This window comes from Thermobia domestica, chromosome 1 (assembly GCF_964235325.1).
Source record: "Thermobia domestica chromosome 1, izTheDome1.hap1.1, whole genome shotgun sequence".
In the NCBI taxonomy this organism is placed as follows: domain Eukaryota; kingdom Metazoa; phylum Arthropoda; class Insecta; order Zygentoma; family Lepismatidae; genus Thermobia; species Thermobia domestica.
Genome location: NC_137454.1, coordinates 308,020,707 through 308,092,795, shown reverse-complemented (window position 1 = coordinate 308,092,795; position 72,089 = coordinate 308,020,707).

The window sequence follows — 72,089 nt, the reverse complement described above, 5'->3', positions numbered from 1 at the left end:
ACGTACAAATCCTTTGTTATTATTCATCATAGGTATAAAAATAAACGTATTTATATGCAACCCGCATGACCGTGTCACTCGGCGGGTTAACATACATGACAGGCGTTATAATGGTTTTTATCATATCACTTGAAAGCGAAAAAGTAAAAATTATCTAAGTAACAAAGTTTATTGCGTTCGGGGGTGACCGCAGCGAAGCGGGGCGGGTTAACATAAATGACAGGCGATATAATGTTAACATTTACTGCAATCTTCTATGGTTTCTATCATATCACTTGAAAGCGAAAAAGTAAAAATTATCTAAGTAACAAAGTTTATTGCGTTCCGGGGTGACCGCAGCGAAGCGGGGTGAACGCTGCTAGTTTCACATATGTTGAATGTGTTTTACGCACAGCAATCTAAGTAACCCTTTTCATATAGGCCCTAGTAGTTCAAGACATTCATAATACGTATCTCAGCTGAATACTCTTACAAGACTAAAGATTAATAACAGGTTTTATCAAATATTAGAAATTCTCTAACTTTCGTAAGTTTGATAAGTAAGTAAATCATAAAGTCAATTTAGGGAACTTTATGAGAAAACGTCCATATCTTTTTCTTCCATAAAAACAGTACCGTAAAAATCTAGAATAATTTACACAAATTGTTTTCCTAATTTTCCAACCTTTGGCCTCAGGTGTGATAATTGAATACGCGACAAAACGTACCACTTGCCTGGAGGGCTACTTGCGAAGAGTCTTCCAATCAGCCATCAAATAATGTCAGGCGACAAAACGTACCATTGATAGGACGGTATATAAGTATATATATATATATATATATATATATATATATATATATATATATATATATATATATATATATATATCAGCCAAAATAAGGTTAAAAGTTGAACAGATTGGTGCTGAGAAAAGTACCGATGCAAGACCAAGACTAAGGCTAAGACTAAGACCATGCCTGCAAGATTCTCGCCAGACCAAGACAAGCAAGAATCTTGCATATGCAATATTTGAATATTTGCTGATTTCCATCACACTTTATCCAGGCTTTGGACCAGAGACGGATAGGCATTATTAGAGGGGCGCGGGCGCTTTTTTCCCACAAGGGCCACCAGCATCTCAATGTCACAAATCAATTGCACAGTTTTCTTTCTACAGTAAGTCAATAGTATTAACAATTGACAATTAAAACCTGATATTCTTTCAGCAGTGAAGTTTAAGAAGAACGTATACTATATTACAAAATTAGCAGATGTTTTAGTGTACTAGTTTTTGATGCTACTGTATCTATCACTTTTGCATTCGAAATATTTTTTAATAATTTTTTTTCAATAGACATCAACATAAATGTTTTCAAATGTTCCTGAGACATGGTACTCGTTAGCCTATTTTTAATGTATTTCAGTTAATTTCAATTTTGAAAAATTTCTTTCACATGTTGCCTGAGTTACGGGCAAAGTCAATAAAAATTTGTATGCTGGAAACCTGGATAAGTATTACTGCACAAATTACAATTCTGCAACAGCACATTGGACAATTTTGCAACACGGTTTGCATTCGCTTTCCTTGTAAACAAATGTATTTTCTCCTAATTCTGAATCACTTGCACCATCAGCACAGACATTTTTCCTCGGTTGTGCTCGTCATCAAGACTGATTTTCAAGGATATCCACGTCCTTCAAAAGTCCAAGAGAATACATTTATAGTATCCTTGGAAACTTCTTAACTGAAGTTTTTCAGAAAATATGTAAGTTTATCGAAAGGCGCGTCTGGAAGTTCTTATACTTGGTTGAAGTGGCTAGGGTCCAAATAATCCATAAAGTACATTGCTTCTTGAATCTTGAAGAAACACTCAAAACTACCATGTCCAATATTGTGTTGAATGCTTCGATGCAGTACCTGGTCATTGGATAGAAGCTTCATATTCACAGGAAAAAAATTTTTCCATCTCTGAAGGCGAATTGTCGATAGGTCAGTAGAAAAAAGTAAATCACGTTCTAAGTCTTCAAACTTGTTATTGGCCCATTCTGCAAAGCTTAATGCTGCATTCTTAACGGATTCAAAATTATCTCTCTACTCTTTCAGTTGGAACAGAGTAGTCTGCACCATCCGATAGGACTACACTAGCAGCACCCTCTATTTGGAGATAGTTTGACAGAGAGGTCGTCACTTGAAATATCTTAAGAAATATTTCTGCTGTCCGAATTGTTTTGAACTTGAGAAGATCTTTTATATATCCTTTCGCTTTACACCTAGCTTTTGGTTTGATATTTTCTGTAGAAGCAATTTTCTTAATTGTTATGGTCAACCAGTGGTGTATTTAGGGGGTGGCTTCCGGGCTTAAGCCCCCCCCCCGAAATCTTACTTAGTATAGTAAAGTAAATGAAATATCTTGCAGAATTTTCACATTTCCAGGCAAAGCCCCCCCGAAAGTTAGCAAAGCCCCTCCCGAAACAAAATCGTAAATACACCACTGTAAGTCAACTCTATATACAAAGCACTTTTTGGGTTCGAAAAATGACCAAACTTTTTCTGAAAAACAGCGTGTTTTCTACCATCTTGTTTCCGCAATAACTGTAAGACGACTTTGTTAACATTTGATCTTCCAAATGTACATTCGCTGATAAGACTCACGCATAAATATCGCACAGTCTTTTCTTCCACCTTCATCGTGTAGAGCTAGAGCACACTAAGCCAGCACAGGCTAAGAGGTTCCAGTTCCAACCCCAGCTCGCCGCCTCTCTTCTCACACTGGCTGCAAGGAGATAGGTAGGAAACACGTTTCTGCAATCGCTTTGAATGTGTGATTACATTGTATGTATAGGTTGCTCTGTGAGGCAGGCTAACACGAGAAACAATCAAGACAGAACACGTGAAGAGTGGGTTGGGTAACATCAAGCATCGTGACTTACGCTATGTTGCCATATCTGTTATGGACATAAATTTGTATTCCAGACTCCATATTATAAAGTTAACCAAGAAAGTTATGTCGCTTGTTGTGGAGGTCTGTGTTCAATTGGCCCTCACACCGTTGAGTTGAATGTGAATGGAGGTAAAGCGAAGATCAGTTGTTGGTGACGGCAAATCCAACATACTACCTGGTTGTGGCAGATCAGTTACACCGTGAACTTGCGTAAGAACAGAGTGAACATGGAACTTCCACAGAGCGTCATAAGGGCGTACATGCTGTACGAGTTCAAACTGGGGTCAAACGCCGCTGCAGCGGGACGAAAGATATGCCAGGCCTTGGGTGAGGGTGTCGTGACTACGCGGGCAGTGCAACGTTCGTTTAACTAGTTTAAGGACAGTGACGAAACACTCGAAGACGCACCACGTGCCGGAAGACCAACACATGTACAAAATGAAGATCTTCAAGCAGCAATGTCTGACAGCGGCCAGATATGTGAGGAACTGGGACTACAATTCAGTGTGAGTGGAGAAACCATTCGGCAACACCTCCATCAACTTGGGGAGCACTACAAGTGGAGTTGATGGGTTCCACATGATTTGACTTCGGGCCAGAAGGCAACACGAGCAGACACCTGTGTTTCTTTGCTGTCTCGTTTGAGGAAGAAGCCATTTCTGGACAGGGTGGTGACATGTGATGAGAAGTGGGTCTTGTACGAAGCTCCACGGTGCCGTCATAATTGGTTAGCATCCCATGAACCGGTTCCAAAACAGCCGAAACCAGCACTGCACCAGAAGGTTCTCCTATGTGTTTGGTGGACTGCTCGCGCAATGTGCATCGGGAACTTCTACCAGCTGGTGAGAGCATCAATGCAACTGTGTACTGTCAGCAGTCGAGCCATGTTCAGGAAAAACTAAAAACTCTGGAGTCATCGCTGCTGAAATCGAAAAGGGGTCTTCCTCTTACAGGACAACGTTAAGCTCCACGTGGCTAGGATGACCCTAGGACACCATTCTACTCCTTGGTTGGGAAATGCTATTGCATCCGCCATACTCCCCGGACATTGCACCGTCCAATTCTCACCTGTTCCATTTCTTGAACAATCACTTTAGAGGATGCCAGTCAAATCCCTAGTAGAGGTGCAAAATGCACTTGTTATCATTTTCGCTTCACGGCCTACCAAGTTTTACCGCGATGAAATCCATGCCAGAACGTTGACAGAATGTCGTAGATGCTGATGGGGACTATTTTTGATATTTCAAGCAAGGATAAAAGTGAGGGAGAACGCGGGGAGGTCGTTCCCTCACTTCCATAAAATATCTATGGCGTCCCCCCACTTCCTAAAAAATTACAATGAGTAAAGATAGGCAAGGGGGACGGCTTTACGTCATGCGCCCCCTACCTTTTCAGATCCACTTTTATCCCTGCTTCCAGGTACGTCTTAGGTAGGGATGGCCAGACGGATCCGGATCCGGATATCCGGTTCCGGGATCCACACCCGAAATTTCGAAGTTCAGATTCGGACTCCTGTTTTGAATATTTTAGGCCTTAGATTGAGACCCAGAACTAAAATATCCATATATATAAAATTTACTAGGTGAATTTTATCTAACTCAGTGGGAAGACAATTCAATTTAAATGACAAAAGATTACATGAAAATCTCATTTTCACATTTTTCGGGGTTAGACCACTGTTGCGCACACCCCATCATTTAGTCTTTAGTATATCTTTAAACGTACTACAAGTATGCTACTTTCATCTCAAGTCAGTAGTTGTATAGATCTGCCTTTTGTTATATATTAATCGAGTTAGGATTAAAATTCGATTGTTTGTGAGACCTATGATATTTTCAGAATGAGTTATAACGTTGAAAAACTGCATAGTAATGCTGCATATTTTCTTTGTGCCACATTGGAAATTAATGTAGTCTATCTTATACAGTCGGCTCTTATGATTAATCCAATGATCTGAACTCCTGCAGCATTACGTTAAAATCATGGATGTCTTTGAATTTTTGTCATCATTTCTATTTTTTTTATTACGAGCAAAATAAATATCATAAGCGGTATTTTACATAATACATATAGACGCAGATCAGTCAGTTGATTGCTTCAAGTTTATAGCAAAGCTATTACATTTCTAAGACACTGGCGGGCTTAGAACAAAATCCATGGCTTTCCCATAAAATCTTAAATCTCTCTATATAAAAAGGGCAAAGTCCTGAGTGTGAGTGAGTGAGTGACAGGTCACCGTACAGGCCAAATTGCTTAAGCTACAAACTTGAAATTTAGACAGTTTATAGGCTTTGTGAAGTAGGATACCACTAAGGAAGGAGTTTGGGAAATTCGACGAGGAAGGGGGGAAATGGGCTGGAAAATATTGATGATTCTTGACGTTAGATACTTCAAATTTGGTATTTGGGTTTCTCATTGAAAATAATTTGATACTTGTTTAAGTGTTTTTTGATATTTAAATTAGAAGGGGCAGGGAAGATGTAGAAAGTAAGAGAAGGGGTGTAATTGCAATTATTGCAATTAGTATAATAATATGCCTATATCTCGGAAACTTAAGGGATTAGAAACATGCAATTTGGTATTTGGACTTCTCACTTAAAATAATTAGATACGTATTTCAACGTTTTTTTGATATGTGGCCCAGAAGGGAAGAAAAAGGGCGAGAAGAAAATTAAGTGGGGATTACAATTATTGTATTAATATGTTCAATCCTTTAAGGTTAGAGACTTGAAATTTGGTATTTGCATTTCTCATTGAAAATAATTTGATATGTGTTTCAGTGTTTTTTTTTTTTTTGACGTTTTAGTAAAAAGAAAAAGAAAAGAGATGGAAAGGAAAAAGGGTGGGGATTGTAATTACTATAATAACATGTCGATATCTGAGAACCTCTGAAGGTTAGGAGCATAGAATTTGGTATTTGGACTTTACATTTGAAATAATTAGGTATGTACTTAAGCGTTTTTTGATGTATGTCTTAGAAGGGAAGAAAAGGGGCGGGGAGAAAAGACTTTTATATCTCGGAATCCTGGAATGTTAGAGAAATGAAACTTATTTGAACAAAAATTCGTTATGAAATGAAATCCTTGAGTTTTACGTCCCACGATTATGCCGGTTAGGCAAAAGGAGACTATGAGTATGAGAAATAAATGAAATGGTGGAATGAAGAAAGTGGGAGGAAACGAAAAAAAACGAAAAAACCCACGAGCACGGTGTTTGTCCACCACAAAGTCCACACGGCGCGAGCTGGGATCCAACCAGGGACCCCAAGCACCGGAGGTGAACGCTCTACCACTGAGCCACCGCGCCCCCTTAAAAATTCGTTATGTTTGCAGGCGTATGATGTGCGAGGCCGTAGACCGAGCAAATGTGTGGGCTGGGGGGAAAGCCCCCATGTACTCGCACTGAAATTCGGTATATCTCGGGATACCGGAATGTTATTACATACAACTTGATATTTGAACTGAGATTCGGTATGGGTGTAGGTTTACGAGGTACGAGGTTATAGGCCGATCAAATGAAATATCAGAGGGTCTAAGGGCGTATCCCCAGACATTTCTTTTTAAATTGATTATGATTAGAGGCTTTTGTGGTACGAGGCCCTAGTAACGGGGGTCTAGTGGCGAAGCCGCCAACTAGCCGAAGTCTATTAAGTATATAAATGTATTTGCGTAATGATTGGAAATTGCATGTATGCCTGTGGACAAAATTGCATAAGTAACCACGAGAAATGACAATCCTTTAAGATAAAAATTTAAAAAAGCCACCAAAATGTACTCTTGAATGAGTTGTATATTATGTTTGCGCAGGAGCGAATCCAGAAGGAATCCTGGAGGGGGCGGATGGATTCTTAGGGGGCGGTTGGGGATGCTAGCAGTGAAAAATTACTTAGATGATCTGAAATTGCCACAAATTACTACTAAAGTACACTGTTAATGGTGGCGCTGGGTAGAAGCGAACGACTTTTCGCCCTCCCCCTGGATCCACCTATGTGTTTACATGAATGATATAGCTCCTTATACAACCTATGCAGAGTTAATAGTAGTGGATTACTGTACTAATTACAAAGATGCGTGTTACTGCTCGAGGCTCCATATGGTATTTTGTATACACATACAGTACATTAATACATTGATTTTGATACATTAATTGCCATTTAGAACTTTAGCTCTACTAGAATTCTTAATTCTAACTGGAGAGGTACGGTCACAGAGAAACGTATTTTTAAAGAAAGAAAAAAACTCATCAAGAAGAAGAAAAGGAAGTTGCTTCTTAATTTGATTTGATCTATATTTTATGGGCTGTTCTATCAGCAATGGCCTAGCCCATCACGACTAAGAAATGGCCTCATTCAGTGACCACAATAACTCAGAAAGAAAAAAGTAAGTAGCCTGAGCCTAATGAAGAAGCTTGGGCTTGAGACTAGTGTTACAGAAAACAAAGGACAAATTTCCATCAGGACGACCGCTTTAAAAAAGATTTACTACCTTTATGTCAAGTATTTCCACTAGACTCTAATCTGACAATGAGATTGCTCTCACCAAAGTCGAAAGTTTTACTCAATCAAATTTGGAGTAATTGTGACATATTAAGGCACAAAAACCAAATATTAACAGAATGAAGAGAACGCAAGGGTGTCACACGATCAAATACCAAAAGTGTCTTAAAATCTTATTTTAAGCATAGGAATGAAAATCACTTTGTCAATAATTTCGAAAATTTTGCTGATTCGGAACACCCGAATTTTCTGACACGGAGTTTCGAATCCGGATCCAAGATCCGTTTTTTCGGGTCGGGATCCAAGATCCGGATTTTCGGATCCGGATCTAAGATCCAAAATTTCGGATCCGGATCCAAGATCCGGTTTTTCGGATCCGGATCCAAGATCCGAAATTTCGGATTCGGATCCAAGATCTGAAATTTCGGATCCGGATCCAAAAATATCCGGATCTGGCTATCCCTAGTCTTAGGTGACATTTCGCTGTTCGAAGGTGGTGGGTGAAAAACCGACAGAACTTTTTTTGTTACCTTTATAAAATAATTACTTTATTTTGTTTGGTCATTTGTAATTCATAGATAATATACAGAAATAAATATCCATAATTATTTTTAAATTGATCATTGTTCTTCGTATTCATTAGAAAGAAACGTGATACTGTGACTAGGCTCTACTTTACAGAGCCGTCTAAGAATTAGAATTTTTAGATTTCTGGCCTTTCAGCCTTTATGGCCATTTATCACGTGAAGTATGCGGAATGGTGTCCCTCGGCGAGCACACTATCCGGTGAAAGGGAAGGAAGAAAGTGGCTTGGGACCTATAAGTTAGGTACCACCCCAGCATTTGCCTGGTGTGAATAAGAAAACCCAGGAAAATCTCATTCAGTTTCATGCTTTTTACACTTTTTCGACCAAATGCCCCCACCGGGAATCAAACTCAGGACCGCTCGCACCGAAGGCGAGAGAGTTAGCGACTACACTACGCGGGGCCACCAGAGCCATTCAAGAGTTCCTAGTAGGCCTCTAAGTTGTTCTTTGCCTGCTTTTGACGACCAGAATATTTATCTGAAATTTGCTGAATAACATGCTATTCTTTATACAATATTAATTTAAAGTACTTTAATTATTATCTATATGTAATCTAAAATCTGTTAACACTATTAACAGGTCAAAAAATAACAAAAGAGCAAAAAATAACAAAAGAGTAAATATACATTTAATATCTCTATACTTTCATTGTTGAAAGCACTTACTACAACATGGTAGCTATAGATTCAGGTAATTGATAAATTTAACTTACTGAGACATACTAGAGTTTGAGACAAGATGCCGCCAAGATTCGACAAAGTGTCTCGAACTCCTATCTATGTCGTACATATATTTTGTTTAATACAAGTTATTTTTTGGACTGTATTTTTTATATTCAATTTGTATAATTTGTTTACATATCTTGTGTCAATGTATTTATTATCTTCAATTTCTTTAATTTGTAACAATTTATTATTTAGTGCAGGCCAAGGTGACCAGACGTCCCGTTTTAGCCGGGACAGTCCCTTTTTCCAACCGTTGTCCCGTTTTTTTCTGATTCTCGAACGGGACGCCTAAATGTCTCGTTTTTAAGTAAAAATGACCTAGGTGTCCCGTTATTATTATTCAAAATATAAATCGTCAATGCAAATTCTACTCTCTTCGGAACCAACACTCACTGGAAAGGTTCAGCCGTGTCTAGAACTTCTGGATTTTCAAATGGGAATTGAGTGTTCGTGGTTCAAGTGGGAATTGAGTGGGAATTCTGAGTGTTCAACTAGTTAAAAGAATTGTTGGGTAGAACTTGCAATCGGGAACCATTATTTGTTGTGTGGTACACGTAGTTAGAAACGGTGTGTTATCACTCTTACTTGTGTCTTTTGTAAATTGAGAACATTGCTGAGTCTCAAAATGCAATCTGGAAGTCAAATACTCCCCCCCCCGTAGCCGATTCGTATGCGTCCCGTTTTCGCAAGTGAAAATTCTGGTCACCTTGGTGCAGGCGTATTCGGGCTTATGCTTTCACCCTTTTGTTTGCGATTTGGGCCATAACTAAAGAATATTCAGTGCAACATAATTTCATACAGTTATACAATTTTGGGACAAAAATAGTACAATAGTAAACTTGGCCAAAGTGCTACGATTGTAATATTAAAACTACATCGTGGTTAATAAATGAATGAATAAGACTTACTAAATTACTTAAGTGAAATAAAACGCTCTTATGGGTATTCCACAACTGGCAGATCAACGTAGCTCAAAACAACGCAATCCAAGTCTTTAGCAAGTATCCAGGGAAGAATAAATTGTCAACGTTGGATTAGGAAACACTTTCATCTCGCTCCTACGAACAACATACATACGGGCATAGTCAAGGTATTAGGGACAATGGCCAATCTAACAGGATCTGACGTAGCTGTTGCTTCCATCCAAGATGCGTTAGCTATACCCTGGCTGGCGAACGATGATTTCTGACAGCTTAGCTCGCGAGGGCGACTGAGGAGTGCGGTGTTGTCATGTGCTTTTCGCGCAAGGGAAGAATCGTCTGCTTCCTCGTTGAGGGTGAGAGGGAGTGAGTGAAAGTTTGGCAATGTGTGGTGGTTACCATGGAGACGAGACAGGTTCTGAGCCTAAGGTTGGTTGACCTGCTGTCTTCTGCTAGCTCGCTGTGCCCTTGTGCAAAGCTGTCAGAAATCATCGTTCACCGGCCAGGGTATAGTCCATCTGCCGTTATATCTACTGTTGGTATGCTTGTCTTCTTTAACGTCATGAACTGAGTGAAACCACATGAACCAACAGGCGACACTATCGATTACAGCATCCCGTTCTATATGGGAATAGATGTCGCTGTATTGGCCAACGATAAGGGATGTAGCTGAACATGGAAGACGTGTCTTGTATGTCAACGCTCCCACTCCTAGGAGCCTTCTTTTGAATATAATATTTACAACAGACCGATGCCACTTTTCTCCTATAGCACTCGCTATCAGTTTTCATGCACTTTTTCCAATGAACGTAGAGTATTTCTCTTAGAATGTAGTTTCTTCTGTCGCATGTAGCATCTATTTCAAAGATACTTGCGTAGCCCTTGAAGACTACACAGTGACGCACACTTTCAGTGGACTGAGAAATAGAAATTGATGGTGAACTAGTAGTCAGGAATAGAAACTATGCTCTGGTAGAAAGAACAACAAGAAACCAAGATTGATTATAACAGTAAGTGCAGTGTTGATACGATCTTTCCATTTTGTTAAGGGACGCTGGTTTTTAATCATTTCATACTTAGGAAGAACCAACGTTTTGTGAAATGGTTTTCTTTCAAAGACTTCATTATTGTAAAAGAATTTGATGAAAAGGACTTTCTTCTGTGAGAAATTTTCGTTACGGAAACCCTCGTTTTCAAATCTACTCACTTAATAGCAAAAATACCTTCATTGCCTTCTTTTACGAAACTAATAGATCTATGTAAACGCGAGCCAAGTTATAGTTTCATTCGTATTTCTTTTAAATAAATTTTCTATTGCACAAACACAGCAATATAAATTGCTATATTTAATGTGAAAGTAATAAAACTAAATTAAGGAAGTTATTTTCAAACGAGAACATTTTGATTTCCAGTTTTTGTTTTCTTCAAAATTCACCATTAACGGTTTCTGAATCTTTGGGATGAATTATGTAAACGGAAAGTTTTTTTTTTGCGGGGGGGGGGGGGGAGTTCAAAATCACAGTGTAATGTTAGTTGTTTCTTTCAAAAGGTAATATATCTATCTCGTTCACTCAGTTCTACCGTAAAACTGATTATTGTGGAATACAGATTCAGAAATCGTTACGGGTGAATAAAAGAAAAACTAGAAATGGAAACGTTTCCTTTTGAAAATAACCACATAATTAATATTAATTATATTGACAATATGCAAAGCGTAACAAAATTAATAGAATCGACCAAGAATATTTTAATTTTAACACATTATATTTATTAACATGCGATATCAGATTTATTAATATCTCAATAAACTACTCTTTGCAACTTACATTTATTTTATTGTAAACAGTATCATGTTCCTGTACGATATACGAGTGAGTAATGTGAAATTATTACGTAATTTGTTTGAAACTAAACTTTAATGTTAAAAATACTGACAAGACAATAATTTTGCTATAAAGGGGTTTACATATACGTAATTGAGTTAAATTTAACTCGTATCCTTACCCTCGTGGTTTAATAGGTTGGTGGTTTGAGATTTACAGTGGTAAGAGTTTCATCCACTCAAGAAATGCAACTGTGTATACATATCTAGAGAAAAAGTCATGAACAGAGCTTGAAGAAAAGCCATCTAACAATTTATCTGAAACGTTTTCTTCCGAAAATTACATAGCGTGGGGGAAATGGAGAAATAACTGTCATATTTTCACCCCTTTCTTTGCACTACGTCGCGTTATCCTCTAGTGGCCAACATCGTTTCCTCAGATTCGTTATTAGCAAGCAAAAAGTTTTATCGGCGTTCAACATTTTTCACCTTAATCCTGTAAATTCATTTTTAATGAATTTTCCAAAATATCATAAAATTCTCGCACAATTTCTCGAGTTAAATCAGATATCATAGCCCGTGAAATAGTAGCAGATATTTGAATAGAAAATTCAAGATGGTGACGCAGAAAACTATGAAGAAAAAAATCATATACTACTTCACAAGTCTTCTTGTTAAACGGATGCTCCACTCCCAACCATTCCACCTAACGAAACGCTGCTCGATAAATATCTTGTGATGTCTAAGGAAAAAATTTTTTGGCAAAATTTTTGCAGCTAATATTTTAAGGCATTTCCGAATTCATCACAAATACAAATTGACCACCAATGTCCACCTTTCCTCGTGATTACATGTCTGGGTAATGTTTCATATTGAACATTAAACATTATACTAATCTTGATAACTGCTTCTCTACATCGTACAGCTTCACCTCTTGTCAGCATATTCCATTATTTCCACTTCATCATTGAGAATTCTTGGTTCCGTTTGTACGGCCGAGGCATCTGAAATAAATTGTTATTAGATATGAATGGGTAGTTCAACTTGCAATCAGATTTGGTCAATAGGGTTTGTTGAGAATTTGATTTGGTTTCGAGCACAAACATATCCTTTTTTTTCTTTTTAAAGTGAAGACAAACATTTTGGCATAAGATGAAAATGATGGCAAAGTATATTGTGCAAAAGTTTGAGAAATGTCTTAGGTTGCCTAAATTACGAGACTGATAATCACAATTACAATAAACAAATACAAAATTTGCTCTTATATTTCTCTAAATTTTAAGTAATTTCTCTAGGACATGCATTTGAGTATCCAAACCCACAGAAACCACTTGGGGAAACAATATACTTATGTAAGCAGCTTGTCATTTACATATTCATTATAAATTGTCATCAATATGAATAACATTGAACAATAGCCCTTTACTCCACATACGTGACCCGCTTCACACCATACTATGTATGTTTTGTTTTCTGTTAATAAAATGATCCAATTGTAAAGTGACCACAAACTAAGTGTCTAATATGCACACTGATACCCTGCCTTGCTATATTGTGAAATTTCAAAAGCAAAACTGCACAGGAAAAACAGTGTATAGCTTAGTTTGACAGACTCGAAAGTTAGAGAAGCAACAAAAATGAAGCGGAATTTACTCACCTGTTAACAGACAAACGTGCTTGAAGGCTTTCCAGTTGGTTCAATGTCCGTCTTACTTCTTAACTTGACAGCTCTAGAATGTCTGCTTCTACTAGAGACCTGCACGGGCCGGGCCCAGCCCGAGTCCCGAAGCTCGACCCGGCCCGCGGGCCGGGCTTGGGCCGGCCGACTCTGCTGTTTCTTTGGGCCGGGCCGGGCTTGGGCGGGCCGACACTGTTATTTCTTTGGGCCGGGCCGGGCTTGGGCTGGCTGACACTGATTTCTCTTCAGGTCGGGCCGGGCTGGGGCCGATCAATTGCAATTCTTTAATAATTATAGACTTTCGTTAAATGATAATTGGAATAAAGCCAAACGTTGAAGAAGTGTTTCCGTGAAAATGTTACAAAGAATGCAATAGCTATTTACAGTTTGTGTTGCTTAGCGGCTCCACTTTCACTATACAGGATTGCAGGCATTATGCGGTAAATTAAGTTCTGACCTTGACCTTCACTGAATTCAAAATATAACAAGAAGGGGTGGGAATGTTTTGCCTGTCACTAAACAATATTGCCATCTTCACTTTATGCTAAAAATCAATTAAGTTAGATTTTTGTTACAGGGAATGGAGTTTTTGTTCTCTCGATGACAGGCAAAGTTCTTGGAGGCAATGGTACCATTCGGGAGGCAAGCGTCAGGTTGTGAACCACAGTTCAGAAAATGTTTCTGAGGGTTAGGTCAAATTTAGTACTAAATTTTGAGAAAGATTGGGTCTCGAGCTAATTTTTTAAAATAACTATCGGGACGGGGTCGGGCCAAAAACTTTAAAAATTTATTGGGCTTGGGCCAAGAATTTTTAAAACTTATCGGGCCGGGCCGGGCTCGGGCCGAAAATCTTCAAAACTTTTCGTTCCCGGGCTGGGCCGGGCCTAGGTACGTTCGGGCTGGATTGGACTCGGGCCGAAAAATTCGGCCCGTGCAGGTCTCTAGCTTCTACAACACTGCTGATTTCTACATAACATTGTTTTACGTTTTCATCTCGACGTAACTTTAATATGATTCACTTCACCCCACGACTCGCTTCACTCCTAGGGACTCTAGTATTACCTAGTGACTTTTGTTTATGGAGCTTCTAAATTCAGTAAGTGACCTACTAGTAGAAAATTAGAAAATGGTAGAAAATTTCATTCCATGGTAGAAAATTATGATGAACTCTAATGGTAAGAAAGAAAAAAAAGAAAAACGCAAAAGTTGTTGTATCACAATCTTTTGCTGATTGAAATTGAATCCCTCTGAAAAATATAGCCAGGAAGGAAAATAGGAGACAACAATTTTCATGCTAGAAAGTTTAAAGATGGGAAATTAGAAACGGGTTTGTTTGAAATTTTGAAAGAAAATATATCAGTTGAAATGAAGAGACACAGTGACTAACTAGTTGTGGGAGTAAGTACAACTGAGGAGCATGAGTAATAGAAAAATGTTAGAGAATTAGGGAAGAAAAGTATAGAAACGAAGTTGCACTGGTGAATGTACGCGTAAAACTATGTTCCTAGGTAGAAAGTTGAACCACGAATTAAGAAGGGAAATTGAGACTTAAAAGTAAGAAGGAAAAAGTCACCGTACAAAAAGCATTGCAATTTCTCGTCTGTCCGATTTGGGTAATTTTTGGATATGTTGTAGCTGAGGACCCACCGGTCAATTGTTTATATGGGGTCAACTCCTTATGACCAACTCTGTGACTAGAGGTCACCAAAAGTCTCACTGTGGGCTATCTTCATTTGGCGTAGCCCAGTATAACACAACTATTTTTTGTATGTCAAGTTTGAACCAATTCTACGAACACCTGTTATGTGACCTTTGGTGACTTCTGGAGTGCACAGGGTTGGCCATAGAGAGTTGACCCCATACAAACAATTTCCAGGGAAGTCCTCAGCTACAACAATCCAAACTTCCCCCCCCAAATCAGACAGACGAGGAAATGCACTGCTGTTTGTACCGTTTGACTTTTGGTGACCTCTGAAGGTTACAAGGTTGGTCATAGGGAGTTGGTCCCATATAAACAAAAAAATTGACCGAGGGTACCTCGCTACAACATATCCAAAAATCGTCCAAATCGGACAGACGAAAAAATGCAACACTTTTTGTACGAGAGCGAAATGCAGCTTGAAGCAGATGGAAACAATATATTAACCCTTTCAACACGGGGAAACAATTTTGCGGTTGATTAAAATCGATATAGAAGTTCCTCCTATTAATCTTTGATTCGAAATGGCGTGCAATGATTGTGTAAGTTTCGTTCAATGATTTGCAGTTGTTTTGGTTTGTGATAGGTCATTTTTGGCGCGTACAAGAAGAAAGAAAAGTAGTGTTTTCAACAAAGCCATGACTGTCGCCTTGTTGAAAGGGTTAAAGAATTTTATGACAGAAAGAAACTGTGTATTTTGGGTATGAAAAAAAGTAAAATGCAAAAAAAAAAAAAAAAATACTAATGGACGAGTCCATGAACATACAATTAAGTGAAGAATGAATAATTTATAATTTGGTGGGAAAATTACATTAGCCACGCTTCGTGTGTGATACGAGAATTTTGAATGTCGAGCCACAAGTTCCACTAAGATTAAGCTTTATTGTAGCATATGATCACATAGATGTCTACAACAGTTTATTATCTTGGATAGGATATGAGTACCATGATGCTCATTTGAAATTTCTAGAGATGTACATTGACTCACTCTTAAGTTTTGGAAATTGCCAAAACTAAAATTCGGCAAATATTCTCCAAGACTAAGGTATATACACTTCTGTAAATTTGGGTGGTCTATGTTGTCCACTTCCATGGGTAAAAGAATTGCCAAATCTTTAAATTTGGGAGATTTGTGTCCTAATTTATCCTTTAAAATGTTGTTTTACTTGAACACATTATCATACATTGTCTCATTTTCTTTCATTGGACATGAGCCGAGGCATTCTTCTTAAATTTCGGGAATGGTTCATTTGGCTCACACTTAAATTTGGAAATTGTCCAAAAATGTGTAATTGTTCCCCAGAAATTTTGTATATAATCTTCTAAATTTGGATGGTCTACGTTGGTCTTGAGCATGTGCAAAAATTTGTCACAAGTTAAATTTTGGAGGATTTTGACCTTATCTAAGATGAGACTATTATAAAATATGATCATATAAATTAGTACAGGACCTTATTTTCTTTCATAAGTCAGTGGTATCTTGGTGAACTACATCTTAAATATTGATAAGGATACAATGATCTCACCTTAAATTTGGAAATTGTGAAAAAGTAAATATTGGTAATTGTTCTGTAGGACTCGTGTATATACCTCTGTAGATTTGGGTGGTTCAATTTGTGTCTACATGTGTAAAAATGCCAAAAATAAAAACGTAAATAATACATTTTATCATGTGGTCAGTTTTGTCTTAACACGTCCGCTGCATTACGAGTCACCGGTGATTCGTGCGATACTTTATTTCTGTGTGATGCTGTTCTATGCATTGTACAACCTGTGTGCGTTTGTGATATTTTCGTTTGTACAGATTTTTAATATTACTAGCATCGATGGACAAACCTTCAACGAGACACACGGTGATTCGTATAGCACTAAGGTAAGCGAACGTGTTAATTTGTTCTCTTGGTTTCATTACATAGGATCATATGAATGGATACAAGGATGTATTGTCGTTGCATCTTCCCAAACGCTTGTTATGCTTAGTGAGATGTATATCAAATTCTATCATAATTTAAATACACACTATTTTAAATTTTGATAGAGGATCACACATAATGATAAAATATATTGTCAGCAAAATTGTGCTCACGTCACACTCACACATCTCAGTTTTGTGTATTTAATTTTGAATGTAAGTTTGAAGATATATTGCATTATTGTTTATAACAGGAAAATGTTTTGACGTCCCATTGGCATACTTCTTGACTTCAAAACCAAAATTTCAGCAGTGTTATGAATTGAAATATGATACAGAGAGCTGTTATATTCTTGTAATCTGATACGTGTGGCAGTATCATCAACTCATCGAAATCTTGGGTTTGAAACCTGATAGTTTGAAACAACAATCTAAACTCCAAAATCGTGATGTCCTTGATAATACAACTGGAGATGGCGGTGGGGTTAGTGAAACTGTTAGCACTGGTGATTCTATTGTATCAATATCATATTCTTCATCTGACGGCGCTTCGTATATTTCTGTTTCAACATCAGATAATGTTTCAGTCTTAATATCGCAAGGTTCTTCTTTCTCAAAGGAATGCACGATGTCTCTATACATATTTCCCGCTATAGTCCGTATTTAAAGTATTCTCATACCCGCAAGGTAATCACATGTTCACCATTCGTGGCGCCAAACTTCTTTTCTATTGTCAATTGGCATAGGGGCAAGTTTCAACATGTTCACCTACCGCAACCTTATTTTCTTTGTATTCTCCGCCGACAATGTCTTATGTTCACCCATTACGGCACCGAACTTGGCTTTATTATCTTGTCTTCATTGTTTGATGTCTACCAGGCGCGGCGTTGGTCTTCTTTTGTATTTTTATTCATGTTTTAGCCCGTACCTGTAAGGTCATTACCCGACAACGCCATCTTTCACTCCCACCCAGACGATTTTCAAAAAGCGCGCTAAAAGTTCAGTTCGTCTCTTGAGTTCGACAGCGAAAAACGTACGAAAACCATGTTCTGTATATGTACCAAAGTCAAGAGCTTCCACAAGTTCTTAACAATGAGTATGCTATGCATACAATTTCTCAAATTAAAAATAAAAATATGTCCAACACGAATAAAGTTTATTCCCTCCCATTTATTACAACGAGTATTATAATAAATAATACGAAAGAAAAGTTAATGAATATGATCACAATCAGAGATTGTTCAACGAGTAATTACGAGAAAATAAATAATTAAGAAACGATTATTATTATAAATAATATTATGCAATTAAATAAAAAATCGCTCCAATAAATAATCTGGGTTCGAGATTAATTTTATTTTTTGTATAATCACAATCCAATTTAACAATGCGTATGCTATGCATATTTTAACAACGAATATTATAAATAATACGAAAGAATAAAAGATACAGGGCATTCAATCTTTCTAGAAACCCTCCTAACGGTCAGCCTTTCCAAGAACCAGTCTGACTACCTAACGGTCTAGCAATAAATCTTTACCCTTCTAATGACCTGTCCGACCACACCTGGCCCACAGACAAGGAAGTGGTAAACCCAATAAATCAATGAATCAAACAATAGTTCTATTGTTGTGTACAAAAACTGGCCTTTCTACTAAATTTCATATGTAAAAGTCAATATCTCCGTATCTTTCTATATGAGAAATTATAGAAAAAAACATGACAAGTCGGTCTTGCTGTATCTACATATTCTGTAATTGTAAAGCCAAATTGCTTCGTATTTGCCGAGAAAAGAAAGGAAATGTGTGATCAAAGTTATACCTGGTTTGGGGATACTTTGATCATTCTTAATTAAGTATGCAATATTAAAGAAAACCCTCGTAAAAGCTAGAAAAAGGAAAGGAAATGTCCGTTATTATATTTTAGGTTCATATGTAGGAGATGGAGGCAGTTATGTATGAACTGTTTATAATAAGAATGTAGTTGCAATATGGCACATTGGATATTTCTAGAGCTAGAAACATATAACGATATTAACCCCCTAATTGGCAAGCACTGATAGCATTACCATTAAAATATTTAGTTTGCTTTTATGCTTGAACCATGTCTTCCTGATCATAATTTCGTAATTTTTAAAGTATTTTTGTACTTTGATCACAAAATACAGGGTGTTTATTTCAAAGCAACGTTGCCATAAAATAGGTGTTGTGTGTGCTAGTGAGCAGCATTGTCCTATTAGGATAAAATATCTTAAGAATACTCTCAGTAATTACCAACAGTTTCGTTGAAATATTTTCCTACAATGCAAGAAACCACAAATAAAAAAATTAAAAAAAGGAACTTTCGTGGAACGTAGGAGAGAAATTTTCTACAATACTAAATTTGACTGTCCCCTGTAAACGACGATTAGAAGTATCTAAAGAAGCGACCCACGAATCATGTATATGGATATTGAATGAAAGTAATAATGCCAATTAAATGATCACTGAAGTTATAATTCGTTCATCTTCAGAATTTTCGCCAGTAGAGAAGAGAACATGATCTTTGAAATTATGCTTAATCTTATATTTTTATGAAATCTGTGAGACATACGCGCCAGGCTTCCTTCATGGGTCTGAAAAACTTAACATCGAGCAACTAGGAAAGATGTGCGGAGTTAAGAACCAAGCAAAGGCATTTTCAGCGCTTAATGACAACACCTCAACATCCAAATGCGATGATAAATTGTCACCGATTAGGACCTTTCGACCTTCTAAACTTTCGTGTGTGATAGAAAGATGGTTTTGAACCAGTCACAGAATGTAGCTCCATCCATCCATCCCATCAGTTGATCAATGTTGCCGCTACGGTGTGATCAAAGTTACTCCTTGAATTTTTAATTTTTTCTACAACATACATGAGTACATAATTTCCCATTCATGTTTTTTCCTATACTCCCAGAACTAACAAACACAAGTTATACTCAGTTCAATTGGTATATACTTTACACTTACCTTTGTAGGTGGGAAGTTTTGCAAACGTTAGTTACGCTTTAAAATTTATACTATTTTTACTGCAGATAAAGCACTTACTCGTAAGGACACTTGCAAACTGGTCAACAGTTGTGTCGTAAGTACGTGACGTGATTCTCAGGGCTTCCACATTGGCAGATATAATTGCGATATATTTTGTACTGGTGCCGCTAGGTGACTCTGTTCACTTTGGAAGTTTTGATCTAAGTATCCCCAGGATTTAAATTATCCCCATGTCACGGTACGTTTTTCTAAGTTGTTCTTAACTGGTTGTCCGCGTCTCCCAGGGATTGGGGGCATGGTGAATCAGTGGTAAACAGCTTGCCTCTGGTACGTGGGGGTCCCTAGTTCGATTCCCAGTCAAGTAACTTTGTGTTGGATATCATCGTATCGTGTCTGTGAGTTTTGTCGGGATACTCCAATTTCCTTCCACATTCTCATTCCACTATATCTTCCATCATCATCATTCACTTGCCTTTAATCATTGTCTCCCTTAGCCTAAAGAGCATACTCATAGATCGTTAATCTGAAATATTTCATTTCATTTTTCATCGGTTGCTTATAGTTTGTCGATGGGTCACCGTTAAGTTTTCAATTATTTCTATTGTTGCTATTATTTGTAAGGAAAAAGGAGTTTATGGGGCTCATAATTTTTGAAAGGTTGAGGACTACAGTTGTAAGTTGATTGTAAAAAATGCTAAAAGTATGAACTAAATTCGATTTGTGAGTCTTTTAGTATTATTAGTCGTATTATGGACAAGAAATAGTTCAGAAAATTTTCAATTGATGGAGGAACAGGAAAAATAATTCTACAGTGACTGAATAAAGGGGCTCATAGCCAGGTGAAAGAAAAACGTAGTGGCAGTATAGTGCGTCGTAAAATAGCACAGATTACTTCAATTCATACTTGATAAGATATTGTCATTAATATGTGAGGAAATGTATTGAGCACCCTTTATATTAGCATATTTCACATTACAATTAAATAGGCGTTTCAAGGTCATTTCTAGTAGACCTACGTAGTCAACAATAGTGAACTAAATTGCATTGATTGCTTCATTGAGTCAGTGACTATTTCTTCACCTGTAAAATATTCAGTGAAAAGTATTTTAAATTCGGATGAAATTGATACAGGAACTCTTGGAAAGGTTCTTAACAGTGACGACACCCGTTTTAATTAATTTGATGGGGGTAAGTAAAGGGATAGAAACAATTGGGAGAGAGCAACTTTTTGTATACTAAAAGGGTAATTTTATATTATCTCACCTATATCATAATACAACTTGTTTGCATTTTCAGGCGTCGTCACCGAGACGGATCTCGTCCTCCTCTGGTGTTGTCACTGATTCTTAACTTTTACATAATTTGGAGTAAAGCAAACTTATTAGAGTATGAAAAGTGCAAGGGCACCGCTAACGAAACGTGTTTATGAATCTTCTACTAGAAGAACTTATAAGAGTAAGAAGGAAAATACAGTCAGGTAGCATACATAATAAAGTTAGAAGTTTGTATGATAGTAAAAATGAAAATGAAATCTTTGAGTTTTACGTCCCACGTTTATGCCGGTGAGGCTAAAGGAGACGGTGATGATAATAAATGAATGAAATAAGTGGGAGGAAACGGAAGAACCCCGAAGAAATCCACGCACACGTATTTGTGCACCACAAAGCTCACTTGGCCGGGCTGGGATCGAACCCGGGACCCCAAGCACCAGAGGTGAACGCTCTACCACTGAGCCACCGCGGCCCCTTGTATAATAGTAAGTTCAATAGTGAATTAGTTCAGCAATGTAAACACACTAAGGATAGATATATTAAAAAAAAAAACTAACTAACTCTATGGTCTATGGAACCCGGAGGTTCAGTGCCGCGTTCACAAAAGCTCTCCACTGACTTCTATCCTTAGCTAATTGGATCCAGTTTCTACTTTGTATTCCTATCTCTGCGAGATCCATCTTAATATTATCCTCCCATCTGCGCCTAGGTCTTCCTAATGGTCGTTTTCCTATGGGTCTACCAGTCAAGACTTTGAAAGCGTTTCTACTTTCGTCCATTCTAGCTACATGACCTGCCCACCTAAGCCTCCTAGACTTGACGACCCTAACAATGTTGGGTAAACCGTATAAACTATGTAGTTCCTCGTTATGAAGCTTCCGCCATTCCCCATTCTCGTTCCTCTTGGGTCCGAATATTCTTCTCAGGATCCTGTTCTCAAATACTTTCAGTCTATGTTCTTCCCTCAGAGTAAGCGACCATGTTTCGCAACCATACAGAAAAACAGGCATGATTATCGTTTTATATATTTTAAGCTTCAAATTCCTCGACAGAATTCGCGACGACAAGAGATTTTGAACCGAATAGTAACACGAATTCCTTGCTTTTAGTCGACATTTAATTTCTTCGTGAATATGATTTTCGTCTGTTAATATTGATTCTAAATATTTGAAAGTATCCACTTTATCAAAAGTATTATTTAATATTTTAACGCCTCCACAATTTGCCGTATTACGGTCCCGACGCACTTCCATGTATTTAGTTTTCTTTGCATTTACTTCTAAACCCATGTCCCTGCAAGCGTTTAATAAGATCTCTGCCTTTATTTCTACTGTTCTCCTGTCATTCCCTATTAAATTTACATCATCAGCATATGCCATAACCTGGTGAATGCCGTTCAACTCTAGGCCCTGGTTGCTATCTTTGATTTTCCTTATGGCGTATTCCAGAACAAAGTTAAATAATAATGGCGACAACGCATCTCCTTGTTTCAGGCCATTTTCGACGTGGAAGCTCGTGGACAAAAATTTTCCTACCCGGACTTTACTTTGGGATTCATTTAAACATATCTTAATTAATCTAATTAGCTTTCTCGGTATTCCAAGTTCTGTAAGAACGTTGTTTAATGTTTCTCTCCTAACCGAGTCGTACGCCTTTCTAAAATCAATAAATAGTTGATGTACCGGGATATTGTATTCCCACTTTTTTTCGAGTATTTGGCGAATGGTAAATATTTGGTCGATAGTTGATCGATTCCGTCTAAATCCGCATTGATAATCTTCAATAATTTCATCTGCGTATGGAGTCAGTCTTGCTAATAGAATATTTGAAAGGATTTTATAGGATGTTGACAGAAGAGAAATGCCTCGATAATTATTACAGTCAGTTTTGTCGCCTTTCTTGTGAATTGGAACAATGATTGACTCTTTCCACTCTTGTGGCAATTCTTCCTTGTTCCAGATAAGGAGAATGAGTTTGTGTATCTTGTTTCACAATTTTTCGCCTCCAGCTAAAATTAACTCAGCCGGAATTTCATCTACACCCGGAGATTTGTGTTTCTTTAATTTCTTTATAGCGGCTTCCACTTCTATTCGATTGGGTTCTGGAATATACGGTTCTGCGGTGTGTATCTCCTTTTCTCCACGCACATTAGTTTTTGGCTGCGTGTTCAGCAAATCGTCAAAGAATTATTTCCATCTATTTAAGAGGCTATCCGTATCAGTGAGAACTGTTCCGTCAGATTTCTTTAATATATAAGCACGAGGTTGATAGTCTTTCTTAAATTCGCTGATCCCCTTATACATGTCCCGAATATTTTTATTTTTACTATTATCTTCAAGTTCCTTAATTTTAGCTTTCAAAAAATCCCGTTTCTTTGTTCTAAAAGTTTTGGAAGTTTCTCGCCTGATATCTGCGAAATTTTGTGTAGTTATTTCATTCGGATTTTGTAGCCACCGTAATTTTGCCTGTTTTCTCTTCTCTACTAGTTTAATGCATTCTTGGTCGAACCATGGTTTGTTCCTACGTATTTCCGCGTGTCCCAATTTTTCTATTGCTGAACTTTTAATGCTATCTCTAATTTCAATCCAAGTATCCTCAACACTAGTGCACTCCGAGTCTTCTAAAACCGCGAATCTATTCGAAACTTCAATCTGGTGTTCCTCTCTTACCTGGCTCTCTTCTAATTTCTTTAAATTAAATCTCTCCGTTTTCGGACATTGAATATTACCTTTATTCAACGATAATCTCTCCCGTATTATCGCTGCTACCAGGTAGTGATCAGTGTCACAATCAGCCCCTCTAAACGACCGGACGTCAATTATGCTAGATTGTCTTCTTCTATCTACTAAAACGTGATCAATTTGATTATGTGTTTTTCCGTCTGGTGATGTCCAAGTGTATTTATGAACGTCGCGATGTGGGAATTTTCTACTCTTCACGATTAGGTTTTTGGATGTTGCAAAGTTCACGAGTCTAACACCGTTGTCATTACTTTCCTTATGCAAACTTTCGTTCCCTATAATCGGTTTGAAAATATCCTCTCGTCCTATTTTCGCATTGAAATCCCCTAATAGAATCTTCATATGGTATCGCGGGAGTTGGTCAAATATCCGTTCCACTTCTTCGTAAAAGCTATCTTTTATATCGTCACCCTTATCTTCAGTTGGAGCATGTACATTTAAAACAATAATATCACACCACCGCCCCTTAAGAGTAATAAAAGAAAGTCTGTCAGTAACAAATTCAACCCGTTTAATTGCTGGTAATATTCGTTTGTGAACGAAAAACCCTGTTCCTAACTGGTGATTTTTATTTCCTTCCCCGTAAAAGAACGTAAAATTTCCGGAATTCTCAGATCCATTTCCTTCCCACCTAACTTCCTGAACTCCTACTAAGTCCATCCTGTATTTCTCTAACTCACTCGTTACAGATTTTAACGCGCCTGCCCTATAAAGACTTCTAATATTCCATGTTCCAAATCTCATGTCCATTTTCTTTTGCTGATGTCGTGCCAAGTTATCAGTCCTTGTCCGAGGCTTTTGTGAATGTTTCTGAACAAGTACCTTTTTTTACAGGATGAGGGTGTTAGCCTTACCCAAACCCCCAAGCTGGAATACCACTCCTAGTCGTCTGTCCGCGACTGCTTATTCAGTATATTCGCAGCTAACCTCTATATCTAGAGGCCTTCTCCTCGATCCGCAACCTGAGGACGCGCCATGCCGTGGTGACAGGAACCCACGTTACACGGAGGATAGATATATTCTAAAATTAAAAAGAATGAAAGAAAGATAAGAGAGAGATTAAAGTAATGGATTGGTTATAAAATATAACACAATCTTAATAATTGCACTTAAAAAGCTGTACTTTCCCATGCAACATACATATTTAAGTATTTCCCAAAACCGATCTAAAAGAATATGTCTATCGGAAGGGCAGTTCCTCCTCAGAAAATTTATTCTGCTCTGAGGCAAACTGGGTTAATCAAATGTGTGTATCTCTTCTTAGCGTTCTTCTAATTTGGACAATGTAGCATGATTTTTGTTCGTTGACGTAATGTACTTGATTTTAGCCAATTTTTCTCAGTCAACTTTTGATAAAATATACCAGGAATTCTTCAGTTTCCTTGGGGATGATACTTGTGCCGCCTCTATGCAACATCAAATTTTGCATTAATGGAATCTACGACTAAAAATAATGAACTTTTCCTTTTACTAGACTTCGATCCGACATTTTGTTCTCGAGTTACGGATGTTTTTGCATTTTTCCGACAAATTTTCGGCTGGTCATAGCGCCAAAAAGAAGCATTTGTGCATAGCACCCAGGTTGGTCTATACTTTTTGTCTTATTTTAGTGTAAGGAATCAGCTCCTAAATTATTTTCGGCATTGTTTTGAAACACCCTGTATGCCTTTAATGAATTGTGCCACTGATATATGAAAGTAGCAGGCACTCTTTATGAGATTGTTCTAAACATGAGTATGACTTACTTGCAGAATATACGCAGTGGGAAGTTAAAAAAATAGGAAAAGAGATTTCCAATATTGATGGAAATATACTGAAACTGGGTTATTGATTTTCTTCTGTACAACCCCATCAGGAATCTGCCGCCTATAGTCGGACAATTTGTCCATGCCGACCAGATGCCGCGGTCGGCTTGCCGGCGCCGGACACCGGCGTCTTTCCGCGCGATTTTTGACCGCGACGAATAGCTACGTTGCCGAGCAATCGGCAAACAGCAGGAAATGAGCATTAAATGCGCTGGCGCCGCCGTCGGAAAGTTGCCTTGCCGAGTAGTCGGCAAACAGCCGTAAAGACGCAGTAAATGCGCCGACGCCGCCGTCGAAAAGAGGCCGGCATATTCCTAAGGAGTGGGCAGAGGGTCGGAAAGAGGTCTTTCCGACTGTTTTGCCGACTCTGACAGTCGGTAACAGTCGGCAAAGAGTCGGCAAAGGGCATTTTATTTTACGACTTTCGACCGCGTGCAGCCTCGGCAAAAGGTCGGAAACCTTGAACAAGTAGATCGTCGTGCCGCAGCGGACGGGTGCCGGCTGCCTCCGGCGGCCCGCCTCCGTCGACGGCGGCAATCCCTTTCCGACCGCGACTTTTTGAGGGGAAAAGATTAATACATGGAGTATTTCTTTTCTGAAATGTGTGTATGATTTCACAATTTCTTAGTGTTGTGGTATCAATGCAAGTAGAGGAATTCCCTCTTTAGTTCAGAAATTTCCTCCTTGCATCTTACCACCATTTTAAGTGAGATGGGATTAGGCAAGATGGGAATTTTCATCTCACCTAAAATGGAGGACATTCTTGTCTTGGAGACATCGGTGGCTGATAAATTGTTAGGCGAGGTGGGAGGACACCCTCCGATCTCCCCTAAAACTTTTATAGCATCAATTCCCGTTTTATATGCCACACGCTACATGTACGTCACTGTTGATTTCATCAGATGATTGGATGTCTTATCCTGGTAAATGACAATGCGATATGTGACAGTGCCATAAGAATGGAATAATATTATAGCGCTATGGCGGCTCCAAAATGTTCACCTAATAATAAACATGTATTAATATTAAGCTGCTTTGACCACAAATTCATATGGCCTGGGATTGAACCTTACACTGTATTCAGGGAACGTTCGAAGTTAAAGATGAGGATAAAGTGGGTCAATAGTAGAGTGATCACCTGGAATATCTGCGTCTTTAGCTCAATTTCAGGCCTTGTAAGATAGTTGCGAACAACACATCATGACCTTACAAAATATACAACGTCCATTCAATGAATCACCGGAAAAGATGTACGAAAAGCACAAAACTTGGACAAAGTTTTGGTGGAGTCCTAGAACTATTATCAGATGGGCCTGGCACGCCTGTCTCACGAATGGGATACTAGGAATCAGTGAAACAAGATGGCGGTACCCATGCAGGTTTGCACCAACGTGGAACAGCGGAATGTCATTAGATTTGTGTTAGCTAGAGGCTTGAAACCAATCGAACTTCACTGTTAGATGTCAGTGCAATATTATGAAAGTTTTTGAGTCGAACACAATTGTTCGAGAGAGCAGATAAGTTCAAACGAAGTGTAACAAGAGTTGAAGATTCGCCACGTCCAGGACGCTCTGTTTGTGCAGTCAGAGAGAATAACATTGCGAGAGTTCAAGAGTTGATAAGAAAAAAATGCTTATTATGGTGAGTGATGTCGCAGCAAAGATGAAGAATGTCGCCACTCTATTTATGTTTATGAACTGCCATCCAACGGTGAATTTCGATTGGTTTCAACTAGAGATGGCCAAGATTTTCCGGAATCCCGATTCTGGAAATTTATTTTTCGAAATCGGAAATTTCACTTTCAGGATTTTGGAAAAATTGCAGAATTCAGAAAAGTTCCGGAATTCGGAAAAATTCCGATGTCACAAAAATTCCGGAATTCAGAAATTTCCTGAATTCCGACATTTTTCCGACATAAGAATTTTTCCGAATTCTGGAATTTTTCGATTTCACTTTCCGGATTCCGGAAAGTAAAAATTCTGGAATTGGTCATCCCTAGTTTCAACCCTTCAGCTAATAGAAATCTAATGACACTACACTGCTCCACTTTGGTGCAAACCTGCAAGGGTGCCGCAATCTTGTTTCACTGATTCCCAGGATCCCGTTCGCGAGGCAGGCGTGCCAGGCCTATCTGATAATAGTTCTAGGATACCACCAAAAACTAACAAAGAAGCCCAAACTCTGTCGAGGTTTTGTAATTTTTATACAAGTTTCCGGTTATTTATTGAATGAACTTTATACAATATATTTAATACTAGTGACATACACTTATATTGCACGGGGAGAAGTATAAAATTAGCGATAAAAATAGAAAAAAGACTGTTTGGGGAAATATGTGAGAAGAAATTGACTTTAGAAATATGGTAGCAGGTGTGGTGAGAAAAAGTAATGTTGCCCACGAAATGAGAAGTACATTTTTAAATTCGAGACGAGACAAAACGAAAAGATTCACGAATGTCGTGAGGAACACTAGTTCGCCCAAGTCTTTAATCTCCAACAATGTTATTAATGTTACATGATTCATACCATAAAACCTATAAAATGATTGTACGAACACAATGGAAAGAATTCGTCAACATTACAAGATACACAAGCCATTGCACAATATATTTCAATATCAAATACGGTTTAAATGTTATATCACACCTTTGATGGATCTCTTATGACGCGGAAGGATTCTAATGGCTTCGATGTGAATAATTAAGAAAGAAATCAGGGCATAACTTTTGTACATAAATTTACAAAACGAAACAAGACGAGAAAGAATTCTTTGTGAATCGAGATGAGACGAGACTTCTATCAAAGGGTGTAGCCGGATAAAAGGGTGGAAAGTGCCCTTACACGGATTGCTGTGATATTTATATCAAAGGCACCTCATATCCAAAAATAAATTTGGCCAGAAAATTTCGCCCTTCAAATTCCTAGTGAAAAGCGCGTCGAAAATGTTCGAATTCAAATATTTTTGCTTTATGTTTGAGTAACCACCTTCTATTTTCCACCATAGAAGCTGCACAAACCCACCTATGATATGTCTTGACCATGGTTTGATACTCGTGGTACTACTTGGTGTAAAATGAGGAAAACCAAATTCGGATACACCTGGAAGCTATGCAACCGGCGTTACGCCATACGACGAATACTGTCAGAAGTCAAACATGGTCGAGTTTGAATTTCTGTCTCATCATGAATGGCTCTACATGACAGTACAATTATTCTCACAATCGTACCTCTTCGAGAAACCACGTGAGGGCGCTAGTGCCACTGATAATCGAACCGTCATTTAACTACTGTTACGTTCTTGTTTAAACTGCGTACTGGCAATTCGAATATTTTAGTGCTGCAATTCTAGGGCTGGAAAGGGATAAGCAAGTTTCTGATATGTGTGCATCTGTTATGACGTCGTTCCAAAGAAAATCATTTTACCCTATAAGTTTGGAGTCGCACCTATTCACAAGAAGAGCTTACAACAATTGAAAAAGCTATTGCGCCAGTGAAACTTCACATTAGTGTTGACACTTTGGTACTAAGCGTTGATGGAAGATTCTTGTATATTCGATGCGGAAAGAGGTCGAATAATGAGTATGAATAAAAATCGTACCCTGGACAAAAAAGCTGCCTCTATGTAAGCCACTTACTATTTACACTAAGATTGGTTATATTTTAGATATGAATGGGCCAACATATATTATAAAGATCCAAACGGACTAGCGATTCTCATGACACAAGGTGATATTTATTGTGTGAATCGCAGATTTTGGGATAGAACTGAATATTTGGAAGAAAGAGGATTTATAGTTTTAATGCCTACACTGAAAGATAAGTGCAGGCAATTGACTACAGCTAAGGCGAACTTTCCCCGCTGTGTTACAAAAATTCGCTGGGCTGTAGAGGCCGTTCATGGTATTCTTGGACAAGTGTTGTCTTCTACGTCACCAACTGGACAACAAGTTTCTTTCTCGACTTGGATTGTTATGCCGAATAGCTTCTTATTCACATAAGACTTTTGGTAATTGTCTTAATGCTGATAATAGCCTCGACAAGGAAGTTCTTCAAATGGAACGACAGCATATCGCAGAGAACACATTAGGATTAGAAATAGAAGAGCATGGTTGGTACAGGTGTACACGCTCTTTCGCGAAAGTCACAACTGCGGACATCTTGGACTTCCCGGAGTTGACAGAAAGAGACGTAAAAATTCTTTTACAGGTTGCTATCAGTTGTCTCAGGCGGTTTCCTACTCGGATGAAATTATGAACGAGAGCTCCTTTCGTGACTAAGCAGTTAGCGTACGCGCCTTTGGCGTGGGAGACCCGGGTTCGATTTCCAGCGGGAGCTCATGTGGTTCGGATTCCACGTTAATCAGTAGGTTCACGTCTCATATAGCCTCGCTGCTGAAAGGGACGTTAAAATCAACTCAATTCATGCAATGATAAATGAAAATAACAGCATCAATCTCCATTTCCTAAAAAAAAAAATCCAGCACTGTTAAATTCGAGGTATGATCTGGACATATTAGTAGGAAGACATACAGGTGTTATATTGATTTTGTTCCAACTACAATAGGGTATTCGGGTCTAAAGCCGTATAATTGTGAATGTGCACATGGGAATCGAACAGTTTGATGTTGTTCATATGTTGTTAAAAACATTTATTACCTTTCACGTGCTCCATACTTTGCTAAGATTGTTCGATCTATAGAGATTTAATGTAAATTGTGCGCTACCAGTCTTGTTACTCCAGTAATAAACGTACATAGCGATTAAGATTGAAAGTTTCATATACTGTTTTTTTCATTTTGCTTGTAATGTTTTTTTAATACAAAAAAACATTGCAAAAACATTTTGAATATGTTTGTATTATTATCATGTGCATTATAATATTTTATACATGTAGGGATAATCAAAAACATTGTCTTGTCTAAATCAAGATTTAAAATATTGGTATCCTACTAACTAGTAAGACAGATTGAAAATCAATGGCACTAGTGCTGGAAGAGCTACGATGATGAGAGTTATATTCCCACGTAGAACCATTCATGACGAGTCAGAAACTCAAACTCGACCATTTTTGACTTCGACCATTTTTGACTTCGTGCCGGCCAAAACATGTATGGATACAACCGGTTGCATATCTTCCAGGCGTGACCGAATTTGGTTTTCCTCATTTTACAGCAAGTTGTACCGCGAGTATCAAACCATAATCAAGATACATTATAGGTGGGTTGGTGCAGTTTTTATGGTGGAAAATAGAAGGTGGTCACTCAAACATAAAGCAAAAATATTTGAATTTGAATATTTTCCACGCGCTTTTCGCTAGAACTTTGAAGTGGGAAATACATCGTTTCTAGTTTTCGGTAAGGCCCTTTAAGCAAAGTTTATTCATACTTTATTTCATCCTCGTCACTTAAGTCGTTTCCGAGGTATGATCAATTTTTGATTTCCGAATTTTCAACAATAACTTTGAAATTCGAAAGAATTTGAAGTTAATTTTCTGGCCAAATTTATCTTTGGATGTGGCGTACGTTTGATATAAATATCACATCAATCCGTTTAAGGGCACTTTTCACCGTCTTATCCGTCTATACGCTTTAGGAGACAAGTCGAGAAAACCTTATTTCTCGTTTCGTAAGCAGCACTCAAAGAAACCAAAGTAAAGGAAGATGATTAGAATGCATGGACTATACTATCGTAGATAATTCTCGCATCAAGACGAGAACGTTATCTGTGGACAGTAGCTTCTGGAAGCCTCTTGAAATGCAGTAAAAGATCTGGCAATGATGGCCCGGGCCATTTGGGTCACGGCTTTTGTCCGCCTCACTTGGGGCAGGATCTCTCTTCTCAGACCCGGTGACCAAAGATGCCCACTTTGGACAAACCTCATTTACGCAATATCATTTCGACCTCACACTCACATCGTCAACTCGACATCACGCTCACTTGAGTTCATGCTCACTCCAACTCACGCGCACAACATTTTCAATATCACGCTCACTGGACCTCACACTCACAACATGCTTTCGACATCACAGTCACTCGACCTCACACTCACAACATCATTTCGACATCATGCTCACATCGCTAACAACTTCGTAAGGGACAGATCGAGGAAGCGTGAGTTCCGAACTCATGAGTGCCTACGTCATGAGTTCGGACACCTTTGCCGGTGACGCAGTAAACGCCGATATAATATTAACTCTAAAAGCTTTACTGCTGAATTTTACAGTGGATAAATGATGTCCACTACTCGTGCTCAATTATTCACATGTTCGATTTCCGTTGTGACACTTCTTAAGGTTGGTTTAAAGGGACAAGTTTTGCCGATAGATGGCACAACAGTCTTCGTATCTCTCCCATGTAGTTTTTACCTTTCACGAAAATTCACGATTTCTCTTACAAATTTCAGCCTACAGACTTCAAATTTTTAGAAAAGGAACTTCGTAATCTATCGAAGGCAATAATCCGTGTCGATTTTTTATTTAGAATTTTCTTCATTGTTGAAATTTCTTGATTGTTGAAATGGATATCCAAATCTTTAACAATGAAGCTGTTTCAACAATGGAGAAAATTCTAAATAAAAAAAATCGGCATGGATTGTTCCCTTTAATAGGTTATGAAGTACCTTCTCTAAAAATTTGAAGTCTCTAGGTTGAAATTTATAAAAGAAATTGTAAATTTTCGTAAAAGGTAAAAAATACATAGGAGAGATAGGAAGACTGTAGTGCCGTCTATCGGCAAAACTTGTCCCTTTACACTAACCTTAATCAAATTATCATATCTTGAAAATTTCAAATATAGTTTGTCTTATGTTTGTTCATCTTTTCACGCTAAAAAACAATACAATCTGTACTAAAAGACTTAACAGGACACTGCTTGGGTTGGATGGCATCACTCATATTCTACACGACAAGTTTCATCTGTGGATTAAACTTTAACATCTGCCGTAATTTTTTTTTAAGTTTTCTTTTCTTATGCGGTTACCGCTTGATACAAACCTTACTGTTATCTTACATTGTAGTGCTTTAGCACACACAACAACAGAGAGAGAAAATGGTAGATTTAGTGAGAAAAGAGAGAGCAGCCTCTCACAGACTCTTTACATATATTACGTTGTTTCATTGTCTCTGTGTCACACTAGGTCTGTCACGGTCAGGACCGGCCCTAGGCAATTTGCCACCCCGTGCAATGACATCATTTACGATCCTCATTTCTCCAAGAAAAACAAATCTTAATGCTGTACCCAACATTCGGAATGCTTTGGAATTTCCTTATATAATAACATGGCCTATGTCTTTCCAAAATTTTATAGAAACTATTTATTTTATACATTTCAAAATTCATCCAAATGTTTGTTAGTTTTAATATTGCATGTTCAGTTTTACTTTTTCTTGCTAGGGTAATATTAGAGCGCGGTAATTAAAACAATAATTTTCTTCCATTTAAAAGCTGTTTAATATATGGCCCTACTTTTTGCAACAACGCAGAACAACAGATAGGAGGCTAACCAGGTAGGTATCTTTCATTCTCCGCCCCCCGCTAGGTCACGTACGTCACGTGAACTTCGGGTTGTCCCCGGAGATAAAGAAACCGATGGAATGGAGATTGACAGCAGATAAGAGCAAAGTTTGTTTTCTCTCTCTTCATAAATTTTAAAGATTTCATTGATTCTACATAAACATCTCCGCGAATAGTTACCTGTGGAGGCCGATTTTAAGTATACTACCTCATCATGAACAACGGAGAGGGAAAGTACACTCGCAACCAGAAAGGCCTAAACACTACAAATACAATCTCGTTGTGTCTGTTTTTTCTTTAAATAATAATCTATTATTTTGTGAAAGATAAAGGAATCACACATACAGAGGAAAGATGGTAATCCTTTTTATAGAATTCAGTTGGCTTCTATCTCAATATATCAATTTGTAATTCCAGTGCAACTAGCTCTTTTATCTTTATTTTTTGATTTTCTTCCACGTCTGTTAATTGGAAAAAAGTTTCCACCTTCAATGATAAGGAACTTGTTTGTGACAAGAACAAGACTAGTTTCCATATCAAAACTATGTGATAACTAACTAAACGAAACAGGTGTTCGCTACTGTTCGAGAATTAAGTTCTTGTATTTGACAACAATCAGGCAATTCATGCTGGGATTTGTTTCACCATTTGCTTTAGCACTGTCCACATGACCTTAAAGTAATGCGACGTAAACATGATTTATGAGTGTAGTATTCAAATAGGTGAGCTTAGAAAAATTTAACTACCGTCATCATGAAGTCTATATAACAATTTACTGTAGTTACGACAGATCTTGCCACGAATGCACTTATTGCACGTATGGTAGAGCCGGCCCTGGTCCCGGTCAGCGAGTAAGTGAGATAGGATCCATTCCCATCATTGGATGACGGAATACTACGACGAACATAATCATGTTACACTTACATAAATACCATTCAATACATATCTTTTTGGATGGAATACTGTAGACTAAGTATACTACCCATAGAAAGTACCGCTTGCCGTGTTCTTTATATATATATATATATATATATATATATATATATATATATATATATATATATATATATATATATATATATATATATATATATATATATATATATATATATATATATATATATATATATATATATATATCCTTGACGTAAAATTGGCATATATTAGCATTCAAGATTTCCCGAAACAAACAAAAGAAAAATCTGTTGTGAGTTGGTGCGACTGCATAAGCACACACACTGTTCGTCCCTTCCAATTATCACCATGGCAAAACTCCAAGTGTAAGTCGCTCACGAAGCAATGGGGGCCTGTTACAGGTCCAAATTGCTTCCAGATGCAGCCATCTGTCAATGATGCTAACAACCTCGCCCCCAGGTGGCGCGACGGATGCTGCCTGGACCATATCTCACCTGAGATGAAGAATCTCCATGAACTTTCTTAAGATACACGATGAGAGACGAAACTGTTACCACTACAAAATATAGCAACTATTCCTGACCTCATACATCAAGTTTTTTTTTTATTTTTATTATTTATTTTCTTTTAGAATACATAATGGAAGATATTTTTCAAACAACTAGTTTTATATAATGACAAGCAACCATACGTTGAATATACAACCTATGAGCAAAAGGTTTACATGTAATGCGAGGCATATGTCAGATACGAATGGATTTATACATACAGAACGTTGAGCAAAGAATTTAACAAATTTTGCAAATAGATCAACACAGCATTATGGACGAATTTTTCTCTTGTGCTTCGCTGAAAGATGCTACGTTTAACAGTTACAGCAATGAGAAAGATCCGTCAAGAATTAATGTAACTCCGACTGTTAGGTACAGCTGTGATGGTTCAATAAAACTTTGCAGGTTTGTAGTACAACCATCGGAAATGATATAGGCATTGCTGTGTTTAGGATTTTGTTTCAGGGTGTGTGCACAACACGGGGAAGCAGGGGGGTCAATTGCATAGCTGAGTTTGAGAATTGAATATATTTTAATCAATTGTCGACTAATATGCTAGGAAAAAAAAGTCGAACTTGTATGTTGGTGGAGGATCTTACTCCCTCCCCCGCAAGCAAATCTGAAATGACACTCCTGCAAACACACGTTGAATATCTGTAATCTCATTTCAACTGAACTTATTTCGTTTTAGAAAAAAATGGAAATATTCAGTTTTATCTGTGTACGTTTTTAACCTGAAAGAAAATGTTGAGACAAGTTGAAGCTGAAATATATTGATTGCAGTTTTAATGACAAGAATTGCAAACTGATAAATCTTATGTGGCATGATACCAAAATTTAGCAGTGAATCTAACCTTTTATTCTATTCATAGAACAAAAAGGACGCACTTCTTGGCCTATCTAATTTCCGGGCTAATTATTCTCCCTTCTTTATTTTCTTTAATTCAAACATTTACTTTTCTTTATAACTAAACGATGTAAATATTCCTTTGCTATAATAACTAAAATTCTGTTATATTGATATCCGTGCAAGTTGGTGTGGAACACCAGTTTCTCTTATTAACTCCTCTTAGTTTTGGTGTTACTGATGACGGCCGACTTGAATCACAACTAACAACGGTCGAAAGTATGATAGGAGAAACGAAAGAAAGTACAACTAACAGTAAGAAAAAGAAATAGAAAAGTAGAATGGACGAAAGAAAGAAAAAAGAACGCAGTTCTTACATGGAATGAAATTTGACAAATACAGTATTATTTCTGAACAAGGAGCATAAGAAAATGCAAAGTAAATGAAATTATTAGAAATGGTAAGAAGGATTATCGTTGTACGTGGAATGCGAAAAACTAACAAATTTTATTTCTGGGGGAAGGGGATTGAGTCCGATAGTCCCCTAAATACGCCACTGGATATAGGGTTATGTTGTTTGTTTCTAAATGTAACCTTCATTGTTCTAAATATCATCTTCAATTCTATTTGTCACAACTTACTGACAATTCATCTTATTTCATTTCACTTCTCGCTTAAGAGAAAATTGAACGGAAAATGCCCTTATTTTCTGTTACCCAGTTGCTTAGAATAAGAGCAACCGAATATAGGTATAGGAAAAGAAAGTTCCGGGCAAGAGTAAAGTAAGCTTTCTGTTTTACGTTCATTAATGCTGTACATGTGGTCAAAAGCAACACTATGTGATTGACATTTGTTTGTTTCCCTTACTTACAAGGAACGGACATAACCTGTCATCCGCACATCCGAATCAAACCTAGTTCATTCGATAAACACAACAAAGATATGTTCATGCACAAAAAATTACCTGCCATGGACAACGGAGTAACTCTCTGGGGCCCATTGACCCTGTTAGTAAAGAAAATCGTAGACTCGCAGTGAAATAACTATTGCAGCAACACTGTTCATTGGAAAGTCATGGTTTACAGTTCATTCTATTCAGCATGATACAGGCTTTGCAGAGGTGCTATGTATTGGTGCCCATAACGTACTTGACCAGGTAAAATTGGGAGAATATCGGGAAAATTCTCCCCAGAAATCCCTTCCATCAACTTTGGACCTCTCTGGAGTGGCCCCAGGTAAAAGCATACAATTCAAATGTATCTCGAAAAATACTATAGAGGGAATAAAAAATGTGTGTACCAAGTTTTGTACTGATAGACAGAATAGGTATGAGGGGAAAGCGTGTATTGGTATACAAGCTTTTCCCTCATATCTATTCCAGCGACTCTTTTCTGCTCAAGGGGCCGCGGTGGCTCAGTGGTAGAGCGTTCACCTCTGGTGCTAGGGGTCTCGGGTTCAAACCCTGCTCCCGCCAAGTGAACTTTGTGGTGGACAAACACCGTGTGCGTGGGTTTTCTCGGGGTTCTCCCGTTTCCTCCCACTTTCTTCATTCCACCATTTCATTCATTACTCATTATCACCGTCTCCTTTAGCCTAACCGGCACAACCGTGGGACGTAAAACTCAAAAAATTTTTCTTTTCTGCTCATGTTAATTTAATTTCGTTAATAATATATAAATATTCAATACCTAAATTATCTTTTTATTGTATGATATATTGTATCGTCGATTGGTATGTTTATCGTATTTTACGGACTATAAGACACCTCAATTTTTATGCATTTAAAAAAATACCATAACATTCTTACCATTTTTATTATTGGTAATGCTAAGCTTAGCAAAGTTACAGTGTTAGGAAGCTTGTAAATGCCTACAACTCATGTTCTGTTCGTCGCATCGGTTTCGGTGCTGCTGCTTGATAAATCCAATGTTGCCAGATAAAGAAGGTTTCACGCGGTATCGAATATATGGCCATTTTTAAGACTGGCGGGAATTTTAAATCAAACACTGGACATTTTTATATTAATTTCGAGTATAAGACACATTTGAATTTTGGAGGCAATTTTTCGAAGAAGAAATGCGTCTTACAGTCAGTAAAATACGGTATATTTATTTTAGGTAGGTATACAGTAAGGATGTATTTTTTCATTGTAATCGGTTTTGAACTTTTCATAGAATTTACTTAACTTCGTTTTATTTTATTTATTTATTTATTTATTTTTGTTACGCCTTGGCACCGACCTAAGTGTTATTTCTATTTTTTTTATGTTTCGTACTTTTTTTATCTCTTTATTTTAAATATTTGCCGTACATAACTTACACGTTTTGAAGTCGATTTAATTATTTCTTTAATTAGTCTTTATTTTTTTTCTTTCTTTCTTTTGGTACCTTATTGTAATACTGTACATAAAAACAAAAACTTGCGAAAGCGAAGATAGTGTAGAGAGATAAAAGAGACTTGATAGGCAATGTGTAAGGCAATGCAAAGCACGTTCAGTTGAAAGTCGGAAGCAAAGAGTTAAACGTCTTAACGTTAGTCAGTTTTCGAAGTATGGCTGTAGTAAACTTGTTGTCAAATCCATAATTATAATATAAAAAATAGATTTAAGTCTATTTTAATGATTTCTTATGTCATTAAGTACCTAGCTTCCGTTCGCTAAAAGCTCAAAAAACATTACCGTACTGGACCCAGTAAACAGTTCATATTGTTTTTAAAACTACCGAACCGATTTTAATGAAACTTGTACTATTTCCTAAGTTGAAAAATACCAAACCCACTGCAAAAAGTTATCACAATCGGCTTTTGTAGTTTCTGAGAGATACGTGAACAAATATACATAATACATATATTCACGAAATTTCGTACATTTGTTTAGATGCCAACATTGCTAGATTAACATATACGAATATTACGCATTTCCAATAATATTACGTACATACGCGTCAACTTGATTATTTTTTTTTAAAGTTAGTTAATAATGTACAGCCTCTGAGCAGAGCACCAAGTTTTTTTTTTTATTCTTAAATTAAAATATCAATGTGCACGAACTAACTAAACTTTAATTTCATGAGACAAGATAATGCATCTGATAGGGAAGCTGTTGCATATCGCATTTTTATAATATTGTGTTTTGCTCAGGAGATCAATACCATGTAACAATTGATACAGTTATTTTTTTTTAAGTATAATTGTTAATCATAATTTTAGGTTATATCTCGTTAAGGGAGTCTCAGTGACTTATGGATAGAGATCTAACCGCTGGTGCATGAGGTCCTTTGTTAGATCTCAGCTCTTACCAAGTGGAATTTGTGGTGGACAAACATCGTGTGCGTAGGTTTTCTCGGAGTTCTCCCCTTTCCTCTTACTTTCTTCATTCCAACATTTCGTTCATTATCATTATCATCGTCTCCCTTAGCTATGAACCATAATCGTGGGACTTAAAACCTTAAAAAAAAATATTAATCATACTATATACTACAGAGTGTTCCAAAACGTGTCACACAATTTTAGGAACAAATTTCTCACACCAAAATAAGGGGAAAAGTTCATATGGACCTGTGTTCAAAAGTGGACTAGTTTCGGAGTTATAGGGTGCCGAAAACGTGAAACAAGTGAAAAGTTCATACCTCCACTACTATTGGACCTGTAGTCGGGTCAAGACATCACTGAGAAACTGGTATGTGAACCATCCAAATATTTATGTTTAAGATTGCTCCAGTACTTGCATACCAATTTTTAGAGAGGTAGGTGGAGAGTACTCCCAAACAGTCTCTGTATAAATGATTGTGCAAGTATCGGAGGTTCTGAAAGATGGATATTTGGAAAGTTACTCAATGACGTCTAGATCCGACTACGATCAGTCCTATAGTAGTGGAACTATGGATCTTTGAAGTTAATTTTTTCAAATTTTCAGAACTCCATAACTACGAAACTATGCTCTTCCGACCACAGGTCCATATAAACTTTTTTTCTTATTTTGATGTGAGGAGTCTATTGCCAAAACATCGTCACAAATTTTTGTAGCACACTGCATATCGTTCTGATATTTTCCTAATAAAAGCCTAATCAATATATACTACAGTATTAGTTTCACCGTAACGTCGTCAACTTTTAGGTTTACAGAAAGAACGCATTAGAACTTAGGTACATTCATACCAGTTTGTTCGACTTAATGAGATCAGGGACGTAAGAACAGGTTGGCTGGATTGGGAAATTAACAGGAGTCCACATGATAAATGAGGCTTACTTGCGACCAAAAACAATTTTTATTTTATTTTATTTTTTATAAAGTGTTTTTAATATTAAAGATTAAACACACGGAATAGATTTCCATAATTACTAATTGTTATGTACAACTTTCGGTGCCCCTACACTTTAAGCTACCCTAAATTTGAAAAAATCAACATCATAGGTATTCTGCCCTTACTGGCAGGTCACTTGCAGTAGCTCAGAAGCTTCCATGCTCCGCGGTCCTCCGCTAACATATTCGTCTTCACGTATGATCTTTCTGATTTTATATCATCCATTAATTGTAGCCTCCTTCGCTCTCTGCCTCTCTTTCCCACCACCATACCCTCTATGACGTCCCTCATGATACAACATCTTCTTAGGCAATGTCCCAACCAGTTTCTCTTCCTCTTCTTAACAATATATAAAAGTGTTCTTTTCTCCCCCACCATTTCTAACACTCTCTCATTCGTTTTCCGCTCGACCCAACTAATTCTTTCCATTCTTCTCCACACCCACATTTCGAATGCTTCCAGTCGTTTTTCATCACTTTTACATAATATCCACGTTTCCGCCCCATACAGTACAACACTCCACACGAAGCATTTTATGAGTCTTTTTCTCAACTCTTTATTCAAGGTCCCACAAAAGAGATATTTCTTCCTCCTAAAGGCTTCTTTCACCATTCCTATCCTTGCTTTTATTTCACGGTCGCACTTCATGTCATTACTAAGAATACTACCCAGAACTATTCACTTGTATACTACTATCGAAAACTATTCACTTGTTCTATTTGCTCTCCTCCCACTTTTATATTTGACACAGACCTCTTCGTTCCAATCACCATGGTTCTTGTCTTTCTAACATTTATTTTCATCCCATATTCTTTAAAACCCATCCTCAGATTTTCTAACATTTTATTTATTTCCTTTTCAGATTCTTCAACAAGAGCCATATCGTCTGCAAATCTTATGCATATAATCATTCTACCTCCTACCGAAATGCCGCCATCATCATGTAAACTCTATTTTACTATCTCTTCTAGATAGACATTAAATAGTGTTGGCGAGAGGCAGCATCCTTGTCGAACTCCCCTTCCAATTGCACTCTCTTCCGTCAGTTCTTCCCCTATCCTAACACTTACTTGTTGGTTCATGCATAAGTTTCTTATGAGTCTTCGATCTTTCCGTTCCAACCCTATCTTCTTTAGAACTCCCAACAACAATTCCCAATTCACGCGGTCAAAAGCCTTTTTTAGATCGATAAATACAGCATACACCCCTTTCCCTTTTTCTATAAATCTTTCACCGATCGCCCTTAATAATCCAATAGCATCTCTTGTGCCCTTACCTCTACTGAACCCGAACTGCTCCTCCTCAACTTCTTCATTTGTTCTTCCATATAACCTTCTGTTCAGTATTCGGAGCAAAATTTTAACTGCATGAGATATGAGACTAATAGTTCTATAATTCTCACATCTCTTTGGGTTCGATTTCTTAGCCATCGGTATCATGATCGTCTTCAGGAAGTCTTTTGGTCACTCCCCTGTCTCATGTATTTCATTGCAGTCGGAACAATTCTTTCTTTCCCTTGTCTCCTATATTTTTAATGAATTCGATTGGTATATTATCTATCCCGGTTGCCTTTCCATTCCTAATCTCGGATATAGCCTTTTCAAACTCATCCTGAAGAATACTAAATCCTTTATCATTCTCGCCTACTTCATTTTCTACTTCAACATTTAGGCTACACGGTCTCTCCCTACTCTCATATAAGTTTTCCACGTATTCTTTCCATCTTTCAATGACCTCATTTCTGTCGCTGACTAGCTTCGCATTTTTATTTTCTACTGACATCGTAATACACTCTTGTTTCCTCCGAAATTCCACAAATTTCACCTCCTTATATATTTCCTCATATTTCCCAACTCTTTCTAATTCTTCTATGTCCTCGCATTTTCTTTTGTAAAACTCTTCCCTCGCTCTGTCTGTTTCCCTCCGTAACTCGTTATTCAACTTTCTGTACATCTTTCTGCCCTCTTCTGTATCAACCTGTTTCCACGTCTTCCTTTCCCTCATTTTCTGCAACATCTGATCTGTAACCCATGGTTTCTTAGCCGTTATGTGTTCGCGGTAACCTATTGCTTCTACTGTTTAATGTATTCCCACTGTGCGTTACTATCTGCGCCTATTCTTTTCTGGTTTGAATATTTTTCTTCGAATTTTTCAATGAAAAGTTTTCTTATTTCCTCGTTTTTCAACTTTTCAGTATTCAACATTTTGTTACCTACTTTTCTTCTGTCTACATTTTTCAGTTGAATATCTACTTCGGCCAGCACAAGATTATGATTAGAGAAAATATCAGCCCCGGGAAGGGTCTTCGCGTTCCTTAAGCTATTCCGGTATCTATCCTGAATTATAATATAGTCTATTTGATATCTTCCACCGTTTATTGGTGTTTTCCATGTACCGGTATATCTTCTTCTCTTGTGCTGATTGAACCAAGTGAATTCCCAATTACTAGTGAATTCTGTCTACAGAAATTCACTAGTCCCTCTCCCCTTTCATTTCTTTCGCCTAAACCATATTTGCCTAGGATACTACCTTCCTGTTTTTCTCCCACAACTGCATTCAAATCTCCAATTACAATTACGCATGCACCCCTCTTCTCACTATTTATAATTTCTTCTTTTTTCTCATAATTTTCTTCTACTTCTTCAGTTACATGCGAAGTCGTCGGTGCATATGTCTGTATCACCACTAGATCCCTCGTTTTCCCATTAAGTCTTAACATCATAACTCTATCGTCAATAAATTGTACTTTCACTATCTTCTCCTTTAAACGCTTTCCAAGAATTATTCCTACGCCATTATGACCGCCCTTTTCATTACCTGTTTAAAACATTCTATACCCTTCGCTGTTCGACATTCCATTACCTTCCCATCTAACTTCACAGACTCCTACCAAATCTAGGTTATTTTGTTTCATTTCTTCTTTAGGATTTTCTAATTTTCCTCCATAGTACGTACGTTCCATGTTCCTATCCTAAACTTTTTGGTCTTCCCTGTCTTTCCTTCTCTGTCTCTCTTCCCCCCATTATTACTTTTTCGTCTAATAGTCCTTCCCAAGCCATCTTTCTCCCGGAGATCCGAATGGGGGGGGGGGGGGATATTTTACGGAACTATATTTTGACTTGCGAAAGACCATTGTACATATGTTCTCTTTTTGCTGCCAGCAAACTAGGGGAAATAGAGTGGTGGTTTCCCGTTGCCTTCCACCCCGCAGTATCCCAGCCGTTAAAGTCGCTCTGACCACGCCTGGGACTAAATGTCCAAGTTGCCGTACCAATCACTATGATTTCCGCCAACTTGGCTACTGGAGAACTGCTGCCTTCTCCCAGAACACTCTTCGTCTGGCTACTCCATTTAGACCAATTCAGTAGGGGTGGCCCTTCTGGTAGTGAACTACTACCGACATAGCTCTAAATTTCACTGTAGCACGCAATCCTCCTCACCCGACACATAAGTGTCTTCGTAAAGGTGGTGTTTACCGGGAAGGTCTAATTAAATTTGAAACAATAAGTAGGCCTAATTAAACTGAAACAATGCAGTTTTTAAGTTGCAATTAAATTGTCCCGGTAGTTTTAAATCTGCAAACTGAATGCACACTCTAGACATCTGTTGATCTGTAGACATACTCAACTGCTTACTATTAGGAATTAGCATTATGCTCTGACTGGTATGTTTTGTTGTTAAGATATCACCGTCCTGTATCGTTGTTAATTTTAAATCTTTGCCGAACTAAATACATAAGATTTTCGCTTTTAAGGTTTCAAAGTTAAATTTCTAAGTTATATCTTATCTATAGAAACCAGAAAATGGGAACAACAGTAAAAGTTTGCTAGGCCTCGCATGACTGTAATTACGCTCCTGAATGAGGATTATCAATTGATATAATCTTATCTCTGGCCATTTTTTCTTTGTTATACATTAGTAATATTACATTTAGAATATATTCTTTTTTAAAAAAAAATGGTTGAAATATTTGTGCTAAAGAAATTGTTTCGTTCTCTTGAATGTTCGTTTTCCTTATAATGAAGACTTTCTTTTCACTTGATAGAACTAAAAGATGAGGGAGAAGAAGAAGAAAAACAGAGGAAAATAAGAAGAAATCATAAAAGGCACTAGAAAGAGAAGAGGTCTAATTTCAAAAAAACCCAGAAACACAAGACGGTTGCTTTTGACCAGGTGTCTTTGAAGTTTCCCCAACGCTCTCGTCTCTTCACGATTCATTTAGTCCATTACATCACCTCTTTTCTTTGCTTGCTGCTTATGTAGTAATTATCTCCACGTAATTAGCGCTACTATTAGCCCCTAACAGCGAACCTCATTATTGAAGCAGAAGAAATCAAAAGATAGAAAATGATACAATAATTTCTCTCCCACCCTACCCCTCTCTGTCTCTGACTCACTATATATATATATATACAATATATATATAAGAGGAAAATAAAATATTTACGATAAGAATATTAATTGATTTCTAAAACCTTTACGAAAAACCACAAATCCTTTTATACCATTTTAGATTAGGAAAAAACGAAAAGTTGTTAGGGTTTCTACCTTTTGGACAGCAAATTCATAGGGTAAAGAAAGTTGTCGTGTAAGAAGATATTTGGTCACACATTCACGTTCAATATGTGTAATGATATCAATTGTGCATCAGTGTTAGCCTTAACCACTAACTTTCTGCTGGGTGCTCTGTAATGTCAAAGTATTCTACTTCTATTATCAGTAAATAATGCGGACAGAACAAGGAGTAGACAATAAACCTAAATGCTGTAGTGACAGGCGAACAAGAACATTGATGGCATAGTCGATAGTTTTGACGATACGCTACTCATGGATCTATAATTACTAGTACACTGGCAACACTTGCTTTATTCTATACCCCTATCTCAACCCCTCCCCTCCTTTGTTATATCTATTTCTTACGGTACTTCCTCCAACGATCACAAATCTGTCTTCCTACGTTATATTTTAGCAATTAGAAGTGACTGGTCTTAACACGGCTTCGTGTTCCCAAAATGTTTTTTATTTATATACAGAAAATGCAATGAGTGACAAGAATATTTTCCAAAAGCAGATTTCGCAACGTCTAGTTATACTTCCGCCTCTGTTATCCTCGACCTCGGTCAATTTAGTTGCGCAAACTTTCTGACTTGTAAACACATTAGGTTAAATCTATGTTGCAATTTGGCTTACAGTTCTTAATTTCACCACCTGTACAACTTATTTATTGGAGTCATGCGGTGGCTCAGTGCTAGAACGCTTACCTCTGGTATGTGGGGTTCCTGATTCGACCCCCGGTCAAGTAAGTTTGTGGTGGACAACATCGTGCCCATGGGTTCTCTCGGAGTCTCCCCTTTCTCATTCCACCGATTCTTGCACCATCGTCTCCCTTAGCTTAAAGGGCATAAACGTGGGACGTTAAACTGAAATATTCCATTTCATTTTTATTTTATTTATTGGCGTGACATGGCGGCAGCCGAGTGCTTTCAAGGAGCCTATGACAGCGCGTTGTCTTATGCTTTAGACATGATTGGAGGATGGGGGCGCGGTGGCTCAGTGGTAGAGCGTTTATCTCCGGTGCTTGGGAGCCCCTGGTTCGATCCCAGCTCGGGGCGTGTGGGCTTTGTGGTGGACAAACATCTTGCTGGTGGGTTTTCCCGGAGTTCTCCCGTTTCCTCCCACTTTCCTCATTCCACCATTTCATTCATTTCTCATCATCACCGTCTCCTTTAGTCTAACCGTCATAAGAGTGGGACGTAAAATTCAAAGATTTCATTTCATTTCATGATTGAAGAATGGTTCATAGAGAGGCATGGCTAAAAAACAGAGTAATATGGAAAAAGTGAATACAATGAGTAATACATAAGTTATTATATACGTATAATTTTCATTCTACGGTTTGGTTTTCCCTTCGTGAAATGACCCATATTTCCATCTGCCATATTTTCGTTAATTATATCATGGGAGATACGTCTAGTTGTGGTTCCCAACTATGGATTTTCTCATTCCGGGACAAATATTTGATGATAAGCCTGTTCATCCTTATTTATCTGGGGGTGACTTAAGAATCGAAAAACATAACTGATATCACGCATATTAACAGAAATTATATTACAACTAAAACTATAACGGTAGATATCTAAACATTACACAATTAGTTTCATTCTGTATATATATATATATATATATATATATATATATATATATATATATATATATATATATATATATATATATATATATATATATATATATATATATATATACTGTCTTTGTAACTCCCGTATCTTTGATTTCCACTTTTATAGCATAACTGGGCTACTTTTTTTAATTTATTTCTTCAAGTGCAGCAATTCGGCTTTAACATTTATTTGAATAGTAGAATAGATTCACGCCTATCTCATCAACGAGTTTCACAATTTTTTTGTAATCTATTTTTGTCACAGTTTGACAAAACCTCTTTGATTTTGTCTTCCAGAATTTTTGTTCGTTTCGCACTTGCACGAAAAAAGGTGCAGCATTCAGATATAACCCCCATTGCATTCCAAATATTTTGCACCTTAGAAGCATCATAAGGCACACTTAGTATACCGTTTCTTGAGTAAACCCTAAACTTCCACAAACTTCCCATTTATGATCGTCGTAGATTCGTCCCCTTAAATTGTTCATGTTCAACTCGACACAATTGACCTTTCTTCTATAACTTTTGGCAAGTCCCTTCCAGTCACATCATATACCGACATAAAACACAAGGGGCCTTATGCAGAGTCATTTTAACGTATGATTAGCGTCATACTAAAGGCCTGACTACTGCAGGAAACATGTTAGTGGAACTCTTTAGTATGGCACTAGGGATGGGCACGAGTCGAGATAAAACTCCAGTTTCGAGACGAGTCGAAGGTAATTTTCTCGAGTCGAGTTCCGAGCCTAGTCACTGTTTTTGAGGTCGATTTTCGAGTCGAGTCCAGTTTGATAAATGGCTCGCTCGTTCAGCTCGTTTTAACTCGTTTTGAAATCATGGCCTGATTAGACTGGAAAGCAAAAACCATGAGAAATGTAAGTAGTAATGTGGAATACTTGTAGTGTTGCTCACGACAGGGGTGCATCTTGTCTCTTACTTTTAGTGCATCTCGTCTCGTCTCGATAACGAGATGCCAATAGATTTTTATAACCAGAGAGCCTCAAATGTCGTGAGCACCAATATAAGTAAATAATGTAATTCTTACCATCAAGACTGAGACCTACATGGTTGATATTTTGAACCCAAAGCAGAGGCCCAATCCAGGTAGTGATGTCAACCGGCTCGGCTCAGTTCAACTGAGCGAACAGCTCGAGCCGGCTTGGTAAAATTGAGCCGATGGCTCGAACTGGCTTGGTTGGGGTGAGCAATATGCTCGGTTCGGTTCGGATCGGGTGAGCCATCGGCTCGAGCAGGCTCGATTGGGTGAGCTGTTGGCTCGACTCACTTCTCGGTTCGGCTCGATAGTGAATGAGCTGTGAGCCAAGTCGTTGACAACCCTAAACCCAGGTCGAGCAGTTTTGAACATGTTTTGCCGGCGCCCCATAACTTTTAACAATTTTTGGCTCGAGCTCGAACACTTGCTCCTACGGAACTCAAACCCAAAATCTCGTGACCGATGTCCTCGCCTCGAGAACCAAGATGAACAGTCAGATACAAACCGGCTATCTTTCATGATTATACACAGTGTTATAATAATAATAATAATAATAATAATAATAATAATAATAATAATAATAATAATAATAATAATAATAATAATAATAATAATAATAATAATAATAAGTTTTTATAGTTGTAGTAGTACCATTGATAATTATATTTTCTATGTAAGATGCTCGATAGTACTTGGAACTCCACAAAGGATTTACCTCAAATTGGTTCGTTTTGGGTCGACTCGACTCGAAACTCGACCAGAATTCGAGTCGAGTTGGAGGACTTTTTGGAGCCGAGTTCTTGAGTAGAGCTCAAAGATGTCTGTTTCGAGTCGAGTCGAGTTTCAAAGAAAACTCGCTCGTACTCGCTCGTGCCCATCCCTATATGGTACTAATCACGCGTCAGAACGACTCTGCATAAGGCCCAAGCAGGGCCGGCGCGAGAGGGGGTCGAGCCGTGCCACCGCCCAGGGCGGCACGTCTAGTGGGCGCAAAATTTGGAAAAGAAAAGAATAGTATCAAAATATAATGGTTCGTAATAGGTCCACATGGAAAAATAAAATTGTGTCACCTGAAAATGTAATTAAACTTAATTCACTCACATTCAGGAAAATACTCATTCTGGAAATTCAGAGCATTCCACCTCATTTTCAATGATCAAACTACTAGCCACAGGTATCTCGTTCAAGATTTCCCTTGCAGCGGCGTAGATAAGATTTCCAACTAGGACGTATAAGATCATCAAGTGTCTTTGATTTTTTTTTTTTCAGCAATATTCTAACGCTCCATTCCAAGTATGCAAAAGGTACAATCCCACTTCAGACAAGCGGGTCTAGCCTACAATACCTAGAGACATTTAGGTTCTATCAGCGAGTTTTTAACCAATTTACAAATTCTTCATATCTTAACAACAATTATATTTTAGAGAACACGTTATATATAATTGTTTTTATATTTAAGCAATATAAATTTGACAGCGTCATGGCCGAACACATTAAAAGAATCATGGGAGGACAAAATAAATACCACCATTACTAAGGAAAAGATGTTCAAAATGAAATTATTCCAATTTTTAGTGAGTAAATTGAAAGTAAAATACTGTCTTTGTTGAGAGCTGCAACATATTATAGTATAATACTAAACTGTACACCAGATATTTCTGGTACAGAGCAAATGACAACAATCGTTTTGTACAAATTATATGCATACAGTAATGAAGAATGCCTTGTAAAAATTTGCGAACACTTTTTTGGTTTCGTACCAGTAACAGACACCACTGGTCTAGGACTGACAGAAGTAATAATTAAACAGCTAAAGGAAATGAACTTCCTATCGAAGACAAGAAGGGCCAATGATATGACAATGGTTAGAATATGAAAAGTAAACATTCAGGTATTCAGAAGAGAATATTACAAATTCCCAAGCCTTTTATGTTCCTTTACTAAACTTTGTCGTTAACGATGCAACCAGAACACCTCAGTCCACCGTTTCATTTTTTATATAGTACAAAAGTTATGACTCCTTTTCTGCGTCAATTCAACGATGGGCCATACTAAAGGAACATACTAGCAGCCTCACTTTAAAACTGTTCAGCACCACACGGTGGGAGACCCGAATTGATGCTCTAACTCCACTTAGATATCAAATAGGAGAAGTTTATGATGCCTTACTTCAAATAAGTAACGGCAATAGAACAGATAGAATAGTCGCCTGCGGTTCCCTATGTATAGCAAACCAGCTGCGTGGTTTTACTTTCTTTGCTCACTCGTTATCTGGTATGACAAAAGTCTCCAAAGCATTGATTCTCATGTTTCGGATGCAGTCGTGTTTCTTCAAAACATATCTAAATACTTTGAGAGGAGCAGAAATTATGCAAAGTTTCAACCTTACTTAATTGATGCGATGGAGTTGGCATCAGCATTAGATATGGATGTTCCACGGATAGGTAATACAGTGCAAGCTCGAATCGAAAGAAGACACAGCTCCAGTACGAGGCAGAGGATGAAGCTATTGAAGATCCACAAATAAGATACAAGATCGATTTTTATTACAAACTTCTAGACGTGATTGTGTTAGATTTAAGAGAAAGGTTTGGGCAACTTAAACATCACAGCGAGTATTTCAATTTTATTTACGATATAAGTAATCTTAAAGATATGCCACCTGAACTTTTGTCTCAAGTAGAGAAAGAAGTATTTCGAAACTTACTCTAAGCTTATTAAAAACTGTACGTTCTTCCATATCTGAAACACGCTTAGGTGGTCTAGTGATGATATCAATGGAACACGAATTGGCTGAAACATTGAACTACGCGAATGTGATAAAGGAATTTGTTCATATCAAAGCAAGAGAAGTTTTTTCAATTAAAGTATGTAAAATTTGTGTATTTCTATTGTGTTTTAGTATGCTATAAGGCTTAGGCTAATCACTTACTTTTGCCGTAATATCTGATTCAATATATTATCTTCATGCTCCACGTTATTGGAAACACCTTTCTATATAAACTAAGCTTAAAAATTAAAATTCTTGATCGGACTAAAGAATATATATTTTTAAATGTTCTGTATGCCCTGCTATATATCACGTACAGCGAAATCGAGCATACTGGATACTGTGTCATGTATGGAGTCATTTAAATATTACGTAAACATTCGAGAGAGGCAGTTCAATTTTTTTGTTTACTTTTCCTTTTCATACATGTTTTTAAATATGGTATCTTACTTTTTCTTAATACCTGCACGTCCTCTGTCAAAATAAGGTTTTCGGATTAAAGAGGCGGCATTTGAAAGTACCGCCCAGGGCGGCAAAACTGCTAGCGCCGGCCCTGGGCCCAAGAAGTCTTCTTTAAGCACACACTCATCGAAATTTACATACGCACACACAGAGAGAACTGTTCGATTTGAGAAACGTTCGTTGTTTCATCAGCGAGAATACTGAAATGTTTGCTATGCTTTATTTTGTCCATAATTTTAGGCTATTACTCTATTTACTTCCATTTACACTAGGAAAAATCCGACCTTTTGTGTTCCCTCTGGTGAGAAATTTATGAACAATTGCGAAGTAATTTCCTCGTTTGCCGCTAGGTGCATCACTGTGCAGTTACGTATTTTGTGAAGAATAAATTTTGAAGCTGACGTTCCAAAAATATCTAAACAGTAGCATGGACGTCATTTGAGGCTTCAGTGAGTTATAGTAATACGTATTTTAATCCATTATAGATTAATATACAGTAAAACCTGCCTTCAACGGACCCTTTATTAAACGGAAAACTGTCTTAAACGGAAATATTTCATGGTCCCATGAATTTTGGAGTGCAAAACGTGTAAAAGTCCCTTCATTAAGCGGAAACTGTGTTATGCGGACAACGGAAAGTAAAATAAACCTTTAACGGAAAATTCTGAGTTCCAGACTGTTCACTGTTTAGAACTTTGTAAGAGGGTAAATATATATATATATATATATATATATATATATATATATATATATATATATATATATATATATATATATATATATATATATATATATATATATATATATATATTACATGTCTGAGATAAATTCTTCGTTCTTTTGTTAAGTCTTTCTGGGCATTGTTGACCTTCCTCAACCACTACTCATATTCACCCCCACAATTTGTCCTTAATCCCCGCACCTTTATCAAGATTCATATGGAAAGTCGGAAAGGAGAAGACGAGATGGAAGAAGAAGACGAATACGGTACCGAATTCGAAAAAGAGTGTAGAATAAAGACGTATCAAAATGCTCTCAGAAGTTTAAAGGAACTGCAACAATTTGCCTTGCGAAAAAAAATTACTCTAATTTACTTAGTGTAGTTTCTTAGGCTAAAGTGTGTGCGGAAAGTCGAGCAGCCAAGCAGCAATGTATCAAGAAAACTCTGCTTGACTACTGGGGAAAATAAAGAAATCATATGAATAGCATATTTTGTATTAATTTTAAACTTTTTGTGTATTAATTCGTAGAAAAAAGAAGTATTGTAATTGAAAAAAGGTATCTACAACGTACGTACAATATTTTCTCTGTATGTCCGTTATAAGCATGTATTTTTTTTAAGGCAACATTTACCTCCATTAAGCGGAAACCTGACTTTAACGGAAATTTTTGCCAGTCCCGCCCGATTCCGCTTAAGACAGGTTTTACTGTATTAATAAGAAATGTGTGAGACTTAATGTATATTGGTGAAGAACTTGCTCTCAACCATGATGATGCTGACTGGGGTGTGTGACTGAAAGTCATGTCACCATATTTCTGAGATTGGAAGAACCTTTTGAAAGACCTTCTTATAATAATGATTGTCTTTTGTATTACATTCTGAGTTTCCCCTTGTACCACCTTCATCGTCATCTGTTCAAATTCTTTAATTCTCTTCCTCACCTTTACTACTGTGGTCTTTCACATGGGATTAATTCTAGATTGGCCGTTTATGTATCCTTATATCTCCATCCTCCCACTCAGGGCTGTCGCGTGGATTGTAAGCGCCCGGGTTGAGAATTTCCAGGCGCTTCCCCCTGCACTGTGTTATGAAAAACAGTACTTTATTATGTACTCCTAGATTTAATAATAGCATAGAATACACAAATAACGATACAAATATTAAAGCCCAATGTGTATATGATAACAAAAACTTTGTAGTTTTCTGACTTTCTCTAAAATCCGACAAAATAAACTTTTCTTTCCCTGCGATTAACACAAATTTTTCAGTAGGGTCTAAACTTATCATAGCGTAGGAGAAGTAAAGTAACTTTTCAGGTGACGTTTGTAATTATTTGTGAGTATTTGCTTCAATTCAATCCTACATTTGTAATTTATGGTCAAAATCAAAATGTATGGTTAGTTAACGTTTGTTGTGCAAGACGATGTTAATGATACGTTTTTCCAAAAACATGTAGTGTAAAGATAATATAATGATAGCATAAAAATACTAATAAATTAAAATAGAAGTGAGCAAAATTAACTGCATAATGACATTATACTTTATTCGAACACTAAATGGCATTCTCCTAATTTTTCTGTGAGAAAATATGGACAATATCTCCTTGAAATCTAACTTTCTGGCTTCATCAGATTCAATAGCTAGTGTAGCCAATGAATTAAGTCTTTTTTAGGCCCAGTGGCGGATCCAGGACGGACTTCTTGGGAAGGGGGGAGGTGGGTTGTCATACTGTTACTTAAAGCTACTTTTAAGAGCTCCAAACTTTGGGATGAATTTTATTTATATATATATAAAATAAGGAAGTTTTCCCTTCGGGGGAGGGGGAGGCAATCACCCGATCGCTTCCCCCGGATCCGTCCCTGCCTAGGCCATTGTTGAGCTTAAATATGTCTATTACTTGAGCATTTCTTGGACAAAATAGGAATAAAAAATGTTATTGAATTCTACTGAAGTTTCTTCAGTTTGTATCAAACTGTCATACGGATAAGATGTAAGTAATAGCAGATCTCGGTCAGTTTTCCAAGATAAAAACTCTTCTCACAGAGGGCTGGAGACAGTTCCCGTTGAATAATCCTAGACGATGTTTTACATTATCCGTAATTTTACTTAGCCTTGGCCTGGTCATTAATAAAATATCTGAATTGATATTAAATTTAAAAAAACATCATTTACTAAGTTGGCATCGCCCCGGTCGTCCCGCTCACGCGACGGCCCTGCTCCCACTCTCCTGTGTTTTCAAGTTATATATTCTTTAATTCAACACTGACATTCAATATAGATTAATGAAAAATTATTACATCACAAATTTGATTTAATTTATATATTTCCTATGTTCTATTGCTACTAAATAACTACCAGATGTTTATTACACAATTTACTAGTGCAATTCTGACCTAGTCGGAGAAAAACTGACTTGCCGTAAGATTGAATAATAATAATAATAATAATATTAATAATAATAATAATAATAATAATAATAATAATAATAATAATAATAATAATAATAATAATAATAATAATAATAATAATAATAATAAAATTATATATAGATAGAAGAGTGTCAGTCTACGATACGGGAAGAGAAAGTTCGTAGACGGACTTGAGGGACAGCAATAAAAGTCAAATTAAATTTTTCATAAAAACATCACGATTACCAAATATAACGTATCTTCAGATTGGTAGTAAGTACAAATTTATTTTCGTTAAATTATAATGCACTAAAAATCAATTCTATATGTTTTATATAAATAAAATCATAATCTACATTACTTCTCTTAACCCTTTTGAGGCTTCCACTTTTTAAGGTAAATTTTAGACTTTCAGTCAAGCAGCTATTGCGTCGAACCATATCGTAGGATCATGGTTCATATCTCGTTTTGTTCGGAATGAAACATTGTTTCCACTGTACCAGTCAAATTTTCCTAGTATGTACCTAAGGCAATAAAATTTCCGCCCAAAGTGGAAAAAGGATTTTTTTTTTTAAAGTACCCTTTTCTCGCGAATTTTTCCCCTCCGGTATACGACACGGACATGCAAATGTTACGAAAAACATAAAAAAAGACTTTGCTTCATTCCAAACAAAACGAGGCATGAACGATGATCCTAGGGTAAAGAGTCTTGGTGCTAAAATTCATTTACTATTTATTTCCGACCCATTTTTCCTATAATCTATTGTTATTCAGTAAGCTCTAGTATCAAGACTCTTTATCGTAGGATCATAGTTCGTACTTCATTCTGTTCGTAATGAAACAATGTTTTCAACTGTACCACTCAAACTTCTCTATTATGTACTAGAAGTGGAAAAATCCCGCTCAAATTGGGAAAAAGAGATTTTTTGTCAGGAAAAAACTTTTTCGGGAATTTGTTCTTCCAGGTACATGCTAGCGCCACGTGAGTGGTACAGTTTGAAACGTTGCATTATTACAAACAGATGAGGTATGAACCATGACCCTATAATGAACACTCTTGACGTAAGAGCTTATTGAATAATAATACATTAGTAATTTTTACCCAAAAATGGGGACGGAAATTTAGTAAATCTGTTCTAGCACCAAGACTTTTCTAGGATTATGATTTGTACCTAATTTTGTTCGTAATGAAGCAGCGTTTCCAATCGTAGCACTTGCATGTTCCTATCATGTACCTAAGGGGAGGAATCTCCGGGCAAAATATATAAAGAAGTAGCGGGAAATTCAAATTTTCAAAAATTCCCTTTTTCGGAAATTTATCTCCTTAGTACAAGACAGCACAACGGTAGTGGTACCGTTGGAAATGTTGCATCATTACGAACGAAATGATGTACGAACCTTATCCTACGACAAATAGGGATGACACTGTTCTTTCTTATTAAACACATTGACTAAAAATGTGTAATAGGGGAAAATTCAGATTTTTTTTTTTTGAAAAATCTCTATTTAACCTATGATCATGGCTCGTACGTCGTTTTGTTTGGAATGATACTAGGTTTTAAACGGTGCTAACCACATGTCCTTATTATGTACCTGAGGGAAGGAATTCCCCCAAAAAAGGAAAAATCTGAAAATCCCCTTTCTTGCACTTTGGGAGGGATATTCCCGCTTCTGGTACATATTAGAGAAATTTCAGTGCTATAGTTGTAACCATTTCTTTATTACGAACACAACGAGATAGGGACATGATCTTAGGATTAATAGCGAGTGTCAGGATTTTTTAAAGAAAGAAAAGCTCTAAAATTTACCCTTTTTTTCACTGCCCCCAGGCATCACAGGCGTGACCTCAAAATGCCCATGAAACATATTATTTGATGCTTCCCCGCTTGAATGAATGCAAAAAAAAAAAAAAAAAAAAAAAAAAAAACTGTGTCAAAAGCTGTACTAGAGATTTATGAAGCAAATTCCGAAGGTCGAAGCCATGGTATAGATCTGTACCAAAAGTCCCCAAGGGGTTAAAGATTCTTAGTGGCCGTGATCTACAACCCTTAAAATGTAAAAGGTGAAATGGAATAATGTCATAAGGCGCATCGAATAGAGCGTTGTGTTTGTACCACAAGGTCTCCTATCATGGTGCCCCGGTACATCAATAAATAAATAAATAAATGGCACGTATGCAATTTGGTTCATCATTGAAAGAATAATGGAAAAGTAAACAACTTTTGTAGGAATAGTATTTCGTGTGGGGCACCGTTTATGAAATTTACACCATTAAATTCTGAATTCTTTCATAGATATAGGGATGAGCATATTTCATAGATATAGATTTAAGTCTGTCTCGACTCGTCTCGAGAAAATGTTGTCTCGATTCGTGTCTCGGCTAGAAAATATGTTTCTGTCTCGACTCGACTCGAATTTGAGACGAGACGTCTCGAAATTCGAGTGTAGACAAAACATGCAGTTAAAATATACGCACACATCAGCCAGAACATTTTGACTACCTACCTAATTGTCAGTACGTCCACCATTGGCACGGATAACAACGGCGACGCGTCTTGGCATGGACCCAATGATCCTTGGTAGGTCGCTGGAGAGAGTTGGCACCACATGTGCACACACAGGTCACCTAATTCCCGTAAATTCCGGGAAGAGGGGTGATGCGATATGACGTCACGTTCAATCACATCCCAGACGTGCTCGATTGGGTTCAGATCCGGCGAGTGAGGAGGCCAGCACATCACTTGGAACTCGCCCCTGTGTTCCTCGAACCACTCTGTCACACTCCTGGCCTTGTGACATGGTGCTATCACGACATTAATTATTAGTTTTAATTAACTGAATTGAGCTCAAAATTGAATCGGTGAGTTGAAAAAGGTACACATTCCAAAAATATAAACTTTCGGAAAACTAAGAAAAACTGTTTTGTGAGAAAACTAATTGTTCTACCAAAACATTTACTATTGTCAATATGTGTCGTTTAGTGTAGCAAACCTATTGCACATGGTACCTGTACATAATTTTTTTTATATATACCATATAATTGTGTAAAGATGTTTAGGAATATGTTCCTTTTTCAACTCAATGTTTTTAAATGCACAATACTGTATCCCAATTAGTGGATTATGTTAAACAGGTTTCAGAAATAAGTGAGTAATACTATTCAATCTTTGTACAAAGGCAAACAAATGTATTTCAAAACTGTTAGCTACACATATTGACAAAAATAACCATGTTTCCGAAAAATCAATGGTCATTGTTGAATTTTTCAGAGTAGACAATCGTAAATCATCTTGATCTAGCAGATCAGCAGCTGAAAAACAAAAGCCTTGATCGAAAAACATTATAAAAAGATGTTCCCTTTCAGTTTGACCATCATTAGTAATTTTTTATGTGATTGAAACACACCGAGCTGCGAAAAAGTGCTGAGATAATAATATTAAAACGATTTGTTTTACTTTGCCATTGCAAATCAGTCTTTTTTTGTTACATACAGAATCCAATGTCATAACCTACCATAAAACATGCCTGTAATAAAGATAGCAATACTTAGGTTAGGTTAGGTTAGATTGTATTATGAAGTTTCGTGTTATATTCTGACTGTAGTTAGGATAGATAAGTTCAGGTAAAATGAAAATGGTCTAAAGTAATTTACAAAATATAAAATACTGAATATAAAATTTACATGTTTTTCATTGTCATTAAGCATGTTTGATTTAATTTTGATCTTCAGGTCTTCACAGGTACTGTAGACACCGACCTAAGGTCTGCCAAATCGGTAACCAAAGTTTTTCTTGAAATATTCCAAATAAAACTCATACTTAATTACATTCTTCAAGTCAGGAAATTTTTGTATGAAAAGTTCATGCATTTTTGCCACATTAGGCTGAGCATCGAGATATATGACTGATGTAGACGTATAATGTGCAACATATTTATGAAATTAATCAATATGTTCATGTATTTTAGTTAGATGTGAGGCTGGAACAGTATTAGAACGGTGTTCCTGTTTACCTCTCATGTCAATAGGGAATTTCCAAGAAGCCAAAATCTTTGTCAACTTAATAACAACTTTGCGTGACACAGCATGAAGGCTTATGTACGCATTACGACATACTTCAACTCTGCTCGTTCCTTTCGTGGCAAATTACTTGAAAGAGGACTCGTATTGCTTTGGGTTTTGATTTGGTGGTCTGAGCCTTGCAACCTCATGCCTCTCAATTAGGCTCACTAATAATGTGTCCTGCTCGTTCTTAAGTCTGCCACTATTTAGGGTTTTAAACCAACATGACCTTAAACAACAGCTCACCTCTTAAGTCATAATACATAACTGAGCACTAGCGCTGTGGCGAGTGCCGCCGGCACTAGCGCGGCAGTGAGTTGAAGAAGGGACATATGCCTGGAATATGTTCCTTCTTCAACTCAATCACATCTACATATTTTTGGAAAGATTATTTGCAATAGTGAAATATGCTTCTTTTTCTGCTGTATGGATGTAGATACGTCCAAAGAAAAAAATGGCTATCTCAGTTTAATTTGTGATATTTTTGGAATATGTACCTTTTTCAACTCACCCGTTCAATTAAATCTTGATCTCGAAAGATTAACGAATACGTTTATGCGTTCTGTACCTTTCTAAAGTAATAAATGCTGGAATTGGTTTCCAGGCTGTTTTTGAGTGAATAATTTCTTCAAAATAATATTAAAAATTAAAGATTTTCGAGACATTCGAGTCGAGTCGAGATTTTTACGAGCAGTCTCGACTTGAAAATTTGAATCGAGAAATACGTTTTTCTCGACTCGTCTCGAATTTTACAAAGTGTGTGTCGACTAGTGCGCATCTCTACATAGATAAAACTCACAGTTTAATGGTGGCCATTTCGTAAACGATGCGACAAACGGAAAACCTCTTCTTATAAAATTAGTTTTCGCATAATACATTCAATGAAGTATCAAATTATAAACCATATAATTTAAAATCTTTGGGTGTTCCCGAGGTCCCGTACGCAGAGCATTCAGGGCGATGCCCTTTCTGACATTTTCCTATCGTACTTCCTGTTTCAGCCTTTAATCTCCAGCCGTTAGTGATTTATAAACAATGGGCATTTTATTTGGTTATGCAGAACTCACAATTTAAATCTTGGCTATTTCGTAAATAGTACCCCCATATTTTTTTTCCTATGAAAGTTATATGCTTTTCAATGATATTACATACTTTATTATTTCAAATTTTCGAGAGATCCCTCGGGATCCTACTGACATGAAGCAAGTAGAATATTCAATTTAATGCATCCTCTGACATTTTCCTAACTCGCTTTTTGTTTCATCTTTTTATCTCCAGCCGTCTGTGATTGGACGTTTTGTTTGAAACACTCGCATGTAGGTAAAGGATATTTTGTTTATCCATATTTGTTATGTGCATTTTAGATAAACTTGTGTAGAAAGTAGAAGTGGGTGAAAAAGTAATTGTAAAATTTGGAACAACATACATTCAATTAAATCGTAAGATTTCGCCAACAAAATTGATTTTTAATGATTGCAATATTCGGGCAGACAGAGAAAGAAAGCGAGTTAAATCAAATGATGTAAAAGCACTTTTATTTTAGAAGAATTAAAGACAAGATGATGAATATGTAAAATAAGTTCTTATTGAACATTTTGCAGCAAAGACAACTCTTGTAATATTCATCAAGCCTATACATAAGCCATCTTGATGTAGTGTAGTTTTACACCTACTTTAAATTTCCCACACTATTTACAAACAGCTTAACATTCGTTGTAGCATGCTAAGCCATTAAAAAAAAAAAAAAAAAGTGTTCATGACGTGCAAACCATGGAAGATACGAAACAAACCATTACACTTTTAAATTCTTGAGCTCACGCCGGGGTTACTTGATATGCGAGATGCACCTTTTCCTATTTGAAATTTTGAACTTGCACTTAAGATGGCGGAATTCAATATGGTAGTCACAGTCATCATTTACCCTAGTACCTAGTAGTTGTGATTCTTTCTACTACCGTCTACCATTAACAGATTTAACATTTTCCTTTCAGATTTCAAAATAAAAAGGTGAAGACTTTGATTCATCCTGAAAGTATTGAAAGAGACGCAAATTTCTGAGAATCTTTATTACTATTATTATTATTATTAGTAGTAGTAGTAGTAGTAGTAGTAGTAGTAGTAGTAGTAGTAGTAGTAGCAGTAGTAGTAGACTAGTAACTGTTTCGGAGTGAATCTATCGAAATCCCTCTAAACTTCTTCAACTCAAAGAACAAAGGAACAATGTTTCTTTCTTAACTATAGAAGAGAAATAAAAAACAAAGAGTAGTTATCTAGAGTGAAAGTATCAATAGATACAGACACTAGACAAATGGTTAACAGTTAAGGAATACTGGTTTAGCTTCTAGTGAGTTATCAAAACGAAGTAACGAAGTTGAATACAAGTTGTTAACTTTTTGTTGTTATTGGATTGGAGTTTAGAACCTCTTTCATCCAGTGGCCGCGTTGAGGAGGGGGGGGGGGGATAATAGAAGGTCAGAGAAATTTGTAGCAATTTTTTGTACACCAATGGTTCTATATTACTTCATCTACCTTACAATAAATATCTGGGAAGCATACGAGAGGGTAGACAATACTACTGTGGAGTACCTGTCCCTTTGCCCCTTATGGCGTCGTTACTGCATTTACTACCAAGGTTATGTGAGACGGCTCCCCACCTGCTAGCATCCCGCAGTGGGTATTCAATTTTTATGCTGTCTTCATCAGTCCATTTCAATTTTAAAAGTGTACAAAATCAAACAAGTAAACACTGAAACAATAAAAACGTTAAGTGAGAGCTGAACTATGTCGTCAAGTTCACACACGTCAAATGCACTGCGCTTCGTGCCGCATGACGTGTCAACATGCCTTAACAACTTGAGTATAGAACGCCCGCTGCTGTCGATGTGTGTTTTCCTGTACACTCCCTTAAAGGAGGAGGGGCAAATTGCTGCGGCCGAGATCTTTTCAGTTGTTAGCGGAAGCGTTGCCACAATGCATTATTTCACGGACTTCGCTGTGCATTGTCTTGTTAGCGATTCTAAGTAGTCTATGACCTTCACTCGTCGAGACCAAATGACTGAATGACAAATTGGCAACACAGCAGAAGTCATTCACTTCTTACCCCTAAACAAAGGAAAAGTTTCCTCCGCAGGAGGGTTGGCGGGAGTGGGGCCGAAGAATACTTCACATGTTTTCCAAGGGCACACTTGAAATAGAAAAACTCTAACATGGAATCCGAACCGTGGAATCGAACCCAGGAATCTCTCGACGGCAAAGGCAAGCACGCTAACCATATAACCACGAAGGAGCTCTTGAAAATCTTTCATTTGAATGTCACTGTAAATCAGACATAGTAAAGAATACTATATTTATATTGACTTCAGTACTAACGCATTGTCCCATTAAAATAGACCAATGCTCTCTTTTGAACTAGTCATAAATTTCGAGATCCATTTCGCTCTCATCTCCCGAGTAACCTCTGATCTTGACCGGTCGCCAATATTGCTTTGCTCTTTTTCCTCTTCCTTTTCCGGTTTTCCGGCAACTGTTCCCGTTCGCATCGTCTATTAGACGAAACGAAAGCTTTCGGGAACAAAGGTCCTTCAAAGACAAGTCGCCATTAAATCCTTGAATGTGGATTGGCAGCCGCGTTGAGTCACGTGAATCACTTTGCCCTCCTGCTGTCGATGAACGGGCCCCAAATTGCTCCACATAAATCGGTGAAGCTCCCTCTAAATCTCATGGCTTGAAGTAAAAGAAACAACTGACGACTACACCGCTCGCAGTTTCCTTTAAAGAAAAGACAAGAAAGAAAGTAGACAAAACTAAAGAAGCGACAGAAAAAGACGAAGAAACTTTTACCTACTCAATTTTTCTTCATCAGTGGAAGCCAATAAGAGTTTCTCTTCAGACATCTCTGAATTCTAACATTCAATTGTTTAGAACTGCTGGTATCTCAACTCTTTTCTTTTACAATGACCTTTCATTACGCTGAACTGAATTTCTTTTGAAAATCCAAGAGTGGACATTGTCCCACCCTTCAGGAGGCCATGTGTGCTTGCATATATGGAAGTATTAAATGAATCAAGTTGAATACTGGCTTATGATATGATTATATAAACTGCAATTGCAGAATAGAGGCATGGTAGCTCAGTGGTTCTGGTCTAGTCCTCACAAGGAACGTTTCTTCCGGACATCCGAATCAAACCTAGTCCATTCGATAAACATAACAAACATTTGTTCATGCACAAAAAATTAGGTGCCATGGACAACGGAGTAAGTCTCTGGGGCCCATTAACCCTGTCAGTATAAAGAAAATTGTAGACTCGCAGTGAAATAGCTATTGCATCAACACTGTTCATTGGAAAGTCATAGTTTATAGCTCATTCTCTTCAGTATGAAACAAACTTTCCAGAGATGTTATGTATTCGTACCCATAACGTACTTAAACAGGTAAAATTGGGAGAATGTCGGGAAAATTCTCTTCAGAAATACCTCCCATCAACTTTGGACCCCTCTGGAGTGGTCCCGGGTAAAAGCACACAATCCAAAATACTATAGGGAATAAGAAATGTGTGTACGAAGTTTTGTTCACAGAATAGGTAGGGCCTACCGTATACAGAATTGCTAAACAGAATAGGTATGGGGGGAAACGTATATTGGTATACAAGCTTTTCCCTCATACCTCCCTCATATCTCCCTCATATCATGGTACCTAACTTTTTGTGCATGAAAATATCTTTGTTATGTTTATCGAATGGACTAGATTTGATTCGAATGTCCGAATGACACATTCATGTTCGTTCCTTGTCAGTATTTCTATATTGTTGACGAGTTTGGTAGTAATCAAATAATTGAGTCCGGTAGTAATATTTTCAAATATATAAATACATGGTAAGACGACACGGTAAGATAGATACGGTGCAAGAGGTTCTCAGTTCGATTCCAAGCCATGAAAGTTTGCGGTGGACAAAATCCTGACTATGAGTTTTCGCACGTTTCTCTCGTTTCCTATCACATCCTTGTTCTATTAATTCCTTTCATCCATCATCCGTCTCCTTTGGAGCCGAAACATCCAATGTTTCCTTAAAAAAGAAAAGAAAGAAAGAAAAATAAAGAAATATGAAATTTGGGCCCCCTTGAATTTAAAATTTTAATGAAATTTGTTATTACTTCTAGGTATCTTAGTAAGTGTGTTGTTGAAGTAGGACACAGACCACATTTATGCTTCATATATTTCGTTCAGATGAACGAACGCAGCAGCACCTTACATTATTTTCAGTTCCTTTGTGAACAGTATGGTGGGTCCATTCCATGCTACACAAGTTAAGTTGAAGGAGCAATATTTCACATAACTTACAGTCTTAAGGAATAGATATATATTATTTTGGAGACCCTAATCCTAGGCATTTTACTAAAACGGGAAAAAATCACATTTTCGTTCATTCAAGATTTTCTTTTTGTTAGTTTGTAGTTTATTATTATTGATGATGATGTGGTAAGGCTATTCCAGCCTTCATTTATACATTAATGTTTGCATCATCTCATATGGAGTAAGGCAATTTTATCTTGAAGTGCAACCGTTCCCAACGGTTGAGAGCTAAAAACGGAGAGGAAGTTGACTCCCCTTCTCCTTACGCGTTAGGGCACTGGCCTTCTTGGGCCTAGAAGAAATAATTGTGGGACATAAAATTAAAAGACTTCATTTTTTATGTTCAATTGAAGAAATATTTTTTTAAAAAACAACTTTTGTATGTTTAAAACGATTTTCTGAGAGATTATTTGGTATATAAAAAATATTTGGTTTCATTTTTAAACTTATTTACTATCCAATTTTTTAGTATGTAATAAAAATGGATAATATATAAGCTATCTTCTTGCATGCAGTACGTAATAAGCAAATATATTACACACACAATTAATTATAATGTCAATGATATATGGTGTTCACTGGGCAAAACACTTCAAACAATAAAGATTCATCCTAGACTGGAGAAATGGTTATCCTTCGTTTTTCATTATCATTTGACCATGAAACAAATGTAGGAAAGATATATTAACCCCGTATCCATTTTTTTTTTTAAAAAAAAGAACATTGTAAATAAACCATTTATACCATTTACCTAAAATTGTTAAGGTTATTAAGTCTAGAAGACTCAGATGAGCAGATCATGTAGATAGAATGGAAGATAGCAGGGACGCTTTCAAAACTTTAACTGGAAATCCAATCGAAGAAAACTTCATTCGGTAGACTTGGTCGCAGATGGAAGGATAACATTAACGTGGATCTCGAAGAAATAGGAATGCAGAGTAGAAACTATATCCAGTTAGCTAAGGATAAAAGTCAATGGAGCTTTAGTTAATGCGGGATTTAACCTCCTGGTTCCGTAGGCCAAAAGTTAGTTAGTTACTGTAAATGGACTTTTCTTGAAACTAATTAGTCTAAGCACGTTATACAAGACATTATTGTACTTCCTTATCATAACATGAAGTGCATCGCTAAACGTCCTTGTCAAATTTCTGGGTTTTTGATTCTATATTTGATCTGTTTTTACGTCAGATAAATATTAAGAGACATGTGCAAGGGCGTTATTCTGTATCAATCTTCGCAAAATTAACGGACCGCAACGCGACGCAAACTACGCAGAAAAAAAAATGCTATAACTGCTGTACCGATTATCGCAAACGAATAAGCAAACTTTGTGTTGCGTTGATACAAACTGTTACGGAATGATATCCCAAGTGGCTATTCATTTAATGAAGTCACAGTTCTTCGGATTTTATATACCTTTGTATCCCTAATTTTAGTAACAACACTCGGGAACCAATGAGTTTCAAAATATTCGAACACTTGGAAATGTTCTTTTTTTTATTATTACTTATGCACATACCATTGATGACACTTGTCACTTGGGGTACTTGGGTCAAGGCTATTGTCAGTGTCATCGTTTCTCAGAGTTGGTCAAACTCGTTGCCCTCGGCCAGGCCCTTGACATTGCGGACCATTCCAGAGAGATCTAATAATCGGAAGCAGCTGAAATATCAAATCTAGAGCATTACTACAGTATTTTATAGTGCATTAACGATTTCAACTACTCAAACTCGAATATCCAAGTCTTTAATTCCAGATGTGGCATTTCTTAATCAAGGCATCATGTCGGTAATATTTGAAATATAATTTCATGTTTATTCTTCTTCCCATACTAAAAAGTAATGCAGCGATTTTGAAAACAGACTACACAAAAGGATTTGATATACTTGTACAGTGTTTGGACTCGGTGATGTCTCATATTCTATACAAGTTCTACAGGCTCCCCAAGTTAAATTTTGACTAGTCTTCATAAGAAAAATATGAAGCATTTCATTTCTGTGGCTTGTCACGTGTTCATACTGTGATATTTCTTGAAGTTATCTTTCAATGGCATGCTTTGACACACAAGAGATAAAGAAAATTATCGATTTACTGAGGAGAGAGAGAGAAAAAAATAGAGAGAGAGAGATGATAGAGTCATGTTTGTTAGAATTTCATTAGTAGTCCCATATATACCCTCCATGTATCTGAAGATGTTTTGTCGTCTTCGTGTCACGGGTCTGTCCGGGTCAGACTGAATCAAGCAGCCGGTGGGTCGCGTGTGCGAATGCTTCCGTGTCATGGATCACGAATTGAGTGAACCGCTCCATCACTGACACGCCTGAAAATCTATGCAGGGTATTCTTCATGTGTATGTGTCCAAAAGTCTTCTGTGGAAAGGAAAAGAAAATGCGATATGTTTATTACAGAACAAGTGGATCATTTGTAAAAGATTTCTTTGAAATCGAAACAGCACATTAATTCTACAACACACGAGGTGTGTTCAAAAAGAAGCCGAACTTTTGCTACAACACCTTTATTGCTCATTGTACAACATTTTAAGCACATATTCCTCTATTGGCAACACACCATTCAAGTGTTTCTGTCATTTTTGGAAAGCCTCCTGAAATGCGTTTTCTGAGATGGTGCGCATTATCCTAAATCTCCTCTATGGTTTGGAAACGATGTCCTTTTAAAGTGATTTTAAATTTGGGAAACAGGAAAAAGTCTGCTGGAGCTAGATCCGGAGAATATGGTGAATGCGGTACAACGGGAAATCTGATGTTTTGCCAGATAACTGAGGATGAGGAGAAGCAACGCGTGAGTAGGCGTATTGGTGTGGTGTGGAATCCAAGTCTGATTTTCGCACAATTCAGGCCTCTTCCTGCGCACAAAATCCATCAACCGTGCTAAAATCCTGATACAACTGTTTGTTTACCATCTGACCATGTGATACAAATTTATGATGGACAATGACTTTCCAATCAAAGAAAAATACAACCAACATTATCTTGATATAATTGAAATGTCTCTGTAAATGTTTTCCAAAGTTTGCACCAAAATTTCACACACACACACACACACCTTGTTCTTCAAGCTTGTTCATTGTCACTGTATCATTAATCCGACGAACAGCTTGTGCACGTGCTCACTTCTGTGGCTGTAGCTCGCGGTCATAGCGAAACGCGGTAAATGGCAATTAGTTATCTAAACCTGCTGCTGGGTGCACTCAGTAGCCGTAGCGCGCTCCTCCTGTCGGTTGGCGAGCTATTTCAAAAGATCGGTTTGTTTTTGAGCACACCTCGTATACCAATCTATAAATTTTATTGTACTACACAAAAACGATATGCGTCAGTGTAAAAGTTCACGCGTAGTTTTTTTTTGAGAAAATGGAGAAAAACAAATTTCCTTGTAAACCTAAAAGTTGATGCTGTACAAGAACCAAACCTCTTATTGATACTGATATATACCTTTTGCAAACTCTTCATTATCAGACTAACACGACGAGAATATTCAATTCAGCTAATGAGATATGCCCTGAAAGTATAATTAAGCTCCTAAATTTTAGTTTCTGTTTCACTAAAATATTTTTCAATGGCAAGTCAGTAGATAGATCACATTGAGGTTAAATTTTAATTGCGTAGTTTCCGAAAAAATCTAGACAAACTTATTTTTATGGCCCTAAATAGTATGTCATTGGCTTTAAAAAAAAAGGAAAAAAAGAAAAAAGAAAAGAAAGAAAATAAAAGAAAACTGATTGTTTCTATTCTACTGGAAAAATTGTTAATTTAATTATATGCTGTACACAATACAGGGTAGCCCAAAAGTAGATATACAGCCCCGTACTGATGAGCTCACTATTTTATATCAGTTTTTATTGTTATCAAACAGGTAGCCTTAGTTTCTTTATTATTTGTTCTTAATGTCTTTTCACTTATTCCTTAAGCCCGGAACAGTCGAAGCAAATAAATCCATAAATTAGAATGTTATACTTGATGAATGCAGGGGTATATACCTACTTTTGGGCCACCCTGTGTATAGCAAAATACAGGCTTTCAAGAGCTACCATCTGGCTTTCAAGAACTACCATCTGGCTTTCAGAACTACCATCTGGCTTTTAAGAGCTACTACAGGGTGTCCAATATACAATGCAACCCGGAGTTTGGGATAGTAGAACTTTTGAACCTGAAACGATACACAAATAATGGTTATATCAAAATGAAGCCTTGTTCATGCATATATTTTTAAACTAGGAAGCAACGATTGAAGTACACTAGGAACCACACAGTGTTGCCAGATGTAACCAAAGGTGTAAATCTTTTTTTTTTTTTTTTTTTTTTTTTGCAAAACATGTAAATTGACTCATAACTCATACGTATGGATGTTCTGTTGTTAATTTTCAGTTTGTTTAGTTGGAGTAGCTTGAAAACTATGGACCAGAAAAAAGAATTTTTCATTTTCACCGATAACTAATCGGATGAAGCCTCTGTAAGGGGGAACTAGGGAAATCGTAGTTTTCATAAATTAACACTGAATTGACAACTTCGCTGATGTTTCAGTGCATCAAAAGATGTGTTAAGGATCTGTCTACATTATGCAATTCCTGAAAACAATTAAAAACAAACTTTGAAATTATCATGATAAATTTTTTACTTACATGCACCCGGTACTACCCGTTTCCTCCCACTTTCTCATTCCATCATCATCCTCCACCATTGTTCCATCATCATTCACTTGTTTTAATCATTGTCTCCCTTAACCTAAAATGAATAATCGTGGGACGTTAAACTGAAAGAAAAAAGTTTTTCTTACGGCTGATACACATACTCCTAACAAAAACGAACATACTATACTTGTAAGATAATTACGAGTGACAGCAACTTTTACATCCACATGGAATCATTTTCATATGGTATTTCATTCCATCATCAAACTTTTGTGTCCGCAAAAGGTTCACCGTACTGAAACATGCGACCACTTTTACTTATTTAAATTTGAAACAAAAATGAGTAGATTTTGAGTTTAACGTCCATTTCAGCAGCGAAACTATATGAGACGGGACCTACTGATCACCGTGGAATCCGAACCATATGAGCTTCCGCCGGGACTCAAACCCGAGACTCCCGCGCCAAAGGTGCATATGCTAACCGCTTAGGCACGAAGGAGCTCTTGAACCAAAAACAATTTATATTTATCTATTTACATATTTAAAGGACTAACAAAATCATACCACTAGCAAAACGTACTGACGCTTGGATAAATTTCCGATTGCTCTTTTATATTGTAAAACTTTCTCATATAGGTTTTGTAGGTACAGCATTAAAACAAACAAACAAACAAACAAAAAAAAAAGAGTGTCCGGAATTGACTCCCACTACCAGTTTTATTATAAAAGCTTCCACTATAAAAGAATTTTCACAAAATACTATATAAAGTAATCTCTCTAATATGAAAGGTTAGAAATAGGTAGTCTTTGACCATAAGGTCGCAGACAGGATCTCCACAGAGCCTCGTAGCAGGCTAAGCAGAAAGGAATTAAGGAACCAATGCTCCGTAGCAAGCAGATGCGGGTTAAGTGGCCAACAGAGCCCCGTAGCAGGCTAAGCCAGGAGATGGGATAGGCGTAGTCCCGTAGCAGACTAGAGGCCTAGGGTTAGGTTACTCCAAAAGTCCCGTAGCAGACTAGAGGAGGGTCACCAGAAAACTGATGTCGAGTTGCCTTCGTCCATCCAATTTATAGGGTTCCTTGAGTGGCGGTGGCGCTGCTGCTCTGATGTCTTCTGCTCCGTGGAGGGGCCAGAAGCAGTCGTCTGCATGGGACTGTAGGTCCCTCTGGTGTGAAGTCTTCTTGCCGAACCACGTGGTTGTGTTTGTAAACACTGACATGTGAAATGGTTTGTTTACAACATCACATAGGATATTACAATATAAATTTGAGAATGCTGAATCCAATGATTTTTTTTTATATATATTCCCGTCCATGGGAAACCTAGAAAAGTGATCTCAGATTTGGGATATAAATAAATATAAATGATCTAACTTTGTTGGATAATCCTCAAATTAGTATAAAAGGCGCAATTAGGAATTTATCCAAGCGTGGGAAGTTTTTACTAGTAGCATGAACATGATCTCTTTGAACTACTAACTGAAACTTCCAGAGGCTGCCGAAATGTTCGTAGCCCAACCCCGAAAGAGTGCGCGTGGAATGACGAAATTTTACAGTTATTTTACGTACTCTTTCCCGAAGTTCAATACATTTGCTTGCACGGTACTCCAAATTTTTGCAGACCAGTTTTAAAAATTCGGAAGACTGTTCATCACACCAATGATCCAAAGCAACAATCACCTTCTTATCAGATCCAAAATGGCTTAATTTCAAAGGTTGTTTGAGTTTGGGGAATAAGTAATAGTCTCCTGGAGCTAGATCTGGGAAATAAGAAGGACAATCTAGATTGAAGACCAAGATCATGCAATGTCATTTCTGTTTTCCTGTGCTCGATGGACAGGGCTTTATCCTGAAAGAACATTTTTTTCTTTCAAATTTCCAACGCCTCGCACTTTCAATTCATCTTTCAGATTTATGAATAATGCAGAATAATACTCATTGATTTCTTCGTGAATTCGCTTCAGTGACTTCCTTTGGTGGGACCAAAATTAAATGATATCTCTGATATCGATATTCATGAAATTCGCTGGTCGGGCACACATGAGCACTCGAATGGCCTGAAAATAACAATAAGAATTTCGTTAATAATATGAAAATTTGTATTTGTATATACAGAGATACGTTCTTTAAAATTGTACAATTTCATCATTCTATCTGCACTCCTTCTGGGTTGGGATACGAATTCTTTAGCAGCCCCTCGCATATCTGAACCGAAAACGGCATTTTAGTGATTCACATTTAAACTAAGATATAAACTTTGTTACGATCGGCCCTATATCTCCGTTCACTAGTTCGTACAATATATATATATATATATATATATATATATATATATATATATATATATATATATATATATATATATATATATATAAGTACAGTAATTACAAAGAAACTTATATTTTTTTTACTTGCAGATAGATAAACGAGGGTAAAACAATATCTTAGTTTCTCCATTTCCATATTTCTTCACACATACACCTTCTTTCTTTCTCTTTCCACTTGCAAACATTTTCTAACGAATCATGTAGGAGAAGGAGTCAAAGAAATTTGTGTGCATATATGGTGTTGTGTGTGTGTGTGTGTGTGTGTGTGTGTGTGTGTGTCTTATAGAAATAAAAATATAGAGCAAGAGAAGCAAATTCAGCGTGTTACAACTTTAGTTGGTAAGAAGTTGTTCTTCTGTCTTTTTCTTTCTTTCTTTCTTTTCTTGACTATTTTTTCCCCTTTAGTATTCATTCTTTCTTCCTGTTCTGTCTTTCCTGAAAGCTACAAAAGTTTAGGTTTTATGTGTGCTTCTCCGATCTCAGTTTGTGTCTCTTTTCTCTTTGTCCCAGTGTTGCAAACCCTGTAGATTTTTAGTGTAATTTTTTAATATTTTCAACTTACCTACTGATGGATTTTTTAAATCTTATATAAAATAAAGAGTTTGTTTGTCTGTCTGTGTGCGGCCTGGGGACCAGACGAGTGGATCGAGAGTCACCAAATTGGGGTCACGGGTACCTTGGTTCAGGCCGCACACATCCAAACCAAAATTCGAACCAGGGAGGGGTCACAGTGGCGTTTACCGAGACATGTAAAAGTAGTAGAAAATGGCCGATATTAATGCCGAATTCATAGTTTTCGCAGTCGCTGAGATCAACGGTGAAACTCCGATCGCATTAACTTCCAAATGCACCCCACTTGGCTGCAGGCCGGGGGTCACCGGTGGGGGCGGGGGAAGATACCGAGACATGTAAAAATAATTCAAAATGACTGATATTACTATCAAATCCATAGTTTTTGCTGTCGCTGAGATCAATGGTAACACTTCCATTAGCGATGTCTTTCAAATTCAGCTACCATTGTATGCAGGACGGGGGTCACCTGTGGGAAGGGGGTTACCGAGACATGTAAAAATAATCCAAAATGACTGATATTACTGTCAAATCCATAGTTTTCGCGGTCGCTGAGATCAATGGTAACACTTCCATTAGCGATATCTTTCAAATTCAGCTACCATTGTATGCAGGACGGGGGTCACCTGCGGGAAGAAGGTTACCGAGGCATGTAAAAATAATCCAAAATGACCGTTATTAGTGTCAAATCCATAGTTTTCGCGGTCGCTGAGATAAATTGTGATACTCCCACGGCGTTGACTTCCAAATACAGCCCCCGTGCGAAGAATGGGTATTTCAGCTAGTATATAATAAATCTCCTGATATTCACACTGGCAGCCGAAGATAGGCCTTCGCTGCAGGAGCGATCCTTTAGAGACTAAAAGACTCTTAAAAGAAGCTCTGCATACAATTTATTAATTTTTATTGCCTATATTCACTTAAACAGATAAACGAAGGGCTAAAATATTAAGACATAATGTTATACACTAATATTGCTGTTTCTTTGAGAACCTTTCTTAATTGTTACATAAAGGGTTCACTATCGAAATCCTAGTGTCTCTTTACCCTTAGCAATGGCGTAACCAAGTGGGTTTTTGGGTTTATCTCCCCTTGAATTACATCTTATAAAAATAGCATCTCCTATATCAAGATAAAATACAAATATCACGGGGCTGCGGTGGCTCAGTGGTAGAGCGTTCATCTCTGGTGTATGGGGTCATTGGTTCGATCCCAGCTGGAGTCAAGTGAGCTCAGTGGTAGACAAACACTGTGTGCGTGGGTTTTCTTGGAGTTCTCCCATTTCCCCTCACTTTATTCATTCCACCATTTCATTTATTTCTCATCATCACTGTCTCCTTTAGTCTAGCCGGTATAGAACAGTGGGACATAGAACTTAAGGATTTCTATTTATCTCAATACAAAAATCACGCTTGTCCTGAAAAAAAATATGCGATTGGGTGCTTCAACCACCCTTGATTAAATTCTGCGTATGACACTGATCTCTAGAGCAAACGTATTTTAGTGCGAAGTTAAAAAGTTTCTCCACAGTTAATAAACCTTCCTACACAAGATATAAATATTTTGAGAACAAAGTTTTTGGACTTATTTATCTCGCCAAAAGAAAGAAACAGTGTGCGTTTTATAGTTTAGAACAAAATGTAAAATGGGTGCAGTGGGTTTTAAACAATAACACGCAAATGTGTTTATTAAATAGCTCAGAAATTGAACAGATATATCTATAGATGAATTGTTTGACGTTTATTAATTTTAAAGATGTCTACTGAGATACATAGATATTTTTGAGCGCTTCTGATATTTTAAATTACACGGTTGACAACACTGCTTTGTCTTCTCTTACACACATATACCCTTCCCACCACAAACAATCTATACGTTTCCTCCCTCT